Source organism: Pholcus phalangioides, unplaced genomic scaffold (genome assembly GCF_987345545.1).
Source record: "Pholcus phalangioides strain wild (caught in Gottingen) unplaced genomic scaffold, Ppha-v1.0 ptg000004l_1, whole genome shotgun sequence".
NCBI lineage: Eukaryota > Metazoa > Arthropoda > Arachnida > Araneae > Pholcidae > Pholcus > Pholcus phalangioides.
Window position 1 is genome coordinate 23,680,885 of NW_028301597.1, and position 60,948 is coordinate 23,741,832.

A 60,948-nucleotide genomic window follows, 5' to 3' on the forward strand; every position below is an offset into this window, starting at 1 on the left:
TCTTATTTTGTCAAAATATCATCAGTTCAGATTTCAATGGAGTGATCTGCACCTTTGTATACGAAAACCTTGTGGCAAGTTGTTTATTTCTAAAATATTTACAATATTGCAATAATATGCTGCTATCGTTATCCCATAGCTAATTCTTAAACCGTTCATTAGTCTTACAGGAAACTTCTTTATTGAGATGCTCTTTTTATATACTGTCTATTCTGATATTCTTGCATTTCAATCAATATATTCTTTCTGATTTGATCTTTGTTCAATGCATATTTGCATCCTTTGTGTTATTCTATACATCTCTTTTTACCATTTCAATACGTAGGCCTACATGAATTTTTGTTTTTCCTTTTTCTTGAATTTTTCTGCATTTTATACAAATACAAGGCCACAACAGACTATGTATTGTCCATGATTTTGTAATATTACCCATTTTTTATTGATATAATTCATTTTATCTATAAATATTCATCCACTCATGTTTCCAACTTTTGTCTTTGAGTATTTCGTGTTGTTTATGGTATTCTTTCGGATATGAAATCACCATCACTCAGAAATTTGCTTTCACTTCTACATAATTTTGTACATTTTCTTTGGATGTGATGCATGCAACTTTTTCCTTTATTAAATTTTACCCACGAATATTTTGATATTCCAACGCATTAATGAACACATCAATATGACATAGTAATTCGAAAATTATATCGGTAAAATTAATTAAATTCATATTTACCCACTGGAAGGACTTTCAATCCTTTGGGGTAACAGAGCGTGTATGTCATCGTTAAGTACATCATTTTGGTTTTTTCTCAGTTGTTTTGAATGTATGTTTCATGTGTGGTGTTCAGGCCAATAAAAAAAACATGAACGAATTCCATTGCTATTTTCAATGAATACACTTTAGTTTTGTTGATCTTGTATAGATTGCATATTATAATTTGTACATTCTATCCCATGATTTTCATTTCTTGCTCATATGCTCTTACTTTCATATTCTCTCTTCGAGAAAAACTTTTTCGTTTCCTTCTACTTCTTTCTTTTGTAATTTCTGTTTGTGTTTACCTTCTCTCCTCCTCGCTTTTCTTATTGTAGGCTACTCTGATCTTGATGTTTCATTGATTAAAAATTATTTGCGAATTCTTTGGGTTTCTTTTTCAGGGACTAGGCTGTTTGGCTTTTCAAATTTTTTGGATTTCTTAACTTTTTCGAAATTGTCATGGATAGAGGCATAATGAAATTCCTGCGGATGGTTACGGCCTTAGGGTTGGGATTTGGGTTGGGCGGGCAAGTTTTTGTACAAATATATTCGCGTTTCTTCCTGTACACGACGAATCACTATCACAACTTCGACCTTCAGTTATTTCTGTATACTCCTGGGAAGGGCCGGAACTAGGGGGAGGGGGGGGGGCAAGTGCCCCGTGCGGCAAAATTTTTAGGGGACGGAAATTTTAGGTGGGAACAAAGAACACCGTTATAACATTATCGAATTTTAAAGTCGCGTGGGAGATAAAACAATGTTTGCCTCGCGTGGCAAAAATCCTAGTTAGGTCCCTGCCCTTACGGGGTAGGTCAGGTAATCGATGGATTGATCAGCACATGTACTTCAAGGGGTCGTACAAAAACTTATTTTTAATAATTAATATAAATTTCGTTAGATTTCACAGATTGCCATAACACATGAGGAATTATTATGATGCGCCTGATGAATAAATTAAATTTGTCGAAAAATTATTCGCTATAATCGGTCAATTCTAGTTATAAAAAAAATTGTTTCGCATGCCGGTGAGTGAAAAATATTTTATTAAATATGGCCCAAAGGGGGTCCATATAAAAAATTAAATTCCGTAACTTCAGAACGTGTTCCTTTCACTTGAACGTGTTTTAAGAGAGAGAGAGAGTTGTATAAGACATTTTTGAAAATAATAATAATAATTGCAATAGGAAGTTACTCAATTATTGTGGGGGGGGGGGGGTAAGATCCGGCTTAATGTATTTCGAGGATAATATCTTTTTCCGAGATAAACAACATGCCTTTTCCAGCATGGTCCAGGTCTTGAATCACCGGATTATATCTCTTCGTTGAGACAGAGCGACGGGTCATGTTCTGGTTAGGAGGTAAAAAAGGGGTAAAATCCTAACACTAAGGTTTTAGGTAAGAATAAAAACGAACACTACATTTCACACCATTATCGGCAAAACTATTAACTCCGGTTTTCAGCGACATTTCGGCTATTAACAGCACACTTTCGATGTTCCTTGAATATCGTCGCAGTGCTGTAAATAAATCATTTTTTCCGAAGGTGCTTGAACATAGAAATTCAAAGCATTCATCTTTTCATAACGCTGAATCGAGCCTGGAACCTTACATAGAACTGCAGCAGGCAGCAGCAGCAGCAATGGCGTAAGAAAGTGATCTTGTGTAGAAGCTGTTTCCAAGAAGACAAACGTTACGACGGGGGCATTAAATGCAAATTTATTCTTCTAAAGAGAGAGAGGGAGGGAGGAAAACTCCTCCCAGAGAGAGGAGATAGATGCGATGAGAGAGAGAGAGAGAAAAGGGCCATGGCAATACAGAAATGAGGCATCAATGTGCTCTTAAAGGAGGCGAGAAATTCTGTTTGCATGTAAAATAACCATCATTCAGATCAAGGGAAAAGTCTGGATGAACCGAGAGAGAATGCGCTTTTCTCTCTCTCTCTCTCTCTCTCTCTCTCTCACTCTCTCTAGGATTAGAGCAGTTGCCTCTCAATGGAATCTGGCAGCCAAGTGTATAAAAGCGCTGACCGTTTCAGCAATTTTATGACCAGGGCGTTCATGAATTATTAAAGACTCTGTTTCCTCGAAGAAAGAAGCCGGAGAGCGATTCGACATTAGCTGTCTTTGTCGCCGTCTCTCTCGTTATTTCAGGCTTCGTTAGACTCTCGCGTTTCGCCAAAAGGAGGCTCTTTTCCTCTAATGTCCGTCCTTCCCATCAAACTCCCGCTTGTCAACGTTGTATTTCCCTTCCCCATGAAACATTCATAAGTGGCACATACACACACACAAATACGCCGAAGTAGAAGATCTATTCAACCGGCCAATGAAACGGGCAATAAGCTCGCTGCGACCGCGACGCAGTTTATTATTATAAAGAAGTGGCTGAGCTGTGGCTGAATGAAATGCTCATGTTAACTAAAGCGGCAGCAGCCGCATCATTCCCATGAACCATTCATCCGAATCTATCCTCCGTTTTGGTTTCCTCCTTCCTCGAAACATGATCTGCTGAGCTGACAGTTCTGCGGATTGCCCCGTTTATTCGCAAACGCCGTAGAAATGAGGGCATTTCATTTTTCTGGTCCGTTTTTGGAAATTTAGCGTCTTCCTCGGCGATATTATACGCTTAAGGCCTCTTTGGAGTGATGTCTATGTTTTCATTAACCAAGCTCTTTCGTTTTGGTACTCGTGGAAGCTCACAGAATTCGGACCTACCAGCTTGAGTCAAGAGGTTGATTTGTGGCTTTGTTCCTGCACAAATTTTTCCTTTCATCTTCCATTCTAGACTAATTTCCCTGACCACTTCATTCATCGATTTTACTGCCCTGGGCAACAGTCAGCTTATCGCACCCCTCCCCCGGGGGGGGGGGACGCTAAGCTGAAGCCTCTGACGCCTCATACGCTTCTGCCTCTGAGTCACTTATTTGGTCCCTCACATGCTTGCGCACTTTTTTAATCACTCGTTTGGCCACTCGCTGTCTAGGTCACTCCCTCGCTTACATAGTGCCGTCTTAAGGCATGGGCTAACCCGGGCACGGCCCGGGAGCCTCAAGATAAGAGGGGCCTCACAAAAATGAGATCTGGTTGAAATTTTCAAGAATTCGCCTGGTAGGGCCTCAGAAAAATCACTTGGCCCGGGGACCCATGATGCTCTAAAGACGACCCTGCGCTTACACGCTCTTTCGGTCACTCCCATGCTCACACCCTCTTTCGGTCACTCCCATGCTCACAAACTCTTTCGGTTATTCTCATGTTCACTTTTTTTCTACGTCACTCTCATGTTCGCACTCTTTTTAGTACGCTCTTTTGGTCCCTCACTCCCCTGGTCTCTCGCTCTCTAGGTCACTCTTCTTATCATTCATATACTTCCACACTGTTTTTGTTACTCATACGCTTGCACATGCTCAAGGTCATTCTTTTAATCACTCACCAACATGGTTCTTCAGTTTATGGGTCACTGTTTTGGTCATTCACTGACCTGGTCTCTTGCTCTTCAGGTCACTCACATGATTTCGAATTCCGTAGGTCAGTGGTTATCAATCGGTGCTCCGCGGAGCCTTTGGGGTTCTAAGTGCACTTATCGGGGGCTCCACGGATGCCCGAGGAAAATATAATAAATCAGTAGGTTTTATTTTAAAAATATAATGAAAATAGGTCTACGGGGGCTTCGCGATAGAAGTTATATGCTAAAAACCGAGTCAATAAAGGCCAAGAATCGCTGCTTTAGGTCGATGTTTGAGTCCTTCACATGCTTGCAGACGCTCCAGTTCACTTTTTTTGGTCGTTCACTGATTTGATCCCTTGTCCTTTAGGTCACTGTTTAAGTCGATCACTTGCTTGCAAAAACCCCCTAGGCCATTTTTTTTTTTTTTTTTTTTAGCACTCAGTAACCTAGTTCCTCACTTCTCAGGCAAAGGCGAACGTGTGGTTTTGCTACTATGGGCTATACGAATCTCTCTTGCCACCCTTCACTTACTCTAGTCTAATTTTCTTGACTAGTCATTCCCCGAGTTCGCCGTAACTCTGAACTTGCCGCCCTGGGCTGTAGCCCGTCTCGGGCCCCTTGTATAAATACGCATCAGTTTCAATCCGATACCGATTGATTGGAATGCACAATAAATCTCGAAAATTTTTCTTGGGACGGATCATTTTATTTTTCAGATGTTTGAAAATAGGGCAGACCAGGTGGAAAATTCGTCACTAGTGTTCAACATGGAGGAAGTTAGTCTACATTTGGTGATTAATCATTCCTATAGTGACGCCGTAATAGACAATAACGAACATACAACAATGAATTCAGAAGAGGTGGTGATGAAGACGACCACCCCTCTGGATCCGCACTTCGATGTCCATTATTGTAAATAGACGACAATCACCCAGCTCCCTTAAAAGCCAGAGAACAAACAATAATATGGGAAGATAATGGTTCTCCGCCCCGTAAAATACGGGAAATATGACCACTTTTCGACTTATTTTTTCCACGTCACACTTAGAGTCATATCCGACACGTCATGTTGGATCTGAGCCTATGTTGCATCAGAATTTTTAAATATAGTCGAATCCCGTATTAACGAACACCGTTATAGCGAAAATATCGTTGTAACGAAAACTTTTCCAAACCCCCAGAAAAGTTTACATAGGAACAATGCGAAAAACCCGGAATTCCTTTAATAACGAAATTTCGTTATAACGATGTGATTTCTCCGGTCTCTTCGAGTTCGTTATAATGGGACTGTAAGTTTTTCTTTGCTACTGAAAAAGAACTTCATAAAGTTCCGAAACGCGTCTAGCTGTTGTTCCCCTAGTATATTGTCTCATCCAAAAGGTAATTTATTTCTAAGCGTGTAATTATTTACATTGGAACCTCCCCTAACGGACACTCCCCGTTCACAGACGCTTTTCTGATCCCCTTTCCCGTATAGTAAGGCTTCAATGTATTTCACTGCCCGTTAGCTCTGACACTCTCGATAGCGGACAGTAAAATCTGGCAAACATTAATATTTTTCCAAACTCTAATTATTTTATTAATATCTGGTCATAATATCCGAAAATTTATTCCATTCAACTAAGATTATGTTTATTCCCAAACTCGTGCTGGTAAATAGGATAAATCATCAATTAATTACTTTATTAACTGAACATAGCTATGATCCAGGATAGCGAATTCGAATAGCAATGTTGGTTTTATTTATTGATACGTGTGGAGAAAGACAACATCACAAGACTGATAATATGTTTTTATCTCCATCACTATTATTTTAATTTAATTTTTATTGCAAAATATGAGTAGGGCACGTACCACGTACGGGTAAAAGTAATCAATTGGGTTAATGAAGAGATGAAAAGTAATATATAAAAATTTTCCTACTTATATGTATCAGACTGTCCAGCATTACTTGAGCATAATCGTCAGTGAAAGTGATAAATGTAGTGAAATTTAAGTTATCAATGAATTAGTTATTAATAAAACCTTTTTTTTTATCGAGACGATTGGTGATTATGCGTATCCGCCGGTGTATCACTTTTACAGTGATAGTAATAGTGATAGGAACCGAGAGACACCCAGGCTCCGTCACACTCGGTGATATAAGCACATTGTCCCAGGGGACTCGGGTGCCTCCGGGGAACCAAACCATTTATTGAGCTTGAGAAAGATATGGGCAGTTGCCATTACGCACCTCGCCAGTAAACAAGTATAAAATTTATGATCGAAAAAATTGTGATTCATGTAAATAAATCACAAAGTCACAATTATAAATCACAGGTTATAAATCATGAAATCACTTTTACAGTGACGTATACACCAATTGCGACCGACGCCAAACGTCGTATAAGTGTGAAAGTCGTATGAAAGAGGTTCCACTGCATAGCGTACTTCCCTGTTAGCGGACAAAAGTTTTGGTCCCATGAGTGTCCGTTATCGAGAGGTTCTACTGTATTTCTCCCCTTTTTTTCCCCCCTTAACCATGCAATATATTTTATCCAATTTCTAAGACGGATATAATTTTCACTTTAGATGCTTTTATATTTCATTTATATATTTTTTTGGGTCCTTTCTTTAAGAATAAAGCCGGGAGAAGAAAAAAATGATAGCCAGCGGTATATATAAAAGCAGGAAAGTAAAGAAATATTCCGGCGATCGTTTCGATAGCCGTGTCTAAAGTGGCTGCGTAATATTTTAGGCTTTTCTTAACCGTTCCCCTTACCCTTAAAATGCACTCTCTCTCTCTCTTCGACCGACCACCGACCATCAACGGCGTTTTCGGAGGAGCCTGTAACGGCCACATTCTGTAATGGCAATAAATGGAGTTCAAATGGCTGAAAAGGCACGTGCTCGCTCAGAAATTAATTGCCCACTTTGAAGGAGGAATGAAAAGCCCATCTCGAAATAGGCTGTAACATGCCGCCTAAGGGGAATCGCTTGATTGGTCGTCTCTCTCTCTCTCTCCTCCTATGTTAGCTTTAGGATAGCTTAGCACCACTCACTCTATTTCCTACTGCCATTCCACAGAGTTTCGCTTCAATGAGGCGAAACTAAAACACCCTGGCGCTCTCCGGAGAGAGAGAGATGCCCATTTTCCTCCTTTTCACATTCTTTTAACAAGACATTTTTGTGCTGCCTTATTTGTGTCTTCCATCGATTGAGTCGAACAATTTTTTTTTGTTTTGTTTCTTTCGGAGGAATTTTTCTTCAAAATAATTCTAAATAATAATTAATATAATTTTGGCGCATAAAATTCGTGTCGGACTAATTTGAATTTTCATAATGATCGTGTGACGCCCTTTATGTTGGAAAAATCTTATAATCTGCCAAATTTATGACTTTATAGCTTTTCTCTATTTTTTTAACCATGGGAGGAGATACCATTGTCCCCCAGTGTCAAAGGTGGAGCCGACTGATTTAATGTATATGCGTATATATATATATATATGAATCATCATCATCATCATCATTGCCCTCCCCAGCAATCATAATCGTACCCCTACCCAGACTTTCACGTCTATCTCCGCCTATGTTTTTGATCCTGCCGAGCTCTAGAAATAATCGCTAGGGGTCATTCAAGTATTACGTCAGCATCGAGGGGGGAGGGGGTTTCGGATTTGGTGACTTTTGATGACAAGGGGGGAAGAGGGAAGGGGGATTTGAAGGTTGCTTACGTCATCAACCACCCTTTTTTGAAGATATGAAATATTCTAAGCTGCTGACGAAATTTTGCTGACAAGAGGAGGGGGGGGGGTCAGTATTTTGCTGACGGGGAGGGAGGTCAAAAATTTCTAAAAATCTGCTTACATAATACTTGAATGGCCCCCTATGTTCTAATCTAGTGAACCCGTGAAAAAATATGCATGTTTTAGGGAACTTTTGATCACATATTTTAGGGATACCTTTAAATAATATGCATGTTTTAGGGGCATATTTTATAGAACCTGCAAAACGATTTGCATATTCTACTATACATATTCCCTTGAAGCAATATGTTTTCTGCGTTCTAAAGAGCCCTCGAAGCATTGCATTCATAGGCAGGGCCTATCACTTCAGCAAGTGGAGCACGACCCGAGGGTCCGTAAATTTTCAGGATTATAAAAAAAATTAGCTATCTTTTGTATATATCTATATATATACTTCATACCATCCGCCATTTCTTGCATAAACGCTGCTCTCAATTCTATTTTCATATTCAATTCTCATACCTCTTGATATCGCTACGCATACAGGCTGTCCCAAATTGTTTGCATAGGAAATACCTCTACACAACCGTATATTTTTTAGAAACATATTTTCAACTACAAAAAGTTTTCAAATGACGTGCAGCGACATAAAATTTCAACAAAAAAAATTGAGCTGTCGTATACTTAAAAAAAATAAAGAAATTAACTTCTTATATATAGTTTCTATGTGCTAAAAGTTCCAGTTATTGCAATGCAGATTCCCCCGTTTAGAAGTTATTTGCAAAAATTTTCCTATTTTTAAAATAATGCAATACGTATCGAGACCATTATATAAAATCACTATGTATTGGCAAGTTCCCATTGACTCAAAAGTTTTCATTCATAGGGACTGTACAGAAATAGAATGAACTAAACCGGGTTTTAATTTTTTTTTTATTCACAATAAATCGCAATTACATTTTTTGACAATAGTTTTGACAATTACAGAATTTTCACAACTTTGAATTTAATTTACTTTTTGCAAATTGTGAACCGCGCTCTCAATCATTGGAAAATTTCAAAGTCAAATATTTCATTTTTGTCATTTGTCATTGATGTCATTTACAAGAAATTGCTTGTTTTTAAAAAGCAATATTAGCGATATTGCTATTTAAAAACAAGCAATTTTTTGTAAATGACATCTCAGAGGTCGAATTTGCATTTCACTAATTGAAAGTTATAGCACACATACAAGGGGTCGTATACACTACATAAAAAGTTAATTTTTCTTTTCATGTATATGACACCTTGGGAAATTTATTTCATTTGGAATAACCGCATGCCATTTGATAACTTTTGTAATTGAAAATATGTTTCTTTAAAGTCCACGGTTGCAGAGATATCCACAGTGCAAACAATTTGTGACAGCCTGTATAGGAAATCTGGCGAAACCAAAAGTTATGTTCGTTTTATCCGGGGGTCGCTATAGCGGGGTTTAATTGTAATAGTAGAGAAAGTCCCATTGCCCAAAAATTCTATTTAAAATAAAGACTACCGTTGAACCATAAAGCAACCAGCTTTTCTCAACCTATAGTCCATGGACCAGTTCCCCGACGATGATATAGATGTCCCGCAGGCAAACTTGATAATTCGATTCTAACTGAATGGGAAATTGTTGTAAACGATATTAGTTGTAAATGGTATTAGTTATTAGTAATATCCACATGGGTTCAAATAAAAATTTTACCATCACACCATCGAGTTCACCATACATCATAGAGGAAAATGCGGGCAATTGCGATCCTAAATACGGGATATTACTGATCGTAGCCAAAAGATGTAATTTATGACAAATTTACTAATTACTGCGAAAATGAATGAAGGTCGGGGAAACAAAGGGCTGCTACAAATTGTGAGTAAATAAAAATTTATTTGAGGGGAAAAAACGTTCAAATGAATAGATTACCATATTCTATTGAATAAAGTATTGGGGGAACTGGGATCTTAAATACGGGACGCGTCACTAATTGTCATCAAAAACGTTGTCATAAGTCGGCAACATTTCTAATTATAGTTAAAATTATAGCTAAAAAATTGACAAAAAAAACGTTGAACCTGACAAATACATAAGATGAATATTCGCAGCTATAACTATCATAATAACCATGAAAACGCTGTTTATTCACGGTTTCAGTAAACAAAAGAAATTTAAATAAGCATCGTTGAAGGAAACAAAAAAACTGGGCAAATATTTTAAATAATTCGTAACAACTGAAAATACTAGGATATCCCGTAATACGGGACACAAGTAGTTCACCGTATTGTTTCAGACATTTCACTTCCCCTTAGGTTTAGAAAAGGCTGTGAAACGCTGCCACGTATAGCACATTTAATACTGTATTTTCAATAAGGTTGCCATTCCCCCCTAAACTAAGTAGAAAAATCGTCTATGTGTTTAATGAAAGAGAGCACGCGTGGTTGGCGATCCCGGAAGGCCATTACTGGATAGTAGCATCCACGTTCCGGGAACGGAAGGCGTCTTCAGGAACAAACCCTTAAAGTAGGATGGAGAGGAAAAGACCTATGGGGATGGGAATTATATAGAAGAGCTCCTCCTCCAACTCCAAAGGACTTCTTCCCACGATTAAGTACTAGTACCCCACATACTGTATGTACTAAGAGAGAGGGAGAGTTATTTATTAGGGTGGGAATTTGGTCTACTAACTCCGAAGGATTTCCGGCCAGCCTCCGCAATATCTTACATACAGTAGAAATATATATTGCTATCTTTTCTCTCTCTACGGGGGAGAAACAGTTGCAAAAAAGAGCAAAGCCGTATAATAATAATTGATAAACATTTTGTTTGGTAAATCTACGAGAAAATCGTTTCCAGCGAGGCCGGTTTTTCTTGGAATATTTCCCCTCTTTCTACCAGAGATCATGAAATTTTCTACATGGGTCGAGTTGGTTGGAGAAATGCACGAAGATATATTGAATTGAACAGGGGACTTTATTATAAGTGGCCCTTAAAGCTTTTTTGCTGTGGCCCCCCACCGATTTTTCAAGAAAAAGCTACTTGAATTTGAGAGATGATCAAATTTTAAAAATTTCGTAAGGCCAGTATTACACTATAAAAGTTTGGTAAAAGTCCTTTTATAAAACTTGAAAAATGCAGCCAATAAGGTTACCGGTTGCATTTTCTAGAATGTAACCAATAACCTTATTGGTTAGATTTTTCAACTTTTATAAAAAGGATTTTATCAAACTTTTATAGTGTAATACCGGCCTAAGTCAGCAAATCACTGTGACTGCCACCTGTATTATGGTGTTTAAAACTGTTAGAGATGCATTTGATGTCACTTTAAATGTGATGAATCAGTTATTATGAATAATAACCGATTAATGTTATATATGTGTTATTATATTATTCATGTTATTAACTGTTGTTATGCATACTTACCAATCGTCTTATTAAATTTGATAAATTCATCACTTTTACCGGGGAATATGCAAAATATCTAAGTGTCGTTGGTAAGTTTGATCGAAATTGATTGAAATAATTGAAATTTATCGCCTTTATCTGTGATTATGCATAATACTCAAGTTGGTGAATTTGATAAATATGAAAAAATTCCAAATGAATCCAGTATGTGTGTATACAGTCGGAACCAGATACAATGATAACAAATTTTGTGATCGTACCCCGATATAAATATATAATACATGTATGAATTATCATGTATAATAGGCCTATATCATACAGTACGATTTTTCAACGACGCGACACTTGGGTATTATCCATAATCGCCGGTAAAAGTGATAATTCTTTCAGTAGGCCTACTTTTACCAACGACGCTTGGATGGGCATAATCGCCGTTTCATTAATTTAGGAAAATTTATCAAACTTACCAAAATGCTCTGCGATTATGTATAATAATCGTATTTGTTACATTTACCGTAACAGATACAATACTTGCAACACGAACTTTAAGGGTGCCCCTTGATATTTCTTTTCGGGGTGGGGGCGATACATGCATCCAAAACAACATTCAGAATTTACAGAAGTGCTGAAAAATCCTTCAATGAGAGGAATATTACCTTTAGAAATCAAATTTCATAATTACATTTAGAAAAAATTAAAGAAATAATTCAATTAATAAGTGGAATAAATTTCAGAAATTAATTTATTAATTGGTAAAAAAAATATAATCAATTTCAGAATTAATGAAAGAATTGGTTGCAGAATTAATTTCAGAAACATGAAAATATTGATTACGACATTGATATAAGAATTACTGAAATAGATTTCTTCATTAGTTTTGAGCCCTGTGTAATTCGGGGCACGTTGGTTCGCCCATCTCTACAATATGTTCTCCCATTACAGTCAAACCTCGTTAGTGCGTCATCCGGTTAACACGTCACTCCGCTTACCGCGCCACCTTTTGGAAGTCCCAATTTTCCTCTGGCAGGAATTGGCACAGCTATGGATTATTCCGTTTAACGAGTCACTCCGCTTACTAAGTCATATTTTTGCTCTCCTAATAATGACTCATTAACGAGGTTTGACTGTATGATAAGATTACATACAGTAAGTCTATTTCCTCTTTCAGAAAGCTGTCATTCTATGTAAAATAAATGATATATTGAGCAAATTTATTTATTTATTTATTTTGTCATAGTTTTTCTAAAAAAATTTTTATTATAATTTTCTTCTTTTTTTACTTTTTAAAGTTTTTAATCCTTTTTCTATTTTTTCTTTTTTTCAAACTTTTTCTAAATCTTTTTTTTTGACAAATTTCTTTCTTTTTTTTTTTAACTTTTCCAACTTTTTCCGCACTTTTTCTATTTCATTTTCCTCATTTTTTTCTATTTTATTTTCCATAAATTTTTTGTTTTGTTTTTCACATTTTTCAATTTTTTTTTTATGCTTTTCCTAATTTTTTTCTACACCTTTCCACTCTTTTATTAATTTCGTTTCTCTTTTTTTCAACATTTTCTATTGTTTCATACTTCGTCTATTTTATTTAATTTTTCATGCCTTGTTTTCCGACATAGTCCCACACCTCAACAGAGATAATGGCTAAAATTGACAACAGTCGATATAGCCAACACCACCTGTAATTAGGACTAATTAAAACTGTAACTGTTGTCTGTCCGTGTTGGATGTCTTCAGTTTGAAAGGAAGAAAATATTCTTATGCAAAAGTATTTAAAACCACAAGGGGCGAACGAACGGTGGCGAAAACAAGCTCGAACCTATCTCTTATATAGGTTTATTTAGAATCCGAGGACCTAATACATGAAAACAGAAAAACAAATACAAATACAAATACAACGCCACAACAGGCAAAATGCCCAACGAGGTGGCTGATAAAAAGATGCCCATAAAAATATGGTTGTCATATGTTTCAAAAATACAGCAACCCAATTAAAAATGCAATTAACACAAATTACAAACAATATATACACATGATAAAATATTATACAATGCCCATAAAGAATACTTATGGTTGTCTTATTCTAAGAATGGATAGCTTCTCGATTTACCCCAACATGTTTATCGTATTTCTTTTTAAACGTGTCAATTGTGTTACAATTTACTACCTCCGGGGGTAAGCTATTCCATTTATTAACAACCCTATTGGAGAAAAATTCCCTGCGACACCATAACCTTGCATTGTCCCTCACCAATCGATACTGGTGTCCCCTTGTAAAAGCAGTCGATTGGCGGTGTACTAAAAGTTCATGGTCCATCCTATCCATCCCATTGAAAATTTTGAACACTTCGATCATATCTCCTCGACACCTGCGTTCATCCAATGTAAACATATTCAAAAAATGAAGTCTTTCTTCATAACTCAAGCCCTGTGTGCCAATAAGGACACGCGTAGCTCTTCTCTGCACCCCTTCAACCAAGTCTATGTCCCTCTGTAGGTATGGTCTCCAAAACCTTACAGCATACTCCAGTCCAGGACGAACTAAGCCTCGAAAAAGAGGAAGAATGACTTTAGGAGAACGCGAAGAGACCTTTTTGAAAATGAGACCAAGCATTCTATTCGATTTTTTGACAACCGCTGAACAATGTCAATAAAAATTTCTAAAATAGGTTACATTATGCAAAAATATATTAAAAACAAATTGAGTTTGTTGTGCAATAACATTTCACAAATGTACATTGTGCAATCTCCGTTCGGAAGTTTTTCCCCTGATATCCGTTATTGATTCCATATCTATTGAATATGCGAAGAAATGTGTAGTGTTCAGGGTGATTATAATTAAAATTCCCGTACTCTCTCTCTGAGTAGCTTTTCTCAAAAATTCTTATCCGAATACAGCTAAATTTTTAAGATATTTTAATGAGACCATAGGAGAGAGATTTATGGAATTTAAAAAAAAAAAAATTCAATTTTCGACCACCAGGTGAAAAAGTGACGCTTTTTTATCGCATTTTATATTTTCCAAGGTCCATATAGCGTATATACCAACTTTCAACTGAATACGTCTACCAGAACGGTCGCTATATCGGTCCGAGTAGTTCCAGTATTCAGACACTGCTCTGACTTAAGTAGCAACCGTCAGTGAACTGACACTACCCGACCTATGTAGCGCCCGTTCTGGGGGACGTATTCCATTGAAACTTAGCATATACGCTATATGGTCAGGGCCGCAACTAGATGCTTGGTCACCCGGGGTAAGGGCGCATTTTTACGCCCCCCTTGTAATGTTGAAGGAGAGGTTTCAGAATGAAATCGGCACCCGAGACCCGCCTGCTCCCCCCCCCCCCTAGTTGTGGCCCTGAATATGGCCCTGCAATCATGGGAAATAAGGAAAGTTCAATAAAAAAAAACGCCACTTTTCAACTGGTCAAAAATTGATTTTGTTTTTTCATAAATTTCTCTCTCCCATGGTCTCATTAAGATATCCAAAAAAATTTAGCTGTATTTCAATAAGTATTTTTTGAGAAAAACTACACTCAGACCACACACACAGAAGCTTATATATACGTATATTGCATTTATGGATACAGTGAGTGGATGCTGTTCTTATGAATCTGAAGCCACTCTCAAATAATACTGCAATTTCTTTAATAAGGAATGGTCAATAAATTTTCATAGCAGTAACTGAATATTTCGATGAAGGAACGATATCTAAACCGCAAAAAATAAATATATATATATATTCATTTTTCACCTTAGAATCAATATTAACTCATCGCCGACAGAAATATTTCACCTCGAATAAGCAGCAACTGGCATAAATCTGCTACGAAAAATGACAGGAAAGATTATTGAAATAGAATAAACCACACAGTAAAATAAAATAAAAAAAATCAGTGAAATTGTATCGAAAAACCAGAAAAATAAAATAAAAAACGAAAAAAAGCCATCAGTTTTACATTCTCCATTCATTTTTATATATTTCATTTTCCCCCTTTTCACAGTAAAACGCACAAACTTCATCGACAATTTGATTCCATACTTAGAGCCTTATCAAATGTTTAATGACGTGGAAGCCATGTCTCGATACACACACATACGTGTAAAAGTCTCATTCATTGCCGTCATCGTTTTCTAAAGGCATCGGAGCGCCAAGCAGGAGCCCAAGAGATGACAGTTGTCATAAATGTGGCACTGAGAGAGAGCATTTAAGAGCGCGTTCGATTGTGCAAACTTTCTCTTAAGGAGCTCAAACAGATTCACCCTCCGTGTATGTGTGTGTGTGTGTGTCCCGTTTCTCCAGCTTTAGTTGGAGAGAGAGTGTGTGTCTCTCTTATGTAGTTTTTCTATTTCTTATTTCGTTTCCGTCTGGATTGATAAATCAGCAAGGAAGGCGCTCTCGTTGCCTTTTTAGCGCATTTCCAGCACCTTCTTGGGTTTGCATTACGCCTTTTCTCTCTCTCTTGCTTGCTCCGATGAACAAGTACGTGATTTATAATCGCTCCTCTCTCCACACACGTTTCTTTGATACTCCTCCTTGATTTTCTTCTTCTCGTCCTCCTTCTCTTTGGTTTCTTATGGGATCTGGATCTCCTTCCATCCTCTTGCGGTCATTCGTCACGAGGAGTGAGTCTTTCGTTTCGTTTCTTTATCGGATTAATTCCGGTAAATATTATGAAATGAATTTTCGTTCGATATTGGAAAAGAAAAGAGCATTCGTGACTCGTTCCTTTTCATGGTTGGAATATTTTTCCAGTGATTAAAAAGACTCGTCTTAAATCTTATACAGTAAGCCCCCCCCCCTTTTACGGACACTCGTGGGACAAAAAGGAAATTGTCCGCAAAAGAGGGGTGAGCGTATCTGGGGTGGGCATGGCCTCCACAAAGTGGGGGGGGGGGGCTGACAGGGCTCTAGCCCTGGGGCCCGGGACAGTTCTCATCATTTTTTTGCTTTTTCACGCTACAAATTAACTACAGAAGGGGCCCGTGAAAAGTCTGACCGGTGCCCGCAAAAGGTTCCAGCCTGGGGGCCCCGCTCCAGGATGTGGGGGCCATAGGGGTGGGTAGGTTATAAATGATAATTCATACAAGCATTATATATTTATATCGGTGTACGATCACAGAATTTGTTATCATTATATCGGGTTCCGACTGTATTCATCACACATACTGGATTCATTTGGAATTTTTTCATACTTATCAAATTCACCAACTTGAGTATTATGCATAATCACAGATAAAGGCGATAAATTTCAATTATTTCAATCAATTTCGATCAAACTTACCAACGACACTTGGGTATTTTGCATATTCCCTGGTAAAAGTGATGAATTTATCAAATTTACCAAGACGATTGGTAAGTATGCATAACAACGGTTAATATATATACATATAACATGAATCGGTTATTATGTATAACAACCGATTCATCACATTTACCGTGACATAATTATATTCTTATATTAATTGTATTACACGGTATTAACAGTAACTGAAATGGTTCTTTATTTGAATATGACTGAAATTCTGACAATGTGAGATGCTTTTAAAGTCATGAAAATAGATAATTATTGCATAGATATGAAATTAAAATTACAAAATAAATATTTTACAAAATTTCCATACTGAATTAACATTTTTGGGGAAAAAAACTGATCAGTCATAGTGTGGTGTGTTTTGTGTGTTGAGTATTTCAACTCCTTGAAAATGTATTTTAAGTGGAAAGACTGAATCCAATGGCTTTCCGTCATTGCGTTTGTAGGAAAATGTATTCAATCAATGTATTGAATTGAATCCATTTGCAAGAGCACGAACAGAAATTTCGTTTTTCATTGTACTTGAGACATTTTTTTTTTTTTTCTCTTTTAACCCTCAACTGGCGTGGTGGGATCATTTTGACCCCACGCATTGTTCAACGTGCCACTCCCTTGAGAAAGAAATGCATCCGGTGCTTCCTGTTATCAGTACCTTTCAAGCTTGTTGTTTACAAGTATTTGACAAATTTATGAGTTTTGCTCTATTTTTTCTTTCCGTTATTTCATTCGTCAAAGTTTCCTTGGGGTCATTTTTTGCATGACGGCCGTAGTGTTGAGATAGAAATTGCGTTCCTAAAGAGCGTCATTTTTCTCGATAATGGATTGAAATTAATAGGGAAACATGGGACATTCGAGGTGAGCATGAGGATAGTGTTATTAGTGGACTGTAAGTAAGTTCTATGTTATGTGATCATTATTTCATGGTGTTTGCAAGTATTGTGTTTCCGACTTGGAATAAGACCAATTTCGGTGCTTGTGAAAATATAGTAAATGTTATTTTAATTTGTAAATTTTATTTTCTGAGTGTATTTCAATCGTATCCGTTCAGTTTTTAATCACGAAAGTTGCGTTCAAAAAATTTATTAAATGATTTTTAAAAAATTTCAGGAGTCATGTATCCCTCCATTTTTTTTCGAATGTGTGTCCTAATAGAAAAACAAATTTGGGAAAATAATTAAATAAATTTGAAAAATTATTTGATGAATTGCTTGACAGAAGAATGAAGTCATGTAAAAACCTATTGCTGTTATGAAGACTCTTTTTGTTGATTTTTAAAAGGCATTAATACTTGCTAGGGTAAAAAAATGACCCCACGTCGCCCGTTACGCACAGAATTTTCGTAACGCCAGTTAAAGGTTAATGATAGAGAGCGACGATTGTACTAGAGCTGGCCATATTAAACAGCATTGAACAATGTGAAATATAGGAGCACGATTAGAGCAATACATGATTTCAGATTCTAAACGGACATCTGAGGCGCCAAGCATTAAAAAAACTTCAAGCCAAAATTTCATTCAAAAAGCAGCCAAATATAAAAAATTTGATCAAATATTTAAACTTTTGTTGCCATCTAATGAGCATAATTCGAACCAAAATTGCAACCATTGGTGTCCTGACAGGGTTTTTAATCCAATAGAACGAATGATGAAAATGGTGTCCGTGACCGTATCTGAGGCTGACCGTTGTGTGAACAAGGGTTCGGAATCCATTATTTAAATAGGCTTTTTGCCGGGACATTTTTACTTGGCCGTAAAACAAGGGTGACCGTTAAGAGGGGGTTTTATTGTATTACCGTAAAGTGGGGTGACATTGTGCCACTTTTTGAGGTTTTTCTTTGACATTTTCCCTTATACTTTGTCTAGATTGCTATGGGCTTTGACTAAAGGTAGCCTCACATTAGAGCTTTCAATTTCTGGTTTAAAAAAAGAAATTATGATGACAAGAAAAAAGGGACAGGGAATTTTTTTCGCGTGGCACATGGGGGCGACTATGTACCATCACTTATTCACGCCTATAACCCCCTCGCCCCCGGAAGCAAGTCGTGGCACATTGTCACACCCAGTTTTATTCAGTTCCTGGTGTCTACTTACCCAGTTTACGGTACAATAAAAGTATTTCAATAATTTATTTTTGCCAAAGATTCTCGTTTCTGAGCGTTCTGAGTCTCGTTATTCGCTGAAATATTTGAATTGAAAAATTGGGAACGAACAGCTAAAACCAACGGACAACGCATCTTTCCCTTATTTATGCTGTTCTTTCCCAACTTTTCCCGAATTCAAATAACTCAATGAATGGAACGATGGATGATATATATGTATATATTCTATATCCACCTACTAGTAAATGTGATGCGATAGCAATGCCATCTACTGGACTGAAAAAGAACGAAAACAACGCTTCACACCCCTATCGGGAACTGTCGCCACCAGTACAATTTTTGTCAAATCGCAACAATATCACTACTGCAGTTTACCAACGTTGCAACAGTGCTCTCTCTCTCTTTTGCGAGTAAATTTTAATGCATTTTTTCTTTTTAAGTAACTTATTTATGTTATTTAATTTTGTCAGCGTGAAGTATTAGGGAGATGATGGGAGCCCATGCTACAGGCACGTAGTAAACAAATTTCGTTCGGAGGAGGAGGACCCAGAGTGATGGAACAACTCCCCCTTTCGGCTATTTTCTCCCATTTTGGTGCCCCCCCCCCTCTCGCTACGGCGTTGGTCCAGGCACCCTCAATTGAGAACCACTAATATAGAAACATCGCAATTGCAAATATATTCAAAGAAATGCGAAACGCGTCTCATGTACAGAATACACTCTTTCCTTCTCCCAGCATCAATGCCACCTACTTATAACAAATCCATATTTGTAAAAAATGTAAAAAACTTCCTCATATAATCCCACCCCCGATAAACCCCCAGAAAGTCAAGCACTTCTCTATTTATAACAACCTTATTCCAGAGATTGCCTTTCCACAAAGATGAGCTACCTTAAGAGGAGCATTTCGATCACCTCGGGTCCAATCGTTCCCTCTTTTCTAGCTATATAATCCTGCCTCCATATTTATTTATTTTTACGGCTTATCCCTCCTCACCATGACAAACATATGCGTACAAACGCATTCATTCACAATTTTTTTTAGGAAAAGCAGCCCCCACACATCCATACAACTACAATATGTATCACAATATACTCTGAGAGGTAAAAATTGAGACACACACACACCAAAGAGAGGTGACACCGACGTGTTCAACCAAAAATCGACTTTTTCTTTGCTCTTTAATCCGTAGGACCGAACTTTTTAAAAGAGAGAGATGGCGTCTTTTTCAAGTACCTGCGTAGGGTTATTCTGTGTTTGTGGGATAAGCCGATTTTGTCAAGTCGACTCCGGAGGTCCTTCTGGAATAGAATATGGTCCCTTTTTCGTATATAATCCTGCTTCTCTTTTTCTAGATTTCCCATCATTTTTTTTCCTCTCCCACTTCCCAAAATGGTACGAAAAAAGATATATATTATGAATGGTGGGTTTACCATTGAAACTGCCTTGTGGAAATGGGATCCCGTTAGAGCCCATAGAATTTTCGACGCTTTAAGTGGTTTTAGGTTCTTTTCTATTATTATTATTTTCTTCTTTGTATAAGATTAAGGGAGAAAAGCGTGAAGCAGTTATATATATATTTTTTTCTAGTCGAAAATCGAATCGCTTATCCCTTGACTTTTGTCGATCTAGTGACTGAGAAGTCGCTATTTTTTTTTTTTGTATATATTGACAGCTGGCATGAATCCCTCTTTCACCAGAACAAATCAATTTCAACATTATTATTTGAGGTCACTTTGTTGACCTATTCTGCAGTTGCTTATTCAGGTATTTGTACAAAAAAAAACATACACGTACGCAGATATCGCGTACGGAAAGTTCATCGCCAACAATTCACTGCCACACAATTCATCGACGTGACAATTTAGTGCTGCGGAAATTCACCGACAAAGTGGCATAGTTAGTGAATGAGCAGGTTAGTGACTCAGTGAGCAAGTGAGTGAGGCAGAGCCGTCTTAAGGGCATCATAGGGCGCCTCCCTCTCGGGCCAAGTGATTTTTCCTGAAAATTCTGAAAAATTCAACTACTTCTCATTTTCCCTCAAGATCCTCTTTTGAGGTCCCCGGACCGTGCTCGGGTGGACCCCATGCGTTAAGGCGGCACTAGAGTCAGGGAGTTGGTGAGTGAGTAGATGAGCTAATAAGAGAGTTAATGAACTGGTGAGCAAATGAGTGTGGATGTTATTGAATGAGTGAGGCTGTTAGTGAATGACAGAGAGAGAGAGCCTGGGCCATGTGTACTGTTTGAAAGAAAGGTCACAATTCGATGATATTTGAATTTACAATCAAGTCTCGTAAGTACGAGGTTCCAGATAATCCGAGGCACTAGAATTTTTCTGAATTCCCTCTCAAAACTTCTGTCTTACCGTTCAAGAACACGTTTTGTTTTATTTTTCCACGAATGCGACAAATTTTAATTTAAAAGCGCCTTTATCCCTATACCTAGAGGGCCTTCGTTATACACTTGACAATTTTCCACAGGTTTCCTCTACATTCATAGTGTAATAATCTTCATGGTAGATAAACGAAAATTATATAATTCATTTATGGAGAAAAAAAATGGTAACATTCATATCGGATCCGAGTTCTGGAGAATCAGTCAATCTCCCTTATAACGACGCCATGGGTATTGCCAGCATTAATCTATTACGAATTGCGCCGTTAAATTAAGAAAAAGGTATTAGAGCATAAGTTAGAAAATGGAAAAATTACTATTTTCTAATGTGATTCGGCTATTCCAAATTATCAGTAAATCGAGGTTATCTCGGTCCCTTTCATATCGGGACTCTACTTGCATCACCGAAATTCGCTAACTTGAAACAGTTTTTGATAGCCCGAATAATTGAATAGCCATCAGAAGTTCAAACTGTTTCATCCAGAAAAATACAGTATTGGAGATTGTATTTCAACCATTTTTAAAGCCAGTTTTCAAAATCTATAACATTTGCGAGATGAAATGAAGAGTTTATTTAGCTAGACCAATAAATTTTCATCATTTTTGCTTTTGCATCAAAAACTAAATTAATTAATATTTTTCAAAGTGTGTTTTAAAGCCACGTCGGGATTTCTACGTATTTTTCATTCAAATACATATGACTAGGTAACTTTTTAATCAAAGCTGAATTTATTCTGTTAATATAGTAACGAAGTGAAAGTTCTGTATTGAGCATAAGTTTTAATTTTTTAAAATTTTTTTCACACTTTAAAAATAAATTCTGAAGTGTGTGAAGGGTGAAAATATATATCATTCAGATTTAGCGGTTGCAAGTAGATTTCCTGAAGAAAGAGAATGTTCATTCCAAGACCAAACCTACCAAAAAAACTTTCACTTCCTTTTCAGGGCTTTTCCTTCACTTCTATCTAGGGTTACCAACCGTTCTTTTTTTTTTAATGTCATTTGAAGCGTCCTCCTACATTTCATAAAATTCGCCCCTTTGTCCTCCTTTTCAGGTTTTTCCTGGATTATTTTTCTTTTCTTTTTTTCAGGGAATTTTTTTTTTTTTCTCCTCTTTGAAACATATATTTCTTCATTTGTGATATCAGTGGTTTTTTTTTGTGGGTTTTTTCCTTCTCATACGCATTCACCAATAGAATCGAAATTCTCAGAATTTATTCTGTTTCAGTTTTTTTTAGCGGTACTGTTCTAGAGTTTGGAAAATTAATTGTTGTGGCCGTCAAACCGAAAGATACCCAGGCCACATCGCCATATGGCAATATCGGCTCATTGTCCTCACGGACTGGATACCTCTGGCAATTTATTCATAAAAAAAGCATACATTACAATCATAACAACTATAAAATCATAATTTAAGTATAAAATCAGTTGCGAGATCACAATCTACGTATACAATCGGAAATCAAGCATATAATTCTATGTTCCATATTAAATCTTAATTCGAATATAAAGTCCTAAATCGCATATTGAAATCAATAATAAATCCGATAAAATTCATAATCGATTTCATCCTCAATTTAAATCGTTCGATTTCCACGATCATTATACTGTTCTTGTGCTATCAGTCAGTCTTCTTTATAGTTGATCAGTTTCTTTTTTCTTTGTGAACGGCGAGGTGGCGCAGTTTGTACTTGTGCTATTGGCTGATATGGCGTCTGTGGGATCACTTTGTCTTCTATCCATCTAATTATTTATTTATTTATTTTTAAATTTATTTTATTTATTCTACTTTTGTTTTTAAAACAGAAGTAGAACATATTGTTGTGGCCGGTTTTCATTGATCGGAATAGTGGCGTCATCTATTGTGGAAATTGAAATAAGTGACGTGTCACTAGGAATGCTTTCGCAAGTGTCCTCCTTTCTCAGTTTGAGAACCTGGTAACCCTACTTCTATCATTCTATCAGATCCATCAGCAAGTTGAACAAATTACGTTACTAGTGCTGGCATCTGTTGGTCAAAAGTATGAACTTCATGAACTTTAAGATTCAGATATGACACAATGCTGCCATCTAGCGATGGATCAGAGCACTTGAGACTTTCAAACATGCTGATAGATGTCAGCACAAGTTTATCGTTTCAATCGAACCGTTTCAGCCGCAATCCCGAGATATCTCGTCAAATTTGATCTGCTTCATTTCACCCACCCCGAAATGTCTTTTAAAAAGGCGTTAAAGCTGTTTTTGCAGTAAAGCATGTTTTCCATTCTTCCACCCCCCCTCCCAATCAATCAACTAACTACCAGTGGGCTAAGTCAGGTCTTGTTCAAGGTTAGATAAGAGGAGCGAGAAAAATAGACTGTGTGTTTTCCCCTTTCTTTCAGCACTGTAAATAAATATACGCTCAGTATAATACAAAAAGATATTTTTTACAAAAAAAAAAAATATTTCTCTTTCTAGAAAGCCATACACACAGGCAATTTTTGTACCATAGTGAGGGCAATGAGAGCGATAAGCGGAGTCATGGGCAGAGATACGGGGGATCATCGTGCTCCCCCCCAGACTTCCAAGTGTATCTCCGCCGATGGGCGGAGTAAATTTTTTTGTTGTGGTGGGTGTGTGGGGGGGGGGGGAGCAGGCATCAGCTTGCAATCGGAATGGGGGGGGGGGGTTCTTAACAGGCAATTTGTGAATATTTCGTAACTTCAAATCCGTAGTTATAATGCGGATCAGGAAAATTTTAAAAACTGTTTGAAGGGTTAACTGGTGCAAGAAAAGTGACTATTCACTATTCAGCGGTTATCAAATACAATGCCACAACAGGCAAAATGCCCAACGAGGTGGCTGAGAATTTCAGCCACCTCGAAATGGGGATACCTGGACCCCCCCCCCCCCAGGGTCTACAGCCCAATTGTATAATTACAAAAAGAAAAAATTAGACAAGTCGAAAAAATAAATTGCTAAAACAGAAAAGTTTTAATTAAATTTCCACATAAAAGCAAGCCCGTAACTAAGCTAAGGCAACCAAGGCTCCGAACCGAAAGCCCCCCCACACAAACTTTTTCAATTGGCATAACAACTCTTTCAAGGCCCCCCTGCTCCAAGAAAACGTTTCCCCCATGAAAAAGCACCTGCGTAAAAGCACCGCTGTAACGTTGGCAGACTGCAGCAGTAATATCTCTGATTTGACAAAAATTATATTTATGATGACAGCTCTCGAAAAAAGAATAAGGAGTATGAAACGTTGTCTTAGTTCCTTTTTGCAATCCAGTAAATTGCAGTGCTATCGCATCAGTTCACTAGTACTGGATAGAATCTCTAATGTTCGAGAACATTCTCGCTAATAGATGGATGTAGTTTCTGATGCTGTAAATGGGGGGGGGGGGGTCTATTTCATACATCAAGATTTCCAGAGGGGTTCACGAATAAAATTTATTTGGGAACCGCTGCACTATTCTATTGAGAAAAATGAGGAAATGGAATTACAATTTAGGAGTGTTTCCCAAATTTCCCAAAGTGGGCATGGAGTGGTCCAGGGGGGGGGGGGGGGTGGAAGCTACGGTTATACCATTGGATTCTATGGGCTTGTTTAAATTGAGGGCGATGAGAGAGAAAACTTTCTGAAGAAGGGGGAGATGGAACAAAAAAAAAGTTTGGAAAACTATGATATCACTGATTGCTGCCAAAATAATTTCCTACAGTTCGTAAAACTGCCAAAAAAAAGCCACCCGCCATAGAAAGATTGTCAGTGTGCGGGAAATGAAGGGACAGCGAGAACCTACATTTTACCAGAAACATTTCCATTAAACATAGTTTAGTATATGATGAATTCAAGTTAGCATAGCTGAAAAAAAAACGGGACATTTTCATTAAAGAAAGTTGAACGGCCAATGATTCAAGGGTCTAATTACCAAACTTGTGTTTATGGCATCCGTGACTGTTTTCACGGAATTTTAGAGCATGAACAAATACATAAACTCCAACCCTCGAAAAAAATTTAATTTTAAAATACAGTACATTGTATGACGATGTTACATATAATGTGGATAGAAATAAAGTAATATTGTTGAAAACGACCTCTGCACTAAAACTTATTGAAATGAGGAGCTTAATTTCAAAAGGGGAACGTTTCCACTTTCGCTAAATTTACAGTTAGAAGTAAAAAAAAGAAATGAAAAAAGTATCCACTTTACAAAAGTACAAAATAGCCCAATAGGCAGCATATAGGAATATGGTAGAAGAATATTTAAATACTATGTTTCTTGATCAACATTCAATGGAGTTATCCACATTTGAATCTTGTAAATTTTCCGTTTTGAAAGAAAATTAGTGGAAATGCTACCTTTTTTGATAAAAATTTGAGATGGTCAAGTCTGAAAAATTAGAAATTTCTGTCACACGATTCCAGAAGGTTTTTACTAGCCCAGGGGGTACCCTTATGTCATTAACATAAGAAATACGAACAGTTCTACAGTGGAACCTCCCATAACGGACAGTTTCGCGTAACATCGAAATTGTGGACCAAAGTATCTTACTATTCAATAATGGACACTCCTCTTCAGAGGACAAATTTTTCTGTCCCATAGGTGTCCGTTATTAAGAAATTAAAAATACCGATGTGTATTAAAAATGCGGATATGTTCCCTTCTCATAGAAACGACTTTCAGGGCCGGATCTTGACCCTGAGAACTACGCGGCTGCAAAAGGTGCCAACTGAATGAATGAATGAACGCCAGAACTTTGCCACTGGACTTATCCCGTTGCTGAGATCTCTTCCAGCCCAGCTTCGTGGCAGAGTCTAGAACACTATTTTGTGCCAAAAAAGAACAAACAAAAATTTTTACAACATATTTTCCCCGACCAATCGGGTACTGTCGCGATCAACAAAGTTTTTGGTGATTACAGACGAGATGGGGTTGGGAGTTGGAGAAAAGTTTCGGGGTTTGCGTTAAGACGGATGAATATACGCATTATTAGGATGGAAGTATATTTTAAAAGCAATTGGAGGGGGGGGGGGTGCCCATGCCATCTCATCTGTTACCTTACACTTATCATTATATACACAGGATACAAAAAAAATGAAATGATGAGAGAATCTTATTGTGAAATATAAAATATGCATCGGAGCGAGTCATCTCGCTTAACACCTTATTTGCGAGCAAATGGGTTTGATAACTTGCGGACAACTGGGAACGGGTGAATTTTTATCACCAAAATATTATTCACTTACACTTGAAGAATGTCCAGAACAGGCCCCGTGCTAATATTTTACTGTAATTTCTACCAAAAATAATCCTGGTTGCATAATCCCTTTTGAAAATAAGCTCCTCAAATATGGATTGTAAACTGAAGAGTTTGTTCACCCAGGATATTTTGAAGGCATCCTTAAGCCTTATAAAATACCTTATAAAATCTTACACAGTATGATTGGTTCTTATAATATATAAGTTTATTTCCAAAATACTTCATGACACAAACAACCAATCCAAGAGCTCACAATATATGATCTTCTCGTGAGAGTATTTAAACACAACCGCTAATAAGCAAGCAAAAAAAAGAAATGCAACCAGACACATCCACCATTTTTTTTCTCATTTATTTTACTGCATAAAATAATTTGAATATTATACAGTGAGCAATACAGACATTTCACAGCTTCAACGAAAGCTTTCACAATTCATAGAGCGATATGGATAACAGCACGGATTACCCGAACCAAAAAAAAATCACACTGATGAGAAATAAAACTTGCAAATTACATGAGCGAAAAATTGAGAATTTTCTGATACAGCTGTAAAATAATATTAACATAATTTTTTGGAATACATGATCACAGTCATCATCTCCCCCCCCCCCCCCCCCCCATCACACTCAGAGCCCATTATATAGAGTCTGCCTGCAATACTAGCAAAAATACACATGGACGATAAGTTTATTGCACCAAATATTGATATTTATATATGTACACACATACATGCACAAATATTTATAAATGTATAATTACATTTTACACAAACAAAAAGGAATCACTATGGCACACAACAGGGAAGAAAACTACAGGAACAAGATATTGAAAAAATATATATACAGGGTGGATACTATTGACCACCTAATAATTACACACATGATCCCTTGTGAGAAACTAATATGGAAAAGTACATTCAGTTTTTGATTTGACCAATAATTATGGAGTTATAACGCATTAAAAATTTATGATATCACTTTCGAATTCAGTTAAATTCACAAAACCTGCACCAAACATATAATTTGCCATATTTTTAAGCTGATAGCAATGCTACTACCCTGAGTATAATCAGGAAAGCTAAAGCTGTGCAAACCATTTTTTCCCCGTCCTTTCCATCAAAAACTTTTACTTTACAGTGAAGGAAAAAAATATTTTGGCAAAAAAGTGTTGATTTTAGGAAAACAATTTTTCTAATAGATCTCGTTTGGCTAACACTTAACAAATCTGGTGATAAATCTGGTAACGTGCAATAACAAGATTAAAATCACTCTACACAAAGAGGAAAAAGCACCAATCATATGAAAGAAAATAACTGAATTGGCTTCAAACAGGGTTGAATATTTCAGTTCATTTTCAATTAACAGCAACCCCCTTCATGGGGGAATTTTTTTTCGTTGGGGTTTGTTATGTAACTGGCGGTTAAAAAACTGACACATCACAAAAACTTCAAAACGTTATAACTCTCTTAATATTCGTTCGACCTTAAGATGGAAAACACTTTTCTTTATTCATTTTTCACAAGGAATCGTGTGATTGATTGGGTGATTGATATTATCCACCGTGTATACAGTGAAACTTGTATATAATGACTTCCAAATGGACTTCCAGAGAAAAGATGGAGTATAACTCAATGTACAATTATCTCTCGCTATGAGAAATCCCCCAAATAAAGAGTAATACAGTAAAACCCCTCTTAACAGACAACCCCCAGATATGATCACTACTGTTTAACGATCAAATAATAATTTACTCTTGTATGATAAAAGTATGCATTTCAAATCCCTGATTAATGGTCACCCCGTTCTTTTATGGGAAACTGTTTTCGTCTCACCGGTGTCCGCAAAAGAAAGGTTTTACTGTATTATTATATATACTGTATATATACAACTACTTCACCAAACACCAAGTCTGGCCATATCACTATATTGCAACTTACTGCCATTAATGAGATGGGTTGGAAATGAAGGCGATGTCTATTGATGATCACCTCAAGTTCGTTAGGGAAAATATCTTATCTATATTCTCCCTCGGGTTTCAAACCTAGGACCTCGACAGCAACCTTCACTGTTAAAATTAGACGAGCATCTTATCACCATGCCACTTGGGCACTTACTGTATTACAAGATCATCATCATATGGGAGTGCCATTGTACAAAATACAGAATAATATCATTGTAGATCAATATCAAGAAATAGAAGAATCTTTAAACCTACATATGATTTGACACACGAGGAAACTTAATACTTAAAAATAATATGAAAAATGAACAAAAAAAGATTGTTTAATAACTCATTTCAAAGGCTCAGAAAAATATGGTAAAGACAGTAGATTATTCTGAACTACAGTGAAACACCTATATACCAATATCCTAAATGGACAGGAAGAAACATCTTATTTTATAAGAGTTATTGTTATATATGGAATATATTAATACCATGGAAACTAGAGTGCGATATCATTATATAGGGTTTTTACTTTATAACAAAACACACAATTTATAAAAATTTCTATATCAAAATACATGTTTGTATAAAGTGTTTTATGCACATAAATAGCAAAATCCACAACTGGAGCATGAAACCATCATGCTCATGGGTTCATATTTATTAGTAGACTGATTTTAATCATGAAAAACTGGAAATTATGACTATCAATGAAACTAAAATTTATATATTTTTACTTCATATTCATGTCAGTCTCCCCCCCCCCCCCCCACTCCGATAATTTTTCACATTAGGGCTGTAGAAGGGAAAACTGAACAAAGATTTCAATTTTCACTTTAGCAAAGTAATTAGTTCTGTTATACCGTGAACAAACATATCAGTATGATATGCTTTATTCCACAGAGGAATAAAGAGTAAAATGTCTCTCTAATTAATGGAAACATAACCAAAATAGATGGTGGTTACAGTTGGTTCATGCCAATGTGAAAAAAAACCAGGTATAGGGGGCCTAACAGGCTATGCATAAAAAATAGTAAAGATTTTGATGATTACACTATGTATGCATATCTGTTCCACGTTGAATGAATACACATGTAGCAAAACCAAAATTTCATTGAAACTAATCACATAGATAAAAAAAAGTATTTTACAACGATTTGCATGTTCCTGGGGGGGGGGGGGGGGGGGGAGACATCAAGTTGACACAGCATAGAAATTATGAATAATGCATGCAAACCTGTAAAGTTTGAAGGAAATCCTCAGTACAATGAAAAAGAGATATTCCACTATCAAAGAAACATTCTGAATCTTAAAAAAAATGAAAAAAAATCTCATGAGATGGTATAAAACGGGGAGCTGACCACAATCGATGAAAAAAACATGTTATATTTAAAAAAGCAGCACAATTTGGAAAAAGGTGATATGAACAGATGTTCAAATATGCCAAAATAGATCAATCAACAACGTTGCTGAAATAATTAGTGATGAGAAGATAGTTCCAGGTTGAGAAGCCATGGTCTGGTTGAATTTGGTAATATGTGATGTGTTTAAACTTTCGTATTGAGAGCATTGAAAACTTAAATGTGACAAAGACAAACACAATTTATAATTGTCACACTCAAAATTAAACCAAACACATTTAAACCAGTGGTCCTCAAAGTATATGTGTGAATTGTATGGCCAAACACTGACACTAAAATGGACATGTGCCTCACAAACATACACATGAATTGTGCACATCAGAAAATGATGTGCAACTCTCTAATGCATTTATGTGGGTTCGAGAAGTACTGCCATTCATATTGAAAATGAAAGGATGTCTGAATGTTTATGTTTGTAAATATAGTGTTGAAGGTCTGCCCACTCTCTGTAGAGAGATTTTTCAAATAGATCAAGCTCGCATTTGCACCTGAAAGTTGGAAAATGGCAGAAAACCAACTTCAGCTTCAACCAGCATGATAACTAGCCATTATGTAAACCAGGGTTCTTGTGATGGCAAGCCCATAATGATGCCCACACGACCACACAGGAACTATAGTCAAACACTATCATGGGCTTCTCGAGGATATAGAAGGTTACTTAAGTTAACTGGAAATAATGCAGCTGACACTGGGGCCAGAGCAATGTTAGTGACGAAAATTCAAGAAAAATACTGGTCGCTAAAATATACAAGATATTTTCCAAAAGTTAACAACCCCCCCCCCCTTCATTTTAAGAAAATGTATTTTCTTCAAGAAAACCCTTGAATATTAGAGTATATTTAACCCATAGCTGCAACATCCTACCTAGTTCATTCCACTTCCCACTCTAACAGAGCATCCAGTTTATAAAATCACTTGGCTGTAGATGAAATTAAAACAATCAACAAAGGATAAAAAATATAAAAATAATCATGATTTCATAAATAAGAAGACTTTGATTTACGTATAACATAACAAAATGTATAAATACTGTGATAGCGTCCCAATTAACATAAAAATAATATGTTCTCTTTGATATAAATAATATAAATATAATTTCTAATTTTTTCGCATTCACCTTTAACTAATTTCACAATCAAATAAAATGCATAATGCACCAGAGATAATGCACACATATTCACGTCGTAAATTTCATTTAGATTCAAATGAAGGAATATATTATTTTCAAAGGTGTATAAGGTGTATATATATAGATTACTTATTAAATCCGATTTTGAGAATATACATTTCAGGAAAGAGATGCTTCCATTTTCTTTCAGAATGGCATTCATAAGCGTATTCGATGCGATGAATTTACCCAAATATTTGCAGCTACTCATACAAACTTTTGCCAAGTAGCTTTAGCATTGCTATTTTTATTACTAGAATTGTCTTTTGGCTGGAACCCAGTGACGTTATTGGCCAGAGGCTTCTTTGGTGACAACACATGTGTGCTATGGGTAGGAACAGGATTGGTAGTGTCTGTAGATGTATTGGATGCTGGGGAAGCACTGAAACCAGTGACAAAAGAATTCGAGAAAATGGGGGCTTTGCCTAACCCATAGTCATCCAGGAGATCACGATCTTTTTGCGAAAGTAGCCCGAATCCGGTTTTTGGTGGAAGTGGAGGCTTGGAATCTGTTACTACTGCAGCAGTACTATTACAGTTCATACTCATCACATTCTGACTAGGTTTTGGAGGAAGAGTAGGTGGAAATCTCATAATACTGCTGCTGCTGCTACTACTACTACTGCAGGATTCAGTCGATGTCATGTTAAGCACTTGTGGGAAACCAGCCATTGGCTTCATGGCATTGAAAGCTAATGGCTGGTTTACATTTGGAAAACTTTGCAACTTTTGTATTTTTTCTTTGAGCTCATTTATTGATTTGTCTGTCGACGATTCTAATGGAGAATAGAATACAGATGTTCCTCTTTTCGTCTCAGACATTTCTAGCGGATCAAATATTTCATCATCAACAGAGTCTAGTTTAATCAAATGATTACTTTTTTCATCTGGTTTTCTTTCTTTCACGTCAAATTGACGTGCCTGATTTCGTTTGGTTCTTGGCGGAGGAATAGGTGCAGGTAAGAACACTTCTTCAGAAAATGAATCATCAAAACCCAGTTGGAATTTCACTTTTTCATTTTCCTTTAAAAAGTATGAAAAGTATATTTATACAATTTATTTATTTATTTATACAATATTGATGGCACTGGATCTATACAAGAGGATGCGATTGAAAGTGACAAAAAATGTTTGATATTGAACAGAGAACTAGTGATAGTGGGGGAGTGGACAACAGAGCAGGAGAGTTTGTTCCATTCAACAATGGTATGGGGAAAGAAATTGTATTGAAAGCAGTCACAGTAGAAGCAAAAATAGGTTTTATTTTAAGGGAATGGTCGAGTCTTCTGGAGATGTAGGATGATTTGGCTAGGATAAAAGAAGTATCAAAGTTGAGATGACTATGGAAAATCTTATATAGCAGGGCTAATCGAGAGATGAGATGAAGAGTGGAGAGAGGGAGAAGATAGTAAGAAGAGATACGTTCGTTTTAAGTCGTCGTGGACATGGAAACAAAAGATGACCAGCAGTCATGGACAAATTGGGTGGACTTATTTTGGATTGATTCAAGTTTATCTATGTCACTGGATGTGTAGGGGGCCCCATATTTTAGCGGTGTAGGAAAGAACCAGAGAGATATAAGATTGGTACCAGAGTTATCCAATATCCTGAGTTGAATGTTTAAGGTTGTGGCAGAGGAAGAAAAGTTTCAGATCTTTCTAGTAAATGTAGTCAATATGTTTGTTTCAACATAGGTTGGCTGAGATTATGACACAAAAATGAGAGTTGAGAAACCTGGAGAACAACGTTAAATTATTGATAGAGTAAGAATATTCAAGAGGAAGTAATTTATGGGTACCTTTCATGTGAACTGTTTTTGAGATGTTGATAGGTATCTGCCGTAATGAAAACCAGTCAGTGATGGAAGCCAGGTTATGGTGGAGAAGTTTTTGATCGGGCTCTTGGTGAATGATATGGTATATATAAAAAAATTACACAGTCATCTGCAAAGAATCTAGTAGTGCAGTTAAGGGATTCTGGAAAGTCATTAATTTAAATTAAAAATAATAATGGGGAGAGGACCAGACTGATCCTTGTGGGGTACCAGACTTTATAGAGGTAGATGGGAAGTTATGATCTTTAAAATCGACAAACTGTTTACGATATTTTAGAAAAGCCTCCACCCATTTAATAGTTTGTACACTGATGCCAAGATTAGAGAGTTTAAGAAGTTTATCACCGGGAACTTTACCATTTCAACACATTACATTGTTATTTGGGATGTGAATAAATAGTTTTCTCTTATTACTGAGTACTTAATTGAGAAGATAACTTCAGTCAAAGCTCGTTTTTTATGAATTCATATGGACTTGATAATTAATTCGTAAAATTGAAAGTTTGTAAATGGAAGAGATGAAAAAAATGTGGGAAATAAAAAATTAGTCACTCACCTTTGTTGATGATCAAAAAAATTATTTACGTGTTTGCTTAATCGTTATATCCTGATAAATATAAAATTCCACGAAATTGGTGTGGAATAGCTTAGCATGCAAATCTTGCTTTTTCAAGAATTTTCTGGAATGTAGAGTGCAGCTTGAACTCTCTGCCACAGTAATATTGTTTTGCTGATCTTTGATTAGAGTACTCAATATAATTTTCAGAATCCCATACTTTTTTGAGGATTTCTGTCTTTGTAAGAGTTTGCACATTTTTCTCATCTACTGTCAAGCACAATCTTTTCCATTTTGTTGACATTGCTTAGAGGAAAGTAGACAAACACAGCAGTTGCCCGAAGTGGAGTTCGACTGACTCTCTCAGAGATGGCCTTATCAATAAGCTAATGTATCATACCATTTGTCAAACCACCAGTTTATCCAACCATAATTCACAAAGAGTGAATTTTGCAGCCAACACATCTTCATTTCATGGTCACCCTTGTCAAAAACCCTAATACATAGCACTCCTTTGCAAAACACATGCATGTTGATGATGGCAAATTGGTGAACTCTCTACCTCCCCCCCCCCCCTTTTTTTCTGAAAAGACATAATGTCTCCAAATTGAAGTTTTACTTTTGGTTCAAACGAGCTCAGAAGAATAAAATAACAGAATAAAAAAGTAGTGGAAAGAAGAAAACAAGTTTCTAAAATATAGAGTTAATAGAAATGAAAATTTATAAAATAGAATAGCTTTTAACATTAATTGTATGGCATGACATTTGGGACAGAAGACCAGTTCATAAATTGAAAGTTAATAAAATTTAGTACCCACACTATATAGCAAATAATCCATCCCCAAAAATTTACATCTATTTCTGCATCTGCTGACTCTGATTTAACTTTAGCTTCCCTCAATTGATAACTGACTGGAACTACCACCCCAATCAATATTTTTGAAAGTCCCATGATTTCTGACTTTATAATGTGAAGCATCACATGTGGATCAAATTGCACCATTAAATTCTCTTGCATAGTTCTCGGTCTACCAATATTGAATCATGAAATAATTATAAAAAATAATAATCAATAATGTAACAGGTATGATACAAATGGAAAACTCACCTTTAATGGCTCACAATCATCAAGAATATTTCCATCTTCTTTGCTCCACTCATCAGAAATCGAACATTTTCTAAAAATTATGTCTTGTAAGTCACTCATCAAATCCATGTCTGAAGAATTAGCGACAGCCATTTCATCCACATCAGATAAGGAATCTCCAGAGGCGTTCGAGAGTTCATCTACAGTCAACATTTTATATTTTCTAATTCTGCAATGAAAAGAAATAAACAAATTAAATTTAATTACAGCCAAAAACTGATACATGAGGGAAAAAGCCGAAATAAAATAAAATACAGGAGCGATGTAACATAGCTAAACATATGGTAAAAAGCAAAACGAGAGAGAGAGACACAGAGAAGTGACAATGATCACTTGGACTGAGGTTGACTGCAGTCATTTGATCATTATTAAAAATGTTGATTGTAGCTGACAGCTCATGTTTACACTCATACTCATTAGATGCATCACAAAGTGATTAATGAGTGTTCATAGGATTGTGAAAAAGAAAATGTTATTTATAACATTTAATAAATTTGTTGGAAAGCATAACTGAAAACTTATCATTTGATGCAAATAAATGTGATGATAATCAAAGATAATGGTGAATAATCACTCACCCTGATGAAGACATTGAATTTCTCATGTCTACTTCACTGAGAAAACCCTGCTTACTAGCACCATAATCTACTGTGTATGATAACCTCTGCAATAAAACACAATATATTCCACATTCAGATGGATCTTGTCAAAAAATATATTAATGTACATGAACAGAAAACATCACAACCTAAAATGTGAAACTGTTATTCAAAGACAAATGTAAAACATACTTGTGCTATGAAACAAAGAAACTTGTAACACAATAAAATACTTGAATGTACTAATTTACACAAGATACACCTAATAATTTTCTTTCATATTAAAAACACTGATATAGCCGAACGCGATGAAATGTTTTCATGAAGAGTAGTAGAAGAATCAAGATAATGAAGTTTCAGATATTAAGAAATCTACCTTTGAGCATTAATTAACTTACTGAATTTTTCAAAGGATCTCGCTGGGAAAGTGAAGGACTAGAAGGTGCACTGTTAGTCTTATAATCGCTACTTCTAAAGACTAAATTTGGCTGACTAGGGTGCTGAAATGACAAAATGTTTTTTTTTATTTATAATTCAAAGGTACATTATTATAAAAATACATTTAAGATATTTAAACAAACAAACTTTAAATATTTTGCAGCATTTGCAAGGATGAAAATAATAAAAAAGGTTTAAAACTTGAAAATTTTTGTTTTAATTTTTCTAATCAATTCAAACTTCCCTATTTATAATAAAGTGCAGCTTACACATTGAAATTCTAACAAAAGAATAAAAAGATAATAATAATAATAATAAATGAAATAAACAGATAAATTCTGTGGATGTGAAGAATAAAGTGATTGAAAATTTCTTGCAAAACACTGAGGTGACAGGGAGTGTATAATGCAGGTATCAATTGGATATAGGTCACTAAATTCTTGGATGCAAGAAAATTGCTACCTTTGTATTTATACTTCATTTCCACTTCATTAAACGGATTGCATTTCATGTAAATTGGCAGTACCTTTTGCATTTCATTTAGTTTGGAACGAATATCTTTGTAAGCTCTTCTACTTCTCTCCTTCACCTAAAAAAAAGAATATAAGACAATCATTAATAAAGGAAATTCATTTCATAAACTCAATCTTTACTAGTTACTTTAGTTGCTCCATGAACATTTACATTATAAAGAAGTGATTCCTGAGCCGTATTCTATCGGAAGATAGGAAAAAAGTGAGAAACTTCGAAATATTCAGATTAACTAAATAGAGCATTAATACTATGTGACCTATAAAATAGAAGCACTGTATATGAGTGTTAATAAAAATCAAATCCACAATTGCAAGTTGAATCGAAAAGGCTGTTGACATTTGCCTTTTCTTGAGCACAGGACCTAAAAAATTAGATGGATGGATGTAATAATGCTTAAACCAACAGGGAAAATGCCAATGATCATTTTTAATGCATCCATACACACACACATGCATAAACAAAATATGAATGCTCATAACAACTGTGTTGTGTAACCAAACAATAATGCAAATTTTTAAAGAGATAGCTTTGGTCATTGTGTCAGATTGTTTTAATGCTGTCAGAATTTATTTTTAAATTTGCACACTGTTACCAAAATGTACAATTGACAAGACCATGAGTGAGTAAAGACTGCAGATGCTTGACATGTGTTTTGTGGAACTTTTTTTTCATCTAAATAGCAAAAGAATATTTTAATTTAACAATTATTGAACACTAAACTGAACCAAAATTGTAGTTTGAACTAAAAATATAAACAAGATTTAAAAAAATCATAGTTTTCAAAAGAAAATAAAAAAGTCACACACTCACTGTTTTAACAGCACTTTTAACAGCAGGATTTGTCTGTAAAAGCGTTTTGATTGATAAAAAAAATTGTTATAGAAACACATGCAATTAAAAAAAATAATTATTGCAGGCAAAATGCAAAAATCCCACCATGCAAGTGTCAATTCATTAAAAGAAACATAATCAAACTGTGAAATAATTAAATAAATACATAAAATATTCATGCAAAACATTAAGAAAACAAATATCCTACAAGTACATTTTCCTGTTAAAATGTGAAAAAAACAAGCTTGATAAATTTAGATTTATTTAATTACTTTATTGCTTATGCAGTGTGCATCTGTTTGCACCATTGATCTAAACAGCTGCTTACCAGATTTGTGAACATTAATCATCAACAAAGATTTTACTAAGTATTTACCACATTTAATAAAATTGGATCAATCTTTTATTCCACCACCTTAATTTTTATATCCAATGTTTTCTTCTGCACCTGGGGCCTCAACTGACCTTAATCCGCCTCTGAGAATGAATCAAATTTGTTTATAAAATCTGCCTAAATAGTTGCCAAATTGCTAATAGAATTAATGTCACTGAAGATGATCTTTGTGAATCTAAAAACATGCTTCATCAGGGACAAACTAAGCAGATCTAGTGTTCTGCCCTACGTCTAATAAATAGCCAGTTTCCCCACAGGAAGAAAATATTTGATATGTATGTAAATCGCCAACAAAACTATAAATGACTCAACCTTACCATAAAATATGTACTGTTTCTCAATTTATTAACCCATTTGCATTTGTGAGAGCAATAATTTAGTGTTTCTTATCACCAATAGCAATAGAAATAATCTACTTGTATAGCACCAAAAAAATACTGAAAATCTTTTCTATAATTGGATCATAGATAGGTATTGAATTAAGATGAAGGATGGAAATAAGTCTCATCATATATCACAGGAAAAACAGCATGCAATAAAATGTATGGTATAAAATCACATAATGCAATTTGCATACTGCTGTTTGAGAACCAGCTTCAACTTAAGACTTCATTCAAATAAAAAATTTTCTGTTTAAAATACATCAGAATAATACCTTGCTTTTGACATTTTTGAGGAACATGCCACCTTCTTTCTAAAAGATAAATAAATCAATGAATTAAATTTAAACAGCAATGATAATTTAGTTCTTAAACATGTTTATGATAGCACATTTTGAGAATTTGTATTCAACAGCTTTTGTTAAGGTGCATGTATATTCATTTGACCATAAAATACAAATACAAAAGGTTAAAGAAAAGGAGCTAAAACCATCAGGTCATGCACAGAATGAATATCAATGATGTATAAAAATACTTTTTCATATGATTTTACTTTTTTTTATTCTGCATTGATTACAGAATTAGTGATTACATTATATATTTATACAGAGAGAGAGCAGTGTTTTTCCAATTGACACTTAACAAGGATTCCATGGTCAAACACCCCCCAGGACTATGTCAAAATCCATCCACAATATTTCCCATTTAATTGATGCATTGCTCTAAAATGTATCACAAAGTCCCTTACAGATTACAAGCTCTTCCATATTTCCACAGTCAGTCATGACTGCTCACCACCGAGAAAGACCATCTAAGGATAGTTTGCTCTCTTTCCCAAAGGGATGGACCATTTCAAAAGCAGATTTCCACAAGTGATCTGACTGTAACAAGAAACTATGGAGCCAAACTTTAATTCTTTCACACATTTTATGAGTAATAACTGAAACGCCTATATGCTGAACTTTTTTTTTCTCAAATTTACTGAGTTCCACTGTATTAAGAAAAATTTATGGGAAGAGGGAGGCACGAAAAACCACAATTTGCCTGTCACACATTTATATATATATGTAGTTAGATCAGTCATATCCATAAATAAATTAAGCTTGTAATAAAGGCATAACGATATAAGAGCATTAAATATTTATTTTCTTTTACCTTCATCGTGGAAACCCATTCTTTATATTGTGTCTTTAATCGAGTGCTCTTATTGACTTCATACAGATTCACCTCTGCTTCAAAATCATCACTGAACCCGATTCCAGAATTAAGCATTTCAAGTCTGTCATCAATGAACTAGTAAAAAAATTATGACTTAATAAACAATCCTAGAGAATGTTTCTAATCAAGCAATTTATATTTTATAAAACCGAACACTATGGGTTCTTATGAAGTTATTTTCTTCAGTTTGAACTAAAATCTAAGAAAATAAATTATTAATGCTATAAAAAAAATAGTCAAAAGCGAGACTACAACAGTAAACATGATATTTTACTCAGTCATTTATACATAATGTTGAATTGAGGTATACAATTGAACAAAATCAAACTAAAAAGTTATGAAATTATAATTATATGTGCATAATCAGATATTTGTTAATTTATGCATTATTACATTTCCAAATTATAATATAAAGATACAGACCAACTACATACATTAAAATAGGTAAAATATGCACCATTGTTTCACACACTTTAATTTCATATTAACTTACAATTTCTTATAATTCAAAACAAATAACTTTGATGATTGGCAACGTTTAAAACACATTCAAAATCATGCACATCAATCTGATATTATACCTGCTGAAATATTTGTAGATGCAACATGGTTTCAAGAAAAGGCTGCATGGAGGATGGTCGTGTCTGAATGAAAGCTTCAGAGTCAAAGGATATTTTTTTCCCAATGTCTATTTTCAATGCATCACGGTACCCACCAATCAAATGAACCATAGCTCTCATGAATGCTCGAGCCACTCCATCACCCAGCATAGTGTTTGGGTTTTTCAAACGCCGTTTCAGGGAAGACACCTACTTTCAGAAAAAAAAGGGAAAAACCAAAGATAAATAACTTGTTCAAATATATTGATATACAATGAAATGTCTCTCTGTTCTTAAAAAAACACTGACATTACATTGCAATTTTCCCGTTTCACATAATTATTTTATAATCAATATAGTAGTTAAATTTTCAAATATGAATGGAAGTAAGTTAATTGTCTCATATGCAAGATAGAAAAGAATTTCATCTATGAAACTCATCAAAGGATTCGTGTAAAAATTTCACAAATTCTGTAATGTATGATAAATTCTTATATTTGTAGCACAACAATTCTGCAAAAAAACTCACAATTTCAGGTGGTAGAGTTTCAAAATCATCAAATGGAGACCTGACTTTATTGTTATCAGCATCCAGTATTACAACCTCACCAAGTTCACTGAGCTCTATTTTCTGCAAAGATGATAAACAGTGAAAAAAAAATTCAAATTGCAGTAAAAACTAAAATAAAATTTTTAATTTCAATAGAGTGCTATTCAACTGATGATATACATTGAAATTGTATTTCCCCCCCCCCCTTTTTATGATGAACAAAGATTTTTTCCTTCAAAATTTCATATAAATGTAATTTTCAGCATTAAAATTTAATTGAATGATTTTTTTTTTTCTGAAACCACTGTTTTTAGAACAATCTTCCATAAAAAATATTTTTGAATTCTTACCAGCATGGTAGATGATGGGCTACCAATCAAAAAAGGCATGGGAGCACTGTAAAATATAACATTATCAATCTGTGTACTATACATTACATAAGAAAAATGTAATTTATTATAGACTCAAATAGTCATCATATTTTGGAATATTTTCATATCAATCTAATTCTCTGAATACTTATATCTGAGCTAGTGGGACTTTGAAAAAAAAATTATCAAGTTCATAATGAGACTTGAATGAAGAATATTTGAACACAAGTTAGTGCCTAATTAGCTGGTTCCTCTCTTGAAAAAAAAACAAAAAAACAATCGGTTTTAATTTGATAATTGTGGGGGAAAAAATTGTGTATGGGTGAAGATTATATTATGTATTTTGGACTCAATATCCTTTTGTTAAAACAAGGGCTAGGATTTGCAAGGATAAAGCAACTTTTATACGAGATCCCTAAAATGACAAATGATGAAAATTGTACTTGTGTTCAAGTTGGCAAAGAGCATCTCCAATATCTGCACGAGCCAGTACATTTTTTGCCTCTACGTACAACTGCTACTGTTGCTAAATAGAACAAACAGCTATAAGCTTCATGCCTCTTATAGGCATTCAAAATCAGATCTCTCAAGGATGTCAGAAGAGTAACAACTCAACTACAAATGGTTCAAATTTACTATGTACTGTATAATACAACATGCTCAATCAATGTATCCAGGCCGGTAGCCAGAAATTTTGTACAGGGGGAACCAAAGTAGTAGAACAATAGATTTGGCTATCTTTTTCCCTTTTATCGGTAATTTTCTCACATTTCGGGGGGGAGGGGGAACAAACCCCCAAGTCCACCACCTCGCTACAGCTTTGGATGTATCAATTATTATCAGTCTAAGGAAATAATAACACATTTTTATAAAATATCACACTTAAAATATTTCACATTCAGTGATAATATATTGAATATATTTAGGACTTCAAAAGACAAAAAAAAAAGTTCAGAAAACATTACATACTTCAAATAATCTAATAAATGCTTAGGAAGTACTGGTATGAAGATATGCTGCCTGCAAAACAATATTTAAAATGCATTTTATCAATCACTCATGAAAAAAAAAATCAATTTTATACTTTATACTTAAATTTTGAAGTACTTTAATGCATACATAATCTACATTTCACTCAAATTCTGATTATTCAATACTAGAAATATTTGAGCTTTCAAAACCCAATGCACTATATTAATTATCACACTCATTTTGTAGTTTAAATTGACAGAAAATGTTATGAATTTTTTAACAAACCTGATATACACATAAACCTTAATATAGGTCATCTATGATGACAACACATCACTGAAAATTATGAAGTCATGAAAACATCAAAAAGTGAAATCAGCTCATACTCACCAGTGCATAGGATAAATAAGCATATTAGCAGCTTGTACACAGGCACTCAAACGACCTAGCTTTCGTGAAATTATTACGATTCTTCTTTCGTGAAGCATACTGTAAAATTAGACACATGGTGAATATGCATGTATAAAATTTGATTTATTAGAAACTTTTGTTGGGGGCAATTAAATTAAAAATACAAAAAGAAAAAAAAAATTTTTTTTCAATGAAATTAATGACATAATTCCTAGATTAAAAGGATTAGTTTCTCCTACATTTTCCTTCATGCTATGTTAAGGAATCATCACCATCAATCATGTTTGAAAATGTGAACAGATAGATTAGGTTTACGGAAAATTCACCGCCAACAATTCACCGCCGGAAAATTCACCGACAACAATTCACCGCCATGCAATTCACCGCTAGGAAAATTCACCGAACAACAATTCACCGCCATGCTATTCACCGCTAGGAAAATTCACCGACCAACAATTCACCGCCATGCAATTCACCGCTAGGAAAATTCACCGACCAACAATTCACCGCCATGCAATTCACCACTAGGAAAATTCACCGACCAACAATTCACCGCCATGCAATTCACCACTAGGAAAATTCACCGACCAACAATTCACCGATATGCAATTCACCGACGACAGTTCGATGCGAGTCAGTTAGCGAGGGAATGAGCGATTGAGTTACTGAGTGAGTGAGTGACCCAGTGAGTGACTGAGTGAGTAAGTGATTCAGTGAGCGAGTGGGTTACTGATTCAATGAGCGAGTAAGTCAGTCCGTGAGTGAGTGAGCGAGCGAGCTGCTAAGTGAGTAAGCGATCTAGTGAGTGAGTGATCTATTGAGTGAGTAAGTGCCATATCCTAAAGATATGGCGGAAAGTTTAAATAATGACTTTATGAGAAGAAATTCAGATGATACGGATTCGGGTTGCTGTATTTTTGAAATATATGACATCCATATTTATTGTGGGCATCTTTTTCTCGCTGGGCATTTTGCCTGTTGTGGCCTTGTATTTGTATAAATTACAAATTGCTGTTGCCCAATACAAGATAGTATATTCAACAAAATTCCATTAACTCTGTTTTACTCAGAAACTTCTAATGAAATGTTAAAAGGGATAATAACAGAATTAAAAGATAATAAAGTAAGTGGATACGCGATGAATTAACTTCCTAAAAATGCTTAAAATCATCTCCTGTTATCACTTTGATGTTATAAAAAACATCGCTGATCATCAGTAACCAATGGATTTTTTTTATGCTGAACTATCTGTTACCCGCGATTTCACGTGATGAACTTTCAGGAATCCCGCCTTAGTGCGTATCTAGTATATGTACTCTATATTTACTATATACGTGTATATATACTTCCTATGCAACGGAAATTAGTGACGATTTTTTTATTACGGGAGTCGGTGACGTTTTTTGAGTGATGGAAATCGGTTACGTTTTTGTGTTACGGAAGTCGGTTACGATTTTGGGGTCAAGTTTTCATTTAACTCTTGCATATATCGGGACCCATTTGACACATCGGGACCAAGTAATGTGCATGTACCCAGAGTTTCCCACATCCTACAGCAGGTCCCCTAAGCTGAAATAGATGGCGGGCCCCCAAACCAGCTTTTTCACGGGCCCCTCTGTGCTTAATTTATAGTGTGAAAATATCAAAAAGCGATAAGAAACGTTCCGGCCCCTGTCAGTCCTGCCCTCGTGGGGGTCATGCCGAGAGGTATGTATACGTAAAATATACATATGTCACCAGTGCTCCCAACATACAGGGTCGGGGTACCCGGGGGATTGCACATATACCTTCATGGGGAAGTTAAAAGGTTTCATTTCCAGGGGTCCTTGCGATAGTGGAAGCCCGAAGTATATCCAGTCTGGGACCCCATAAAATTTGCGAATTCAGTCAAGGGTAATTGCGTGGGGGGGGGGGGGGCTGGATTTTATTCGTTGGTAAAATGAATATTTGCAGTGGCCCTCACAGGGGGATGCCCGATTGGCTTCCGTGTCAGGGGTCTCGTTTCATTTTGGGGGCACTGGATGAATCTCATTTTTTTCTGTCGTTTAACATTGTAGAATTTTCAACAGCGGAAGCCCGAGATAAATCCAGTGTCTGGGTGCCCCACTAAATATCTGCGTATTGGGTCCCCGTTACTGGATGTGGGCCCTGGATTTATTCGTTTTAAAATTGATAAAAATTAAAAATTTTCGTTGCCACTCACAGGGGGTATGTCCGACAAGCCTTCAGGTCGGGGCCCCATGGGAAAAGTTGACAGGTTTCATTTCGGGTGTCCCTGGATGAATCTCATTGATTTTTGTTGTTTAACATTGTAAAATTTGCAACACATCGGTAGCCCGAGATAAACCCAGTCAGGGCCCCCACTACAATTCAACGAATTGGAGTTGGGCGACCCCCATGGGGAAGTTTTCTGGGGTTACTTGATGAATCACATTTGTTTTTTGTTGCTTTATTATTATTATAAAATTCGCTTCTTCTGTAAGCCGGTGCTTTCACGTGTCCCTTTCCATAGCACGCTGATGAAGTGAAACGAAATAAACAAGATATGTTATGAAGAGAAAAGGGGGGGGGAGGGTTGGCCGCCAAAGGTGGTAGGGGGGCAGAGCCCCCTAGTACTGTATATAAAATACCATGTCCTGACTGATTCATCATCGCCGAGCCAAAACCGCTGAAGCTGTAAATATCAAATTTTGTGAATAGTTTTTTTCACGACGTAAAGACTCACTACTCACGAAGAAATGGTTTTTCCATATTCGACAACCTAAGGGCGTCATAAGAGGGGAGGGGGGGGGGTCAACGTTGAAATCATGCCGAGCCGAAACAGCTGAAGCTATAAATATGACATTAGATCAATATTGTAATATAGACTCATTGAGAAGGGATTTTTCCAAATTCAACCCCCTAAGGGAGGGTTTCAAAAGTTATATGGAGCAATCAGCACTGAGCCGAAGTCGCTTAAGCCATAAATATGAAATTTAGTTAGTATTATATTTTATAACGTACATACACACTAAGACAGGATTTCTGAAAGTTCATCACCCATGGGGGTTATGAGGTGAGAGTAATTTTGAGATTGCAAAAACACACGAGAGAGAAGCCGCGGATAACAACTGGTAATAAAATATAATGCTTACTAAATTTTATATTTATGGCTTCAGGGATTTCGGCTCAGTGATGATTACTCCATATAACCTTTGAACCCCCCCCCCCCCTCTTTATTGGGGGGATTGAATTTTGACATTTGACTTACAGTCTTAGACTTAAAACGAACATTCGATTATGTTGATTTAAATATTCTAACAAATAAAAACACTTCTCAGCAGGCAAATGAGGTAATGTAATATATTGGTTTAAAACATATTACTACAATAGGAAACAAGCTGCCATAATAAATGGTAAAATCAGCACATTTGAAATATAATGAAAAGAGTCCCACAAGGATCGGCCCTTGGGTCATAATTATTTCTAGTTTATATTAATGATTTATGTAAAATTAAGTAGAACGGTAAAATAATTTCATTCGCAGATGACACAAGCCTATATGTTGAAGACGGGGATGGATTTAGAGCTCGCTATTGGTAGGGGTGATTTTACAAATCTTTAAAAATCTAGTCTAAGCATCGGTGACCACATGTCCTGCATTTTGTCTCGTATTTTCCGTGACAGTCCGGTTTTTCTGTTTTTTCTTCTCCATCCAGACTTTTTGAAAAATGTCACGGTTTTACTCGTTTATAGTCGAAGTTTTCTTGAATTTGTTGTTTAATTTTTTGTTGCAATGTTACCATATAGAAGTTCCGAAAATTTCATAAAATATCGCATTTCGTTTGAGGGGAAATCTAAGGAGAACACCTACATCCAGCAGTGGATTGAAATTGGTTGTTGATGATGCCACACCTATTAAAACCAGTATTTTAAATACAGTTAAACTCGGTTATAACGACATCGAAGATTTCGCGGGATTTCGGCGTTATAACCGAGTCTGGCTGTATTGCTTTCACTTTTAGAATATTGTTCTAGAACTCTTTTAGTTATTTTCTAACATTTACCGGTGATTATGTATGATCCCCACCTCGTATTAGTTCGCTACGACGCAGTTCGTTTTGTAGAGGCCATATAATTATGTTCTACTACTGATGCTGGAAAACAAATTAATGAAATAAAGTGAATATAAAGATAAGTTTAATTTTCTCAATCAGCAAAACTGGTAAAAGAAAGCCATAGCCTCATATTGTTTAAAATTAAATGTGTGAGCTCAAAAATCGCATGAAATTATCTCGTTTTAAACATCCAATTCTTGGACATAAAACCTCTTGGGTGACAAATAACATTTTCGAAAACTGAAACTCACGGAACCACAGCTTCAAAAAACGATATAAAACATGGCATTCTTTTTGGGCAATGTTAGAGGAGTATTTTAGAAGGATAATTTTCACACAGTTTTCATTACATACATATTCAATTGGTAATTTTCAATCAAAACCTACAATATTAAATTAGTAATATCTGACATAATTTTCATTCAAAACATACAGTATTTATTTAACAATTTTCGACATGATTTCCTTCCTTACATATTTATAATTAAAGGGTTCCAATCTACTAATCTAGAAAAACAGATAACACGCAAATGTAAGGAAAAACGGGAGAAAAATATTCATTTCTCACAAATATTGATATCATAATTAAAATGATACATTATGAGCTATACCTCTGAAATAGTCTTTAATGCCACATCCTTGATGATACTTATCAACTAAATTCTTTAATCTCTGCGCAGAGCCCCGGTATTTCTTTCTCCTAATGTGATGGTTTTGTCCACTTACAATTTGCTCCATTCGAACTTCATTCAAACTCTGTTCTCTTTTTATGGCACCGATGAACTTCCATATATCTGGGTGGTGAGCAGATAATTGCTGTTGGAACGCTCGATGCCATCCTTCTATAGAATTGTTGGTAAATCGTTACGCGTTCCTTGAAAGCAGTTCCAAATGTCTATGTCAAAGCGCGACGACCACCACGACGAAGAGGACGCCCGATCCAAGGGTCTTCAAATCTACACTTCATCATAAATACGTTTTCGGAACAATCGGATTTTTTAATCATTTGTGACACTACTAGGTTAAAAACTAACTAACTAACCAATTCACTCACTCCCTCACTCACTTACTGACCATTCACTCACTCACTCCCTCACTCACTTACTGACCATTCACTCACTCACTCCCTCACTCACTTACTGACCATTCACTCACTCACTCCCTCACTCACTTACTGACCATTCACTCACTCACTCCCTCACTCACTTACTGACCATTCACTCACTCCCTCACTTACCAATTCACTCACTCCCTCACTTACCAATTCACTCACTCCCTCACTTACCAATTCACTCACTCACTCCCTCACTTACCAATTCACTCACTCCCTCACTTACCAATTCACTCACTCCCTCACTCACTAAACAATTTACTCGCTCGCTCAATCACTGACTCGATCAACCACTTACTCACTCGGTCACTCACTGGGTCACTCACTCACTCACTGGGTCACTCACTCACTCGATCACTCAGTCACTCACTGGGTCACTCAGTCACTCGATCACTCAATCACTTACTTACTCGGTCACTCAGTCACTCACTCGGTCACTCAATCACTTACTTACTCGGTCACTCAGTCACTCACTCGGTCACTCAATCACTTACTTACTCGGTCACTCAATCACTTACTTACTCGGTCACTCAGTCACTCACTGGATCACTCACTCACTCGGTCACTCAATCACTGACTCGGTCACTGGATCAATCACTCGGTCACTCAATCACTTACTCACTCGGTCGCTCAATCACTTACTTACTCGGTCACTCAGTCACTCACTCGGTCACTCAATCACTTACTCGGTCACTCGGTCACTCACTGGGTCACTCACTCGGTCACTCAATCACTTACTTACTCGGTCACTCAGTCACTCACTCGGTCACTCAATCACTTACTGGGTCACTCACTCGGTCACTCAATCACTTACTTACTCGGTCACTCAGTCACTCACTGGGTCACTCAATCACTTACTTACTCGGTCACTCAGTCACTCACTCAATCACTTACTTACTCGGTCACTCAGTCACTCACTCAATCACTTACTTACTCGGTCACTCAGTCACTCACTCGGTCACTCAATCACTTACTTACTCGGTCACTCAATCACTTACTTACTCGGTCACTCAATCACTTACTTACTCGGTCACTCAATCACTTACTTACTCGGTCACTCAGTCACTCACTGGGTCACTCTCTCACTCACTGGGTCACTCTCACTCGGTCACTCAGTCACTCACTGGGTCACTCACTCACTCGGTCACTGGATCAATCACTCGGTCACTCAATCACTTACTCACTCGGTCGCTCAATCACTTACTTACTCGGTCACTCAATCACTTACTTACTCGGTCACTCGGTCACTCAATCACTTACTTACTCGGTCACTCAGTCACTCACTGGGTCACTCACTCGGTCACTCAATCACTTACTTACTCGGTCACTCAGTCACTCAATCACTTACTTACTCGGTAACTCAGTCACTCACTGGGTCACTCACTCACTCAGTAACTCAATCGCTCACTCCCTCGCATTGAACTGTTGTCGGTGAATTGCTAGTCGGTGAATTTTCCTAGCGGTGAATTTTCCTAGTGGTGAATTGCATGGCGGTGAATTGTCGGTCGGTGAATTTTCCTAGCGGTGAATTGCATGGCGGTGAATTGTTGGTCGGTGAATTTTCCTAGCGGTGAATTGCATGGCGGTGAATTGTTGTCGGTGAATTGCTGGCGGTGAATTTTCCGGACACGGATAGATTATAGCAAAATGTGGCATAACTGCACAAAATGATTCAATAACAACGAATGATAGATAACTTATCAACCTAAAGTGTTACAACACTATTTTCACAATTTGCATTTATGTATTTTTATCATAAATAGGTATATGGCATATGCTGAAACTCACCTGGCAAAAATCACCATCATGTTATGAGCATCTACTGCATTGAAATATTCTGTCAGGTTTCTCTGAAAATGTATGAGACACATTTTATACATAAATGTGATTACATATACGTTTTATATTTGAAGACAAACAAAAATCTAGATTTTTCAGATAAAATTTTTAGGCAAAATCTAAAATCTAGCCTACATTTTCTGGAATACTTGGAAGTTTCAAGTGGTTCGGACAATGAGCATGAAAAACCTGAAATGAAAAAAGCATAAATAAATTACAACTTTGAAAAGAATAAAACAAAAAACATACTTTTACAATAACAGTACAAGCTTCCATATATATCCTTCTGTCGTCTATAATTGAAAAAAAAAAACATTTTTAATAATGAGTTATAAATATTGCAAAACACAAAGCAAAACAGATGGAGCCATGAATTTAAAGGGGAAAAAACTGGCTGGCCTTGTCTATCATTTTTGGTTTCAAAGTGATCTTTCATTTGGCACAATTTTGTTCTTATACCAATGATCCTAAATTAGTGATAACTACTAAAATATTACGCTTTAGTTTCAACAAAATACTGTTTTAGTTTTCTGTACTTAGAGAGTTGAAAATCTGATATTATTACTTAAGATAAAATAAAAAAATCAAACTGAACATATAGAAACCTTCAAGTTGAAAGTGATGTCTAAATCGGAATTAGGCTCTGGAACAGGTTCATTGTACAGTTTTTCCAGGAACATGGAAAGTGAATTACACTGAAATATGAAAAAGAAAGGGGAATGTGATTATGCAGTATAAAAAATTAATAGGTTTGTGTGACAGGAAAAAGAACACCTATATTTGGCAAAGAATGAGACAGTCCATTGAACACAGAAAATGATTAGCATGTAAAAAACTAATTTTATTGTTTCACTGACCTTGGAATTTCAAATATGAAAAAATGAGCTCATAATAATAATAATAATAATAATAATAAGAGTCCAAAGTGAAACAAATATTCTCTTACTGTATATTTTCTCTAATTATTTCAGCATTTTATACTAATTTCATACCTTGAAATGGGTATACAGAAAATAATGAATGAAGAAAACATGCTAACCTGCGCTTGTGGATCATTTGTTAAATCTGCTACTTGATTCAACAGCTTATAAAATATTTCATGCCATGGGAGAAAGCTGAAAATATAATATAATGTGAAATAATTTTAATTGAAAACTATTTCTATGCGCGTTAAATGTATTATTACATTTTGAATGCAAGTCAAAGTGGAGCTATTTTTGTTTCAACAGCAGATGACGTTATAAGAATATGCTTTGTTCAAAATGTCTAAAATTGAGATGTCTATTTGTAGCATTCACTTGATACTGAAAGCATTATGTATTAAAGATGCTGGAAAAAATTCGGAAGGTTTGAAACTTTACCTTAATATACATAAAAGAGTAGGCTGGTTTGGTGCTTGGCGGCAGTAACCATATGTCCATTTGCTGTCCAAACTTGTGAGCACAAAAGAAAAATGCTGCACAGCATCACTGTTAACAGAGAATGTATTGAAAGATTTAAATCCATAAACATGCAAAATATGTTTTATAAATTGATAGATGTCGCTCTGTGATTAAAACTTTGAATGTTCTTTTTTTTTAATGACACCTTTTAAACAATGAAATATATCGAGCGATAGTTTCACTAATCACTTTAAAGAAACACATACACTGAACCCCCGCCCCTAACAGTCACGCCCTCTTTTATGGCTGAATAATAATTTTCTCCTGTATTATAAAAGCATGCATTTCAAACCCGAATAATGGCAGGGATGTCTCAAACTTACCTGCTGCCGGGTGCAAGCCCCATGTGCCGCCCCTGAAGATGACACTGGTGGTTGACAGGGCTTAGCTCGCGTGATGACCTGCTTTTAAAGAAACTGTCCACATTTTGGTTCAGGATTATTTTCACATTCTCAATTACGCTCAATGACTTGATCCACATTAAAGCACTTATTGATCAGCCATCATTACCATGACTCCCCCCCCCCCCACCCCAAGCCTGCAGCAGATTCCTAGGCTGGAGCCCCAAAGCAGAATGTTTTGTGATGTTCTGCAACGAGCCCTCAGCTGACTGAAAATGTTCCGCGGTAAAAATTCACATATACATAATAGCGTTTTTCTACACTTTTCTTAAAATTCTTCCAGATTGTTCTGCAACAGCACTGGTTGTTCTGCGACGTACGTTGCACATTTCGGCATATTCTGCTTTGGGGGGCTGGAGTCCCCTCTATAGTGAATTTATAGCATAGTAAACAAAAAATGATGAGAATCATTGAGACCCATGACAGAGGTACATTCTTTTTTCTGAATTACGATTCTAGATTCTGTCTGTCTCTGCAAGTTTTCTTAACATCTTCGTCCTCAAAGTATAGCTCAAAAGTACAATGTCATTTGAGTTTTTACTATTGAAAATTTTCAAAACTTATAGTGTCTAACTAAGGGCTAAGCTGCCACCCTTTACAAACTACCACCCAGGCGCCTTGCGTCCTTGCTTAAGTCACTCCCAGTGTAGTATACAAAAGTGTAATGCAGTAAACACTTTTAGAGGGAAGATGAAACATCAACTGAATTTCATTAATAATGGTCACAAAACCCCCTTTTACATACAATTTTTTTTTGCCCTACCCATGTCCACAAAAGAGAGCTTTTACTGTATGAACATAAACAAAATGTCAACAATGAGTAACAAGATTACCAGGTTTGGAAGAGAAGTACTCAGGGCAAAAAGGCTGCTATTAGTCCGTGTTCATGAAACTCAATGTTTCTTCAACACTGTTGGTTGACATCATCTGGGGGTGGGCGCAGGTCTATAGCCAGAAATTTTGTTCGAAGAGGGGCTACTTTCATTTCTGGGATGGGAAACCAAAGTGATAGAACAATCGATTTTACAATCTTTTTCCTTTTCTCGGTCATTTTCTCACATTTCGAGCAGGGGGGACCAGACCTCCAAGTTCCCCCACCCCTCACTACAGCCTTGGGGTGGCGTGGCGTAACTTGATACTGAATTTGAAGATTTGTTGTTTAGCTGTTAATCCAAAACTTTTCAACAGCTGACCAATCAGTGATTGCAGTGATGTCTTGAACTTCGAGCTAAAACACAAATCTTAGAATGTAGTATCAAGTTATGGTACTCCTGATGATGTTAACAATGTTAGGGGAAACCTTGAGTAAAATGAACTAATACAGATGACAGTCTTTTGCAGCAAAAGAACTTCTTACTCTTCCAATTGACAGCAAATGCAAAAACCTTATCAAGTAATTAAGAGGTTATTCGCAATTTGATTTGAATTTACTTACTTTGTGAATTCACATGGGCAAGAGAACTCTGTGACAGATTTCAGCAATTCCTAAAAACAAGGGCGTTTTCAAGTTTTATAACACTTGCACTCAGCTGAAACACACAAAAATGACTTCTAATGAAAATATAAATCATGTTCCAAAAATAACCCAAAAAATTTGTGTAACTTTTCAAGTACCATCTTGAAGCTATGCCTTAATTGGATGACATTCAAAAACCATAAAATGCAAGAAAAAAAAAATACTCTATAGGGTATTACATTTTGATATAGACCAAGTACGAATTTGAAGAGCTGTGAATTTGTGAGTGAGATGTTTACATATACAGTCAGACCTCTGTATAGCATTACAACTAGAAGGTGAGTAAAAACGATTCCAAAAACAGGAATGATTCAATAACAATTGAGCAATTCACTAATTGTGGGAGGAATCATTATAACGGAGGAATCATATAATCTATTATAAACGGGGGTGACGTTAAAACTGATACATGTTATATTGAGGTCAACTTCATTTTGAAACCAATAATCTAAAAATAAATTGCTGCATAACATCCATAATATGGCATCAATGTCAGTTATACCTGTTTTGGATATGTTTATCAATACAGGCCCATAACTAGGCTTGGACAACTGCAGCAATGCCCTGAGGCCCCACAAAAAATGGTCTTTGTTTTGCATATTTATTAGAAATTTTGAGTTTCTTGTTAGAAATCTCTTTCTTTCTTTCAAACTGCACACAACTCCGATCAATCACCATCTATGGGTAATGTACTACCTGGCAAGTTGTGCCAGAAGTGTAAGTGTGTATATAACAGTCTGAGTGATTATCTAGTGTTGTGTCTGATTTTTCAGTGCTACCATCTATATTTTAGAAGTGAAGTGAGTGAAGTGCAAAGAGTGAATTACATTTATACTGTTTGTAGGTGTGTGTTGCTCTCTGTGTCTATACATTTTAAAGGGGGAGATCGGCATGCATTCACGCCTCGAAGTTGGGAAGCACAGAAAACCAACTGCAGCTATCCACCACTGTGGCGACGGTGGGGTTCGAACCCAGGGATTTTTCAGTGCGAGTTCAGAACAATGAGCACTCGACCATCGCAGTTTCTCGTTTGAAATCTGCAAACTGAGAAGAAGTCTTTTTTTAGACTAATTATATTGGGGTGGGGGGCTCAAAGAAAAATTCTTCCCCGGAAGCTCTTGAGACTGCCTTGGGGAAAGTGATTTTTCTGAGGTCCCCTTACCTGGTGAAACATATGTTTTCAAAAATTTTAATCAGATCTCATTTTCTCCTCTGCACATGAGCCTTCTGGCAATGCATTAAGACGGCACTACCGCGAGGCCCTCCAAAAAGGCATGCCACGACCCTGCATCAACACTTTTCAAAACACAATCGACACAAAGAAAATATATAATTATTTAACAAATATATTATAGTATATGAAGTATTGGGAAAAAAAACAATACAATAAAAAAACATCAAATTTCATAGTTACTTCATCCCCAAAACTGTCCGGATATTTCTGCAAAATCCAAGCTTCTGGAATATTTAGAATTACAATTTTATCAAAACATTAATAACATGAATATTTTTTCCAGCATCATCATGAGCATTTATAAAAAAAATTATAGATTTAATTTTTCAAAACTGCGATAAATATTCAACACAAGTTGAAGATCTTTTTAAATTTTGTAAATACAAAAAAATCAGTGACAATGACAAAACATCTTTTTTTTACACCATTCCCCCATTTTATATCAAAATTGAAAAGACAGCTCTTGGGCTATGTGCACTGTGCTGCCACACAGGACACTGCCCTACGATGGGCAACAAATCAGAGTTGAAAGGAAAAAAAAAAATTGTCAATCAAAAGACGTGATTGGTGGAGCCAAAAATAGATCCAGCATGGGTAGGAACTTTGTCTCAACATGGGCGGATAAGGATAGAAGAAAAATACCACATTTTTTTCTGTGTATAATCTGCAAATCATGTGTTTAAAAAACATGAAAATTTCTTAATACAGCTTATATACCAATGTAGCTTCTTTCTTCTTTCTTTTTGAAGGGCATGAATAATAATATTTTTAAAAATTTCATTACTCAGCCCCACTCTTTTTCTGATATATAAAAATGAATAACGCCTTCTAAAATTACATGGTAGAAAAGTGTCTTTCGCAGAAGGCAAAAATATTTCTCATTTGATTACTAAAATTGAAGGTGACCTTACACAGATTAACACATGGCTAGCAAAAAATAAATTACTTCCAAAAGTAGAAAAAAACAAAATTCATGTGTCTAAAAATTAGAGATATAAAACCAGAAACTCCAATATCACTAAGATTGCATGTTTGTAAATACCCCTCCCAAATCTGTTCTAGTAGTCACATAGAAAGAGTAAGAGAATATAACTACTTGAGTGTAGTTATTATAAAAGACGATCTAAAATGGAACAGCCATTCTAACAATGTCTGTAATATGATAAGAAAACAAATTGCAGCTTTATATAGATTAAGAAACATTGTAAGTCTGGAACTCCTTAAAACAGTTTTCTATGCTTGGATCCAATCAAAAGTAATGTGCTCTACTACGGTGTGGGGATGTGCCTACCACGATAACATCAAGAACTTAATTAACATCTATAATCACATAAAACATAAGGTAATAACATTTAATAATCCAGATCTACTGAAATCAGAAATTTTAATACCTTGATCTAAGGCAAATTTATGTATATAAAATGGTAATTTTCATGAATAAAAACCATAATTTATTTTCCAAAACTAACAACGATAGAACCTCAAATACATACAACTTCTTGCATTCAACTCCAAAAACAAATAAATACCTTGTCCAAAAAAGTATAAATCACCTAGGACCAACCATTTGTAATAAATTTGGAAAAAAATTATCAGACCTTAGAATAAATAAACATCTCAAGAAAGAAATTTTAATATTTTCAAATTCTATAACGAATTTTGAAAAGTTTATTGAAAATATAAATAGGTAACCAAGGCAAATTTTTAAATATTTATCATTTAAAAAAAAAGAGGGAAAAAAGAGAGAAAAATAAATAAATCAAGAGCATGCCGTTTATTATACGGGGTGATTATAAAAAAACTATCCCGACATATGGGCCCCTAACTATCATACCATTCACAGAAACTGAATGAAATTTTGGCATAAGGTATTTTGAGGTATGCGCTCAAGAATGATATGGAAAACAACAGTGTCACTCTAACAGTTACGGTTACAGTGAGAAAATTTCGAAAATATCAAATGGCAACACCAAGTTTTTTGTATTGGAATGTGATCTCCATACTGAAAAACACTGAGTAGCGTTGGAATGGCACCTGTAGCACAAAAATCCCCGGAGCTAGGCAAGGAAAAAGTAAGAAGGACTTTGCCGTGCAAAAGAGCATTAATGTTCGTTTCATTCGTCACACCGTTTCTTCGGCTGAGATCCCAGCCTGATTAGTCCTCCACAAGGTCATGTGGAAAATTTATGAAACACAATAAAATGCTTTATTTCATGCTGATTCTCTGTCCTTATTGGTTGTCCTCACTTTTAGCCTATCTACCGCCGGTGATTTTCATGCTACAGTTGCCGTTCGAACGCTATTTAGGGTTTTTCACAATGGAGATCACATTACAATACAAAAAACTTGGTGTTGCCATTTGATATTTTCGAAATTTTCTCACTGTAACCGTAACTGTTAGAGTGACACTGTTGTTTTCCATATCATTCTTGAGTGCATACATCAAAATGCCTTATGCCAAAATTTCATTCAGTTTCTGTGAATGGTATGATAGTTAGGGGCCCATATGTTGGGATAGTTTTTTTATAATCACCCTGTATAAAGGAATTTTTTTTCATAAGCTCTAAGACAGAGCAAATGGGTCCCCAAGAACTGCATGGTGTATGTTTTGTCTTTATTTATTTTGTATATAATTTGTATTCTGTATTCATGTATTTGTGTTTTGCAATAAAAAAAAAATTCATTTTCAAAAATTAATATATAAGGATTGAGGATAACTTGAGGACAACATATAAGGATTCAGAAATGATGATTGGAGAGATATTTAGACTTGAGTCAAAAAGCATGTCGTCATTTGGAGGGATCAGGGGGGCGTTCCCCCTCCTGGCTTTTGAAAATACACTAAAAATGGTATATATATACATACATTCAGTAAATGTTATTTGCCTTCCCCCCCTGGAAAAGAGCCCTGTGAAGAAGCTTGTTTTTCTCAAAAAAGTTCTACAAAAAAATTCCTGTAGGCCAGGATTACACAATAAAAGTTTCGTAAAAGTTCTTTGATAAAACTTGGAAAATTCAACCAATAAGCGTATTGATTATTTGCATCTGCAGATTACATGCAACTGTGCAGGGCTGTAACTATTGGTGGGTAGGGGAAGGGGGCAACTGCCCCGGGAGGCAAAATTTAGGGGGGACCAGCAGTTTTAGGTGGGAACAAAGAGCACCATTACAAAATCATCAAATTTAAAAGTTGTGGGAGTGGGGGGGGGGGGGGCAAAATTATATTTGCCATGGGCAGAAAAAATCCTAGTTACGGCCCAGCACTGTGGACTATACTATCACACTTTTCCCTCAAAATAGCAAAATTGATATATGCGGTTTATGCACAGAAAATTAAAGTAGTTACAGTTACTTCCAAGAACTGGCAGACAAGCCAAACTTCAGGGACCGGATTAAACTAAGCAGGGCCCCAACTAGATACTTGGTCACCCGGAGCAAGTACGCATTTTGGCACCCTCTTGCAATGCTGAAGGAGAGGTTTGAGAATAAAATTTACGCTCCCTTTGGTCTAGCGCCCGGGGCACGAGACCTGCCTGCTCCTCCTAGTTGCGGCCCTGAAACTAAGACAAATTTATAACTCACATTTCATACACACACAACAGCGTAAAAGATGAATCAAACTAACCTGTTTCAGTACCACTTGGAATGACTACTTCACAGAAGCAAACAAAAATATGATCCGGGTTTTGCCTGCAATAAGATTTAAAAAACACACTTAGTGTAATTTAATAAAGGATGACATATGTATTGTGTAGGCTATCAATCCCCAAAGCAGAATGTTTTGCATTATTCTGCAATGTTGTCGGCTGATTGGAAATGTTCTATAGTGAAAATTCCCATATAAGAGTGTGTGTGTGTTCTCTACATTTCTCCTTAAAATTCCTCCAGATTGCTCTGCGATGTACGTCACAGATTTCAGCATATTCTGCTTTGGGGTTATCAACTAATTTGAATTGCAAAGAAATCTCCAACGAATACTACGGAAAATGCAAATTCTTGATGCATTTTGACACACACAGTGAGTGTCATCTACAGAGGAAAAATATATAGCCGCAAATCACGCTGACCAAGGATTTCACTTGGGTTGAATACAAAATCTAAACTCTCAGTTGCTCAGAAGAAAAAAGTATGTCTGTTCCCTTTGAACATCGTGGTCAGAATGACCATTTTGACTATGTGAAGAGACACCTTTTTTCCGTTGAGCAACCGAGGGTTATGATTTGGTATCTGACCCAAGTAGGATCCTCAGTCAGCATGGATTAGTGTTTAAATATTTTTTTCCTCTGGAGATGACAACCACTGTGTGTTGAAATGCATTAGGAATTTTGAATTTTCCCGTATATTTGCCTTATTCGTTTGTGATTTCTTTATGTTCTTGGGAAAAAGAATCCTGGGTATATGTGGTGCAAATCCATCATGATGCCCACAGAACCTCACAATAACACCATCCATAGGCTATTTAAGGACTTCGTCACTCTTCTCCGAATCTAGCCAATTTCCTTCACCAACCGTTCTTGAATCTGCTGCTCCCTTGAACTCACCTGAGATGTATAGCACCTGTAAATAGGTCTGAGGATTGCAGCTGCACTACATCATGAAAATTTGAGGGGCGTAAATTAATGATTAAACAAATTTACTACAAATTATTTTGATTTCAACTGCTTAACAAAACCTTAGCTTGCATCTATCAGCTGTAGTACATCTATGAACAGTACCTTTTTCTAATTAGGCAAGTGTTTTCAACAGAGTCCTTAGCAGTGTTCGCCAATATGCATCTAGATGCGTGATTCATGCATCAATACTTAATTTTACTCTTTGAAATTCTGTTGAAGGAAAATAATCCTCAATGAATCCTACTAAATTTCAAGTCAATTTTTTAAGAGAGCTATTTCTAAATGATAAAAAAAATACCCCTCTTATAAGTTTGAAAAGTGAAACTACTCTTCAAAGTTTGTTTTTTCGGATGACACTGGTCCTCAGCCATGGCCAATTCAATCGCAGGCCAACAAAGCTGGAGATTACATGAATTTATCCATCCGAAACATCAGGCACGGCAACTCAATGTGTTTTGTCACAGGGCACACTCCAACTGATGCACTGGGGATGAAAATGTTGAGAATATATACATATCCGTGGGGAATATATATAATCATAGGGAATATATTCTCTAGGTCAGACAGATAAAGTCACGTGGTCCCTAACTGCTGAGTCAACTGTGCTGTCTTAATGACTAGCCCTTAGAAATTCTCTTTATACTTTTGCACATTACCCAGCCAATCAGAGTGAAGCAACTGTGATGTCATAGAAACGTCACAACAGTGAGGCTACCGCAACTTTTGATCCATTTGGTTGCCATCCATATGTCGCCATATTTCCTGGCGATATTTAATTAATGGATATACTAAATTCCACTCAAATCTGGCATACACGGTTGGTGCAGTGGGAAACTCATGGGACACACAAAACGAAGATTGTGAGTTCGATTCCCCTTTGAACCCATACAAATTTTTTTTCCCCTTTACCATCTTCATTTGAAAAATTTAATTTCTTATTACATTTAATTCTTTTAACCATTGCACCAGTTAAATGTGATTTATATTATAATTCATCACCAATTGTCAGATGCACGGGAATGAGGAAGGGGTTGTTCCCAAATAACGAACGTAGCAAGACAGAAGGAATGGGGGCCGCCCCATACAATAAGTTGTTTATTGAATCACTAAAAAATGCTTTTCATTTTTTTCTGATTTAATCCAAATTTGATTCAGCTGCATCAAGTTGACAATAATAATAGCTCGCGAAGCTGGGCCCTGCTATTATTTATTGATTCATAGGGTGCTGACCCATTCCTTTGTTAATGGTTTATAATGAAAACAGATTCATTAGGAAACGAGACATAGAACTTGCATTGCGGCAAGCCACTGTATTTATTGCATGTCAATATCATTATTATATAATATATCATTATGATCGTTATATTACGGTATTATTAAATTATATGTCACTGTAATATTATCGTGTGAGCAACGATACGTCATGACAAAATAACAGTGAAATCGTTAATAGACACTGGTGTTTGGCGATACGCTGCCAAACGTATCAGCCAGCTTTTTTACAACAAATCGCCTATGCTCATATTACGCATACAGTGATGTTTCTATGCCATCATAGTAACTTAATTCTGATTGGCTGATAACGTGCTCAAGTATAAAGAGTACACAATTTCTAAGCGCTAGTGTCTTAATGTCTGATCCCGAAGGTCTCAAACGCAAAAAGAGCCTTGTTGTTCTAGCCAGGACTCTCGCACGGGTCCCTAAAAATTGATCTGATTGTAAATATTTAGAAGTACCTTTAGAGATTTTGACAGTCTCCCCCTTTTCATAAGTGCAATAGTAGAAATTATATACACATTTTCACGGAGCCACCAAAGGTAGGGCTGATGAGTATCGTCCGGGGGGGGGGGGGCAGCCTCATCACCACATTCTTGTTTTTTGTATAAATTAGCTATAGAGGGGGCTCATGAAAAGTCTAGCCTGGGGGCCCTGCTTCAGGATGTGAAGCCATGGAGATTTTAGAGGGCAGCAAAATGCCGAAGCCCATCCCAAACCTTGAATATTGCCCAAAGATCTTCATACTAAAAAAAATCATTGTTTTTAATCAACAATATGTTGAGTACAGATCAAAGCAACATTGATCTTTTTTTATGACATCAACGAAAACAATTCAGATCAATTAAATCGAAACATAGCTGCACGCATATAGTAATCAATTATTTTTTCTATTACTATGTGAATTAAAAAAATAAATAATTGAATTCATCAATATATATACAAATGAGTCATGTTCACAGTTATGGGTACCTAATGCGAGAGCCCATTTCTCTATTATTTTGATGAAGATTCAACTGATAACCCTTTCGTAGCTGCTCACATCATGACAGTGATTCAGATAAAAAAATTTAAAACTGATAAAATTAGCCAATATGCTAAGACGATGCTTGATTTGTAAACATTGCCATCCTCCCCAACTGCTGAACTGGTGTTGCACCTTGGAAACGTTTGGTCTCGTCGCCACAATGATATCTGTCGATGATGACGTCATGTAACTGATTTGGCAGGCAGGAGATGCATGATGAAAACATATACCATATGTCCCGTTATTACCTCTTTTTTTTTTTTCAATTAAGAAATTCTAATTTTGTCTTACTTTTTATACCATTAAGTCCACTTCGTTGTTACTCATTGTCTAATTCAGAAACAAATATCCTAAAGTCGCAAAAAGATGGGACATCGCCAATTCTGTCTGAAGGAATAGCCAAACTTGAGAAAAATTGCCCATTATGGGTAAAAATCGATGAAAAATCGCTAATTAGTGAGGGGGAAAGAAGTATACAGTGGACTGCAGTAGATTAAAAGAGTTTTCAACAAGTTTCCAACTTCGAGAAGTGAATGTAAGCCGCTCTGCAGTCTTACCTGTTAAAAAGTCTTGCACCACTCACAATTTGAAATATAGATGGCGGCACTAGAAATTCACACACAACTAGAGTTATTAGT

The 60,948-nt window shown here is 36.0% G+C and overlaps 1 protein-coding gene across 2 annotated transcripts; it reads right to left on the reverse strand.

Moving 5' to 3' along the window:
• Nucleotides 1–30,998: 30,998 nt before the first annotated feature.
• On the reverse strand, nucleotides 30,999–60,460 carry LOC149086941 (DENN domain-containing protein 1B-like). Of its 2 annotated transcripts, XM_089231147.1 has the most exons (22): nucleotides 60,256–60,460; nucleotides 57,021–57,085; nucleotides 53,576–53,619; nucleotides 52,081–52,130; nucleotides 50,164–50,271; nucleotides 49,842–49,917; nucleotides 49,408–49,497; nucleotides 48,938–48,991; nucleotides 48,752–48,813; nucleotides 41,735–41,833; nucleotides 41,342–41,392; nucleotides 40,352–40,397; nucleotides 39,981–40,082; nucleotides 39,434–39,661; nucleotides 38,790–38,927; nucleotides 37,910–37,948; nucleotides 36,840–36,872; nucleotides 36,022–36,084; nucleotides 35,456–35,557; nucleotides 35,037–35,122; nucleotides 34,420–34,627; nucleotides 30,999–31,944 (listed from the first exon to the last, which is right to left on the reverse strand). In XM_089231147.1, exons 1-22 carry the CDS (start codon nucleotides 60,270–60,272, stop codon nucleotides 31,129–31,131), a joined length of 2,577 nt encoding a protein of 858 aa, XP_089087273.1. In that variant the 5' UTR covers nucleotides 60,273–60,460; the 3' UTR covers nucleotides 30,999–31,128. The 2 variants fall into 2 exon arrangements, with proteins under 2 accessions (XP_089087273.1, XP_089087274.1); XM_089231148.1 differs by lacking the exon at nucleotides 36,840–36,872 and having other exon boundaries at nucleotides 60,256–60,414.
• Nucleotides 60,461–60,948: the final 488 nt, after the last annotated feature.

Coding starts and splice junctions, on each gene's coding strand:
- LOC149086941 (XM_089231147.1), bottom strand. Junction 48,992..49,407: donor ACATCACTTTCAACTTGAAG/GTTTCTATATGT, acceptor TTTTCATTTCAG/GTTTTTCATGCTCATTGTCC. Junction 38,928..39,433: donor ATCTACAAATATTTCAGCAG/GTATAATATCAG, acceptor TTTTTTTACTAG/TTCATTGATGACAGACTTGA.